The sequence below is a fragment of the Glycine max genome, chromosome 13, assembly GCF_000004515.6.
Source record: "Glycine max cultivar Williams 82 chromosome 13, Glycine_max_v4.0, whole genome shotgun sequence".
In the NCBI taxonomy this organism is placed as follows: Eukaryota; Viridiplantae; Streptophyta; class Magnoliopsida; order Fabales; family Fabaceae; genus Glycine; species Glycine max.
The window spans coordinates 24,283,389-24,355,477 of record NC_038249.2 but is presented as its reverse complement, the minus strand read 5'-3'; the positions used below and the strand labels follow the sequence as shown (position 1 = coordinate 24,355,477).

Below are 72,089 nucleotides of genomic sequence, written 5' to 3'. Positions count from 1 at the left end.
TAGTTGTAAAAGGATAATGTTTTTTTATCAATCGGATTTTAAAATTATTTTTAAGATACATGTCTAAAAATAAGATAATATTAGAGTTCGAACATTTTGAATTAAAAAAAATGATTGAAAAGAAAAATTTATTAAATTAATAAAAAATTACTTATCAATGAATATTTTATATCAATAATATTTTTATATAAAAAATACATCATAAAAATAAGAATTATATATATATAATATGGTATGAATTGTTTATTATCATTCAACTGTAAACATAAATAATAAGTTATAACATGCACAACTTGATGGAGAAGGATAAAAAGGAGGAGTTGCTGACCTTTTCTTTTCCCTCTCCAACAGGCAATTAATTAATTTTAGACTAATTGGACGGAAGGCATTGAATTATGCACCAGACTCCTACGTGGTTCCAGAATTAGCCCCACGCACCGCTTCTTCATGAGCCCTAGCTACTAATTTTTCTTGGAACGAATATGTCTAGAATCACTTTTGATTTTATTCTCACGTGTATACCAATATGTGTGGTGGTCTTAATCTTAAGATATTTCCTCCTAAAAACTCGTGATTTTAGCTCTCTATTCTTAGCTTTCACTAACTTTTTTTTACATATAAATACACACAAGGGTCTTGGTTATGTCTCACAAACCAAACTAAAACCCTTTTTCCGAAATACTCTTGTGGCCAACCAAAGCTCTCTTCTTTCTAGACATAGGAGGAGGAGAGAAAATTTGTTTCTATTTCAAAGGTTCAGCAAATTTGGGAGCAGAAAAGTCACAAATATTTTTGTAGTTGAATTCATCAATGGCTAAGGGAATCAGAAACCTAAGTTCGTGGATGGAGGTTGCCCCGGCACCAATAATTTTCCCAACAAAGCCTTCTAATTCGCCTGCTTTGGAGACCATCACAGAAGAAGTTGCTGAGGAACACAATGATAAAGCTTCAATGAATACCCTTCTCAAGTAGTAAATGTTGCAAGATTAATTATGAAGCCACTTTTGAAGGTTTTATGAAGATTGAAGAGGATCAAGCTGTGGTAATAATCACTAGTAGTAGTTATTCGCAACAACTTTGTATAGTCAATTTTGTGAAATATGTAGTTCGCTTTTAATTTTCTTCTTCTGGGATGATTTAATTTTAATCCATGCATCCCTGCCTTTGTTTTGGCAGGGGTTGGTTTAAGAAATGGCAAATTGCAGTTTCTCGTTGTTTTGAAAAATTTGATGCACCGTAGTTGATATATATCTCTTATTAATTTACTCTCAAAATTAAAATATTATACGTTTGATTCCCATTAATATTAATCAGTCCAGGCTTTATTAATTAAAAACATTAGGCTTGTAACGACGGATTATTTTGATCGGATCGGAGAACATCAGTGTTGTCTAACGTCATAGGCTCTCACTTGTTATTTTTTGATTCGTAGAAATTAAATACACAGAATCATGAAAATTATGAAAATTAGAGATTAGTTAAAAGTATGAGAAAAAAAAAAAAAATTGCAAAACCGAGTTAAACCTCGAAGCACAACTTGAATTAGACAAAAGAAATTGTAAAATCCTTGACATGAAGTATTCGATACCAAACATGCACCATTCTACTTCGTGAAATTTGTCTACTTGCACCATTCTATATATTTAATTGTTTGTGTGGAATTGATACCACATAAATCTTGGATTATATGGAAGCACTAATTTGTTATATTCTCTCAAATAATATTTGTTTTTCATTTTAAACTTTTTAAAGGCTCTACTAACTTGATTCTTCGAATCTTTATCTTTTACTACTTAATTAATATAAACTTAAGGTAGTGATCTTATTAGAAAATACACTTTCGTATAATAGTTTCTGCATGCTTAATTAGATGAATGGTGGATCCACTTAACCTAACTGTGCTTAGAACATAAGCCGCCACAAGTTGGTGCATTTGCACACTTCTTTCAGTTTCCACCGTAGAATAGATTTGCTCATTGATTCCACTTACCACGAGAAGCACGTTTAGCATTAGGAAAGGTTAAATTAGATAAACGACAACTTCTTTTATTTTGTTATTACATAAACGACAACTTCGTATTTGCAAAATTTGTGATCTAGACTAGCGTCTTCCTCTCCGTGTCCCCGTGCCGGTAGATATTAATGTTTTAAAACTTTTATTTCTTATTTTTTTTTAGTTAATATAAATATAATCAGATTTTGCCACAAAAAAGATTTAATTTGTTATTTAAAATTTATTTTATTAATTTTAATCTTTATTAAATTTAAAATTTCTTAAAATAGGTTTTATGAGCACTTACTAATGATGTAACATACTATATTTATATATAATATTATACCAGATATCATCTTAAAATATTTATTGAAGTGACGTAGTTTAATTACTTAACTACAAAATCATCTTTAAAATTCCAAAAAATTATGAAAATTGAAGTTAAAAAGAAATTCAAAGACCAAGAAAGTAAATTTAATCATATTTATAAAAATTAAAAATACATTTTACTTTTTTTTTTTTGTGAAGACAACTTCATCTTTTCCTTTTTAAGTATCATTTTTTTAATTTTTATTTATATTTATTTGTCATTTTCAAAATTTAATGTAGTTATTTAGTCTATTATATTTTCACTTCCCACTTAATTCTATTTATGTTTTATTTTCAAAATTTTAAGATAATATTTCTTTTTTCAATTGCTATACCTTTTCTCCTACCTAATTTTAATTATTTTAGTAATTTATTAGGAGAGTGAAACGTTGCCAGTCATCTCTCACCCAACTTCTTATTAATTATTGTAGGTTATAATAAACTTGACAAATATTTTATAAAAAATGAAAAAAAATATTTCATTTTTTAATTTAAGTATCATTGCAAGTCATTTTTTGTGTGTGTGTGAGTGTGTGAAGTTTTTGCAGAGTTGATTAGAATATTTATTTGAAACTTTTAAAAATATTAATGGTTGTGTGACCTTACCTATGTCCTAAGCAATGGTTGCCATAAAAAACAAAACCATATTTTCCCGGTGCATTATTATTTTTCCTTTGAGAATGATAGTGTGGGTCATATCTAATAGACTAATAACATGATTACTTTAACACTTACAAAAGAGCAAACTCAGTGACATCCTTCTCAGAGCACCAGCTTTGTAGTGGAGAGGAGAAGTGAGAACTCCAGTTTCAGCCACACACATAAATTCCAATCATATTCAACGCCTTTTCCTAATTAGTTCATCTCTAAAACATAGGAACTCAACATGGCAAAGGAAACCAAGTTTTTGGCATTCTATATTGAGTTTGCATCCGCTCCAGTTATTCTCCTCAGAAAGGTTTCACACGCTCCTGTATTAGAAACCATTGTCGAAGAGGCTGAAGAATGTGACGAAGAGTTTAGTCCCCACTAGCTATTGCTGGTCAACATATATATTACATATATATAGTTGTTGTTCACCTTAATTTGTTGTCTAGAGTAATGCAGTTTCACAATCGATTGAAAGTTTTTGTGGTCGATTTGTGGTAATTAATGAAGTTTTTGTGGGTTGATTTGCCTGGCTATAATTGCATGACTATTAATCGTGTAATTTACTAATTTTTGTTAATTGGATCTCATTAGTCCATGTCAAAATCAACTCATTAATTAATTCTAACGCGCGGCAACTGCTGATAAATTAATTATATAATAATGAACTAAACAAGTTAAAAAGTAGATCCTTTTATTTTAACAGTACAAAAGATGTAGTACTCAAAGGCCGAAGGGAATTTTGGTATTTTATGTATATTTTAACAGTATAAAAGGCGTAAGTTTAAATTGTTTCACCTTTTTTTTTGGGGGGGAAAGAGAGGAAGGAGAAGCTAAGGTAGTCAAATATCAACTATGTTGCTTCCAAAGCACCTAAACCCCACCTTACATTTATTAATGAAAAGAAAACAAAGAAACATATACAAGAGATGAAAGCAAAACACCCTAACAAGGTGATTGTCCAAGGCTGGACCTAGAATCTGAACCTATAACTAGGTAAAGAAAATCTATTTCTTTGAAACTAGCTAGAGCAAAAAAAAAAAAAAAAAAAACAAGGATAGTTTCCCATGATGTAGAACTTCTAGAGTTAATTAATAGCAAAGTTAGCTAGTTTGTCAACACATATGTTACCTTCTCTATAAATATGAGAGACTCTGAACTCTGAACTGCATAAAACTAATTCTATACAAGCAATTTAATCACCTATTTCTAATAGAATGAGAGACCAAAGAGGTTTTAGAGAAAGCTTGGACTACCAAAAGAGAGTCACATTCAAGCCAGACTTTGTTCCAACCCTTGCTAATCGCATGCTCCAAAGAAAGAATAACAACCATTAATTCTGCAAAAAAGGGAGACTGAACCCTAAGGAAATATGCAAAACTGCTAATGCCACCAGTTATAGCAAAACCAGGATTACCTCTTGAACTCCATCAGAGTTACACTTTATCCAACCAGGGAGAGGGGGATGCCAAAGCACCTAAACAATTAATGGTTGGCGCTTTGGGGAAGTTGCACTTGGTGCTGAAAAATTGCAGCATATTAAAATCACCAATAGAAGATTGACCTCTTTTGCTGGAAAGGTTTCCAAGAAAGAGAGATCGCAACCTGGCTGATGTGGTAACAAACTGTTAGAAGTTAGAACAAACTGATTATTCCATCAAATTTTAAACTAATGATGTCAAGTTTGGCTGATGTGGCAAAACTTCATTTAGTATGACATCTCTCACACAGTTTATCATGTGTTACAAAATTAATCAAGTTAGTGCAATAAATTATAGAAGGACCAATTTTGTTTCGTAGAGAAACTTCTGCCTGTGTTGGGTATATGTGAAAGATGAGAGCTAAATGTGAAAGAGGGGTAAAAATGGATGTGCATGTTATTCAGTACACGTGAATTTAAGATAAAAGCTTTAGAAATCATGTGAAGTCCATTTGGTGCACTTTCACCTTAAAAATAAGGTGAAAGCTAGTGAAATTGAACAGTAACACTTTGATGATTTTTTTTTTCCAAAACAACCCCTCCCCCTCTAACTCTTGTGGCTTATAAAGGCACAAAAATAGTGTTATAAAGGCACATAATCCATTATGCCTTGGGCATAATCAATATTATGTCTTGTATTTTTTTTTTACCACAGGCATATAAGGCATAATCGATTTTATGTCTATTCATTTTAAAAAAGAAGTTTTCGTAGCAAAAAGAACATAAATTCTTTTTAGTTGGGGTAATTAAAATGAAAATTTGATAAATGCTTTATTTTTATTTTTTTCTTTTCTTACCTACCTAATAATTTTAATTTAAATATTTCATCCTTTTTATATTTTCTTTCATCTAAACCAAATAATCTTATTTTTCATTCTCTTTCATTTCTTTTCATTCCTCACACTTTCATTTCACTCTACTGAACAAAGTGTCAATGAATCACGCTAAAACTTTTTAAACTTAAGAAATCAAACTGAAAAAAAAATGGAAACCCAAAATTTTATTTTAGCGTAGAATGTTTTTTTGCCACCAGTACAAAAGGATAAAGGCCCAAAGGAACAAACCGAAGAGTAAAATTTAGATCCAAATTCTAAAATTCAGAAACCTGAAGGAGGCTATCAAGGATATATAGATAACTTGTTTTAAAATAAAATAATTACACGTACTAGGAAAAAAAATGAAATAGATCATATATTGTAAATTACTGAACATTGTGAAACGCTAACAGAGTAGTTTATGTTGTTTTTGAGTGGATAACTGCTTCCCATAATTTGCCATTAGATTCGAAATCTGATTTGCCACACTAAAAAAATGCACCAATCATATATAGGCCAAGATGGTCGTTAATATCATGGATACTTTTTGCCTCCAAAAAAAAATATCATGAATACTTTTAACCAACCTATAGAAGGGATGAGAACAATAATACCCTTTTGTCAATAGACTAATAACACCTTGTGAATCCAAATCAACACAAATTTTCTTGAGGCCATGAAAAATACCCCACTAAAAGGTTATCGGTGGACGGTGGTTTGGTGTTTGTGCTAAGTCCAATTACTGGACCATAGTTGTTGGGCCAGACTTATTTTGCCAAACTAGGCATGAACTCTCCAGAGAGAAGTCCAAACAGATATACTTTTACTACTTAATAGTTGTTCATATAAGAATTACCTTATTTGAAAATTAATTTTTTCATAGTTTTCTTTTTAAAATATTATTTAAAAATAATTATTTTACCAAAATATAAAAGTGTGATTAAAAAAAAAAAGAAGCTAAATTCTTCCCCAAAAGTATGACGGGATGACAAATTCATCCCTAAAAAGTATGACAAATTAATCCTGTTGTTAAATTTGTGAGACCATCTTGTCATTAAGTTATAATATTTAAGGATTAATTTGACAATAAATTATATTTTTTAGACCAATTTAATATTAAACTACAAAATTTTAGAATCAATTTATCATTAAATTGTGAATAAGATTAATTTATCTCATTTTTTTACATTTATAAACAAATTATTTTTTTTGTTTTAAGTATAGTTGTGAAACTCGGTCGATTTTGTTGAAACCTAGTAACCTGACCGGTTTTAAAAACCCAAACTAGGTTGTGCACATTAAAAAAATAATGGGAGTGTAAAAAGTTTATCCACACTCTTTTTGTTTATTAGAAAACTAGACTTTGATTCATTTTTGTTTATTGAAGAATGGATGTGTGTTTCAATTTAGATAATTGTTATTTACATTCTCTTTATTATTAATACATTTCACTTATGTTATTAATTTTAATACTTTAATTGTTATTTTAGATTTTGAAATATAAAATTATGGATGAATTTTTCTTAATTAAATAATATTAGTTATATACTTATATATAATTATACATATATAATTTTAAATTTTTTAATCTGAATCAGGTCAAACCGAACTAATTAGTAAGTCACCCATATCCACTATCTGGACCGGATGAATGACGGAACTAGGTTTAGCATCTATCTATGGGTATCTCATTTTTCATGGGGCAAAAATTTAACTATTCAACGAAAGAAAAATGGACTTTTACTATGCGGTTGGACTATAAGCAAAAGAAAACCAGTGACCATCGTAACATCAGTAAAAATGGAAAAAAAAAAAAAAATCCGTAGTGGGAAAAATAAGTGGGCAGAGTGTATTGGGTTAAGAAGCAAAAGAATTGGCTATCGCTGGAACAGCTTTTGTTTGACAGCACAGCACTCGGAAATTTCTGGCGATCTCTGCGTTTTCCCCTATTTTTTCTGAATCCCACAGGTGCGCATTTCTCTTGTTCACTTTCAGATCTATTCCATTCCCATTCCACGCCGTTTCTTGCGTCCCTTTTTTCTTATTATTTCTCCCATTTCCCCCTCTTTCGTTAACCTGCATAATTAAAATGAAAACACTGCACTGCACCTTAACTAGATTTGGATCTCTCCTCCTCTTGAAACCGAATTAATTCTCTTATCGCGATCGGATAGAAATTTTTTTATTGTATCAACTGAATTTCGATTCCATGCTATGCTGGTTAGCTCTTCTAGGTTTTTTATCTAAGAAAAAAACAAACATAATATTAACTATTTCAGACAAGTTTGAGTAAGGTAATTAATCACACTGGTTGATAACAAAATGAATGGTTGATCTTGTAATCAAACTATTTTGATTACTTGCTTTAGTCTATAGAGTGAAATTGTTCACTTTAAAGGAGTTGGATCCAAATTTGACTGTGTAAAATTTGTGATTCTGTATTTGGATGATCCCTGCTTTCCTTTAATTTCATTTTTAAGTTTACTGTCCCTTCTTGCTGGTATTTATTTGCAAGATCTTCGATTGACACCGGATTTAAAACTTGGCACGTGTTAAACTGCAATTCAAAACTTGACACATCTGAAACCTCAATATTAATGGTTGCAGTCTTGCAGACACAGTTTGAAACTGTTTTCGACTTTGCAAATCAAGCTAATTGTGATGGACAATGTTCTTAATCTAAACTGTACATAGTTGCATGCTTCCATTCTTTATGATGTTGCTATAGGTAATGCGTCTAATGATTTTTCTCACCCTTGGGTTGGAGGGAGAAGAGTATTTGGTTGGTTGTATAATTTGTGTAGTTCAAACTTTCAATTTCATATGATAAAAATAGTTCTCTTTTTACTGTTGTATTCCTTGCTCTTTTTTGGAATTTCAAATTGACAAACATGGCTATTTATTTGCGTAATTGTTGATATATGTTGCTGGAGGACTCGCTTCATGTTTACTTTCTTGTAGTTTCATATAACCTATTAACCATTTCTTAATAGTTAGTGCTTGTATTCATCACAGAATGGCATCCAACAGGGGTCAAGGTGGAATTCAGCAGTTGTTGGCTGCTGAACAAGAGGCACAACGGATTGTGAATGCTGCAAAAAATGGTATTTTTTCTTCTTAATTATCTTTCACATCTTCACATTTTTTGCCATAATTCCATCTATTTTTTGGTCTACTTAGTGTCTTCATTAAAAATCTTTATTAAGTTATATATGTCAAAGGTGCCTGTTCTCCTTTATTCATTTGATATTGGTCTTCTCATTTTTACCTGGAACTCGAAGGATGAGTTCATGGTTTTGTGATGGGCATGGGTTAGCTTGCCTCATATATGTGATAGAACAAATTCTCAGATTGAAAATTACTACTATGATATAACAGCTATCAGTCATCCCCTCTCTTTTTTGTTTGGGGGGGGGGGTGTATTATTGATACTTTCTATTTTATTATAACTATCGCTTTTTGTACATTAATCAATGTTTCCTCTGCATCTATACTATAGAAAAATTGGCTAGGTTGAAACAGGCCAAGGAAGAGGCTGAAAAGGAGATTGCTGAATACCGAGCTCAACTAGAGGCTGAGTTTCAAAAGAAAGTGTCAGACGTAAGTCTATGATTATATTTTGCTGCTGTTAAGACTATCCCATTACATTATTCTAATTTATGGTGTATTCTCCCTGCTTTCTTATTATTACTACAGAGTACTGGAGATTCTGGAGCTAATGTCAAGCGGCTTGAGCAAGAGACCGAAGAAAAAATCCATCACCTGAAAACGGAGGCTGCAAGAATATCGGATGATGTTGTCGCCATGCTCCTCAAGTATGTGACAAGTGTGAAAAATTAGGACCCTTTGATATATATTGGTGCTGAGGACTCCTAAATTATGATGATTATTATTCTGAGTTGATTTTTTACTCTAGATATTCTGGTGCGGGTGAGCTTCTTGTTTTGGTTACAACGCTTAGTACCTTGCTGCATTGTACTCAGTCCGAAATGACTTCAAATTTGTTAAATAATCACTTCAGAATTAAAAGGCGAGTGTATTTTGTGTTGCTGTTTTAACGAGTGTTTGAGGACTAGTTCCACCCTTGGATATGAATGTAAAGTCGAAATGCATGGCATATAATAATAATCAATGTTTTGAAAATCGGTCCACAACTGGTTAAGACTGGTATAGAGAACCGGTGTTGAATCTATCCTTTTCAATTTTTTTGTTTTTATTTAATTTATAATATTTTGAAGATAAATAAAATACATGCTTAAATATTTTACATAGTATTAGTTATTTTGCCAATTATTATTAGTTTTTATCTTATGAAACATATAATTTAGTCATTTATATTAATTTATAATTTTTTAGATCCAATTTTTTATAATTCTATAGTAGTTTATTATTTAAAATATTATATAATATTCAAAAATATAAAATTGGTTCAACTACGTTAAATCATTAAATCTTGAATTAGTATCTTTATTTGTGAAATAACCCAATTCACAGGCTACTCCTATTGAGGTCTGCTAGAATTCTACGTTGCATAATACCCGTTCTGTTTAATTCTCCTATTATCTCTTTTATGCTCTTCTGTTTTCTCTGACCAGCAATCTCCCAATTTTTCATTCGTTTTTCTCTCAAATCACACAAAATTTGTCTCGGCGTTATTTATTAATCCTAATTAAACAAAGTTTCTGATCCCTTAGTCGTGAATCATTTAAATAGGGACAGGTGGGTCTGAAGCTTGCTTTAGTGGCTTCAGGATTGGGCTTGGCCTAGAAACAACTATAGCAAAATATAACAAGTAAAATAAAATAAAAAGTAATATGGTTAAGGCTGAGTTTTTTAGGCTTAGTGCTGAACACAAGGAAGAAAAACAAGGGAAGCAATCATCCTGTTTGCTTTTTGTAATTTTTTTGACAAAAATATTCTTCACAAAAACTTGTTTCTTTTGTGTATAATTTCACAATAGAAAATAGTTTTCGTTGTGTATCTATCTAAATATACAACAAAAATTAGTTTCTGTCAAATTGGCACATCCTTCACCCTCACCTCTTCCTCCTCCAAACAAAAACTTGGCGAAGGAAGCATTACTCACCTTGGTGTAAGATATTATTCCAGGATCAATAAAGTTTTCAACAGATCAAGTTGCACAATATGGAATGACATTAAGTTGCAGCGGGAGAAAGAAACACTAAGCTCACGAAATGATTGGAATTTAAGTGGAGGAATAAAAGAATTGCCGACTTTTGTGAGTTCCCTAGGAAGGCAATTTTCATTTTTGAGGGTCGTAGATTTGTATTTTGCTGTGACAGGCACTCTGATTATGATAAATAAATGATTATGTTTAAAAAAATGTGTTTATATTACTACTCTTTAAAAAAATTAAGTTAATCGTAAACTTATTTATGTATTAAATGTTAAAAAAATTTGCCTGAGAGTATGTTTGGATAGAAAATTTTAACTAAGGAAAGTAATCTATAAGAGAATTTAAATTTCTGTAATCTAGAATTCATTGTTTGGATGTTTTTTTGTGAAGAATTAAAAATTTTGAAATTTTAAAACAGAATTTTAAACAACTAAAAATCTTGAATTTCAATTTCCTATTAAAAGGTGAGAAATTAAAATTCTCTTCTTACCGTCTTCTTCAAGAAACACCATATGAGATTGTGGAACATCGATCGGGTCTGAACGTAGAAGAACACGTATAACTAGCACACCAATCATATCTCTTTTTTTTCATTCATTTTTTTTCACTCTCATAATTTTAACTTTTTTTTATTCAAACACAAAATTTTAAAAATAAAAGAATTTCAATTGAAGTATTTGAAATTCTTAAAATTTAAAATTTTTCAGAATTTTAAATTCCTCCATCTAATCACACTCTCAATTTTTAAGTTCCACATTTCAACATCGAAGTACATTCGTAATATATTTTAGACTTTATAGCACAAAAAAGATTTTCCCAACAAGTGTGTTTTTCGGTTCTTCAAAATCCTCCAACCACCACCAAACATGGCCGAAAAGAGGAACGTAAAAAATCACCAAGACACTATCACAAACATGCTAGCTATTAAAAGTCTTTACTCTCATGGGCCAAATCCTACATGCAATATAGATTAGTTAAATAGTTAAACAAGGAATTAGAAGGAAAAAAACAAGAGAAGGAACACAAGCTGATCATACATCAGTTATAATTTCATACACTCACATTATTTAAACGTGGAATTTAAAGGATTTTAGCCTATTTTTAAATCCATTATTTTATTTTCTTTCCATTATATTTCATATCTTACCTAATAATTAATTTTTTTTCTCACTCTTTTCTTGTCGAAAAAGTATTGTGAAAAGAAAATTATCAATCAAAATAACATTCATTAAGCATCAAGGGAACATGCATTACTATATGCTGCCCTGAGAGGAGAAGAAGGATGAAAGTCCTACGTACTAATTCAGAGAAGTTACAAAGTAAAATGAAAATTATAATATAGGAGGAGAAAAAAAACAGACAACTTGAGGCCTAAGGGTTTCTTTTCATGATTTTTATTGGAGGGGGATAAGGGAAAAATGTAGGGGAATGGATTCTCTAGTGAAAAAAACTTGAGCATACGAAGTGTTATAATCTCACAATTTATTCTTTCAGAATCCATTCTCAAGATGCAATATATATATATGCAAAAGAGAAGGAAAATAAATTAAATTCTAAAAGTCTTATTAGTACTACGACCTACGGCATTGATGTCCGCAGTGATGATATTGAAGCAATCACGAAGGGAATTTTCCTTACGGGGTTTTAATGTAGGAAGAAATGTGGTTTTCTTTCTGGTGAGACACTCTCTTTTGCAGTTCACTTCTGCCCTACATGTCCCCAACACTTGCTTATTTAGCCACCACACTGTAGACCCATAGTCTTAAAAAAAAAAAAACAATAGAATGACAGATAATACGAAAGAGAAAATTTGAGAGGGAAATCTAAGGTAATTAACTTCAATTTAGCCTCTTACCCCATAGACAACACATGTGCTACCTTACTTTCTAACCTTCCAATCCTACATCATTTCCCACGCATTAACAAAGAGCAAAAATGGGTCTTTCTATTAAAGGTTGGTCTAAACTCATGTCTTATATATAAAAATGTAAAATCAAATTTTGATGTCATGTGAAAATTTTATCAATGAGTAATTTATAAATATTTTTATAATTTTTTTTTAATTCTAAGATCTTTGGTGTTCCTAATGAATTTTTCGAATCCGATTCACCCATTTTTATTTTTAAAATGGGCCCTCCTTTCTCCTCACCAACTCAACCTCCGTCCACTCCTTTCCCTACTTGAATTAGATTATACCCATCATGACATGAATCAGACGCAGGTCGGTGGCAGTGCATACATGGTGATCTCATTTCACCATGGCTATAAGCTAGAGACAAGAAACAAAAAAAAAAAAGTGATGGGATGCGTCCCATATACCCTTATCCCATCACCATCTCCATCACATTTTGCAACCTTTTTGTGGACTCTAGCTAGAAAAGAAAACCTTAAACTTTCTTCTACAAAATATCAATAACATGATAATTTGAGTACTGAACAAAAGAATATCAAGTTGGACGTCATATCAAAATATAAAACAATTTTACACCCATGAATGATTAATATAAACCAATTAAAGACCCTTGTAAGAAGAGATGGAAATGAGCCAAGTCAAACCAAGTTTTACTAGACTTGAACTTGACTTGAGTTAAGTACATAAGACTTGAGTTTGACTCATTACCTATCATAAACTTTTTTTTAAAGGCTCGGCTCGGCTTATATAAAAGTTTAGTTTGACCCACGAGCCTATTTAAAAGTTTGGTTAAAGATGTCTTTAACCAATTAATTGTTTTAAAACCTAGTGAAATACTAACTAAAAAAAGAAACTTATAAAATTTCATATAAGTAATGTACAAATCCAAAAAAAATTGATAAACAAAATCATATTGAATTCAAGTTATTAAAACACAAAGTATATAAAAAGAAAATGAAAAAAGAGCATGATATTTAAAAATATATGGATTAGAGATGATTTATACTAATATAGCCAAATAAAAATATTTAAATTGTCTGAAAATGTCTTTACAAAACATATTTTCTTTGAAAGTATTAATCTGGTTGGATTATCCTTTTAATTTGAGTCTTTTTCTTTTTGAAAATTTTTCACATACAAGTGAACTCCTTTTAGCATTTTATGTCACTTCATCCTGTCATTCATAATGTCATAAAAATGGTATAGATAATTATTATTATTATTATTATTATTATTACTTAAACAAGCCGGCTTGTCAAGCTTAACAAACTTTTTTTATAGTTTGACTTTGACCTTTTTATCTAATTTTTTTTTTAAAAAGTTTGAGTTAGACCTTTATAGTAAACAAGTCAAGCCGAACCGAGTCTTAAATAGGTCGAGTCATAAGTCATTGACAACCGACTCCACTCATTTTCATCTCTAGTTATAATAGCACCATCTTGTAATATCTTTACAATCACCAAAAAAAATTATGAAATCAATCTTAATCATGGCAAATGAGGAATTCGTACACGAGATTATTGCTAATAGTCCAGCTGGCTGGCTGCTGTTGAAGATCTTCGTACGGGGTCCACAAAAAATATGTACCACATTGGAACCAATTGGACTCGTTTTCGAGGCACATAAGGGACAGGGACCCTTCTTATGTGGGTTTGACCGAGATGGAGCATAAAAGTGAATTCGTATATTGCACATACTGTAGCAGGCCAGCACCCCAATTGGGGAGGGTGGCATGTACGCCACAGCCACCAATGGACCATTCAAGTTTCAAGTTAAAACATGTCTATTTGACCGCATGCCGTTATTATTTTTTTTTTTTGCTATACAAGGAACAATTTGAGGAGGCCAGACAGCTCAGATTGGGCATCCACGTGATCCAACCAGCGGTTTAGAGGATCTAGGTCATTCTAACAGCTGCACCAGCACCTATATCTCAGAGAGAGATTTCATGCTCTAGATCTATATGAATGCAAGGAAACCATAATAAGAAATGATGGATTTGATATCTTCTTAAATAGCATTTATATGATTATGAAAACTCTAAACATAAAAATTTAGTTCAACTTAATATTCATCACCAAAAGAACAAGTTCAAGTTAAATTGAATAATAAAAAAATCTTTTTTTATTAAATTTTGAGTTTGAATCTTGTAAATGTGTGTTTAGATATCCTTCAAAATTGATTATGATAGCCAAAATCATGGAGTGAACGTGAAAAATCACAAACAACAAAGAATTACTTTTCGGTACGATCGTAAAAAGAATGGTTTCACTTCATCGTGTCGTATTATATCCAAACATACACTAAATGAAAAATTATGATTAAAAGATCCTACTGAATGTGCCTAATTACATTCTTTACAAATATTAATCTATTAGGATTAGACAAGTTCTACAACAATTATATTTTATATTTTCCTTTTTGGACCTTAGTTAGCAACTAATCCTGTTAGCTTAGTTGTTAACTTTCTGTTTTTGGATAGTTTTATAGTTAGTTACAACTAACTCTAGTTAGCTTATGTTCTAACCATAGTTTAGCTTGTGTATATAGTTAATATTGTAAACATTTAATTGAGGTAGGAGAAGATTATTCCAGAAATTGAGTTTTCCCCCCAATTTCTGTTAGAGTTTCTTTCATGGTATCATCCCTGTACACGAAGCTATCTTTGTTCATCATTTTTCCACTTTTCTTTATCTGAGATTTAGTTTCCTTTTACGATCCTTCTTGTATTCTTCTTTTTGATCAACCATGGCTGTTAAAAATCGGCATTCAACTTTCGTTCACCTTGTCAACCTTGGCAATCCCTATTTTCTTTATCTCAGAGAGAATCCCGCCGTTGTTCTTGTTTCGCCACCATTGACCGAAGGCAACTTTCATAAATGGAAACGTGATATGATTGTGGCGCTTGAATCCAAGAACAAAGAGCATTTCCTCTTTGGCACACTTCCTTGTCCTCCGCCAACAGAACCAATGCATGAAGCTTGGAGGCGTTACAATCGCATGGTGATGTCATGACTCACTCATACCATGAGTCCTTCGATCAAGCAATCTATGATGTTGATGGATTTGACATTTGAAATCTAGAAAGATCTCAAGTATCATTTTTCGCATTCTGACATGTTTCACATTGTTGATCTTCAAGATCAAATCCAGGGTTGTAAGCAAGGTGATTCCAACATTTCTGAGTATTATACTCGTTTGAAGATTTTGTGGAAAGAATGGGAACTGTATCGATGTTTTTTGCTATGTACATGTTCTAGTATATGTTCTTGTGGGCTCATTCCTAAACTTAAGAAAGAACGTGAAGATGACTATGTAATTCGCTTTTTGTGTGGTCTTAATGATGTGTATGTACTAATTCGGTCTCAAGTCATGCTTATGGAATCCATGTCTTCTCTGGTTAAAACATTTTCTCTTGTGCTTCTAGATGAAAGACAATTTATCGATAAATCTAGTTCTTAATCACCTACTGATATTGTTGTTTTTCCCCACTGTTAAAGACAGTGACAATTTCACCTCCTTCAATTAAAGGTAATAAGTTTTGCACTTATAAAATTCTTGGTAATTCTAGTAAAGGATCTAAAAGCAATCATAACAAGTTAAATTGAATAATAAAAAAATATTTTCTATAAAATTTTGAGTTTGAATCTTATAAGTGTATGTTTAGATATCCTTCAAAATTGATTATGATAGCCAAAAATGGAGTGATCGTGAAAAATAAAAACAACAAAGAATTACTTTTCAATACGATCATAAAAAGAATGACTTTACTTCATCGTGTCGAATTATATCCAAACATACACTAAATAAAAAATTGTGATTAAAAGATCCTACTAAATATGCCTAATTACATCCTTTATAAATATTAATCATTAACAAAATTAAAGAATATAACATCATAACATAAAAAGATTACGAAAACTCTAGGTTAATACAATTTAAGAAGATGAAAACAATAATATACAGAGTACGTTACTGAGTTGTAAATGAAGTTTTGTAAAATATTTTTATCGTTAAACATTCTCTGTGACCCGAATATATATGTTTTATATGTATAGCTATATATTTTTGTTTGTATGTAAAGTGTTGTTTATATAAAATTATTTTTTGTTTTTAAGATATTAGATTGACATTGCATAAATTTGAAGATAAATATGCAGACATAATGATAGTTACAGTTTTAGATATACAATATTATTATAAAGCATCAAGCTATTTTCACATGTTTGTTTTGTATTTGGTATTTCGGTATAAAAGTTTCACTTTCGCGTAAAGTAAACAATGATTCTTTTATAAGAAATTTTATATATTAAACAATGGTTTATCAATCTAATTACGTAAAAGACAAAATACTTTACTAATTCACACGAGAAAGCAAAATAATAATAATAATAATAAACAAATGAAGAAAGAAGCCAAATTGAAAAACCCAGGGGATATGATGCATGGTGCTTTTCATCTGATCACAATTCGCTAAAACCAAATGAAATAAGCCTGCACAATGCCCCTGGTTTAACTTTACACGCAAGTTTGAAAAGGAGGGGTAAACATTAAGAATTTTCTTTTTAATATTTTAGATATTTTAATCGATCATTTTATTTATTTGTTATTATATTGTTTGAACTTTGAATAGTGATAAATTTACCCATAAATAAATTTCCCGTACATATTTAGATATAAACATAATGTGAAAAACTTACCTAATTAATTTTTCTCATTTGATAGGTCTATTTTGGAATAAAATAATTCCTCTAATTACAATTTTATATTCAAGTCGAAAAGCAAATCTCATGTTTTAATATCAAACTACTTATTCGTACTAAAAATATTTGATTAATTAACATTTGATTATACTTACTCTTTTAAAAAGTTGTTGAAGTGTTGGTACGTTATATATATATATATATACAACAATCTTTTACGTTGGGTTGCCCTAAACGCATCGAAGTGCAGAATTTATGTGAAAAGTGGGGGATAATTCTCTTACGTAAGAAGTCACAGATGGGATCCCTTTGTCCTTATAGATAGTTTACAGAGCCCACCTTCTTCTATCACCAATCTATCTCCATGCATTCCACTTTCTTCGCCTCTTTTCTTTGTTATTGTCCACTGAGTGGGCCCCATCTCCTGCTACAGATAAAATCTCTTTTAGATACTCCACCGATCCCACGCCAACACAACACCCACTTCATTCAGACAAACACACAAATTAACAATGTTTTTTTATCTTTCACCTTTTCGGGGAGGCCAATGTTTAATTACACGGTACTTTCCCAACACTGTAAACGCATGCCCCCAACAAGATTTGCCATAATTAGTACATAATTGGTTTCTTGACTATATAAGTGTGATTCTTCTTTAGTGTGGGCATAAAAAATATTTTGTTTGAAAGGGTATAATTTATTTTAATAATTTGTATCGCTAGTAGTTTGATCTCCAAGTGTGAGTGTATGAAATACTAATATCTAGTGAGAAATATTAACTATTTAACATTTTTATTATTCAAATTTTAATTTATTAATTTTGTTAATAATGTTAGTGTGAGAGATTTGGGCCCATGGCCTTGAGAGGAAGTTAACAAATATTAACTATTTTACATTGAGGGACCTATCTATATATAATTCAGGGTGTAAAAATGTACTTTACCTCGTTTATTATATTTGAACCCATTACTCTCCAGTGACACTAGTGGCAAGTAAACTTTTTTGCCTTCACTAATTCGGCGTCTTAAATCCGTCACGACTATTTATCATATTAGTATTTGATTTTTGATTGACTTATAAGCTTGACTTAGTAATTTAATATTTATTTTATTCAAATCTTGTAATGATTTGTATGTTCTGAAAAAAATGATAATAATCAATGTGACTGTCACTTAAGGAACAAGCTAGTGTGCACCAAATTATAAAATTCAAGGAAAGAGTCAAAACTGAAAATCGAGGAATAAATTTACAAATTAGTATATCCGGTGAATTTTTTCCAATTTAATTTTATAGACTAATTATAATTAGAAATTAAACAGTTACAGTCAACACACAATTCAAACAATTACTACTATAAAATATTTGGAATAAAATTTAAAACAAAATCTAAGTCAACGCAAAATTTACAGTTTTTTTCACTTCAAGTCAAACGTATTTTTTAAGAATAAGCTTATTTTCATTTTTCGGAACCAACACAACAAAATAAAATAAAGCAAGTAGATCAGGAATGGTAGTCAATTCTTGTTCTTATAAAATGGTCATTAGATTCACCAAAAAAAAAAAAATTAAATGGTCATTAATATTTAATATCGTATTAAAGAAAAAACATTAATAGCAAAAGCTAACAGTAAAAGAAAGAGGAAAGTAACTAAACCAAGTTCGGTACATTGAGGTTGTAACGGTCGAAATGGAAGCTGTAAAAATGGCGACACCCACGTTGTTTCATCGTCATCACGCATCACTATTCTCTCGCTCACAAGGTTCTCACTTCGCCAAGAGCAAACACAAACAGAACCATCATCATGATCCCAAGCAACAACAACAACACATGAATGACACTGTTCCCAACCCAACCCAACCATGCAAATTATCTCTCACTCTTCCTTCTTTCTTCTTCTGTTATTCCTTTTCTTATGCAGTAATGCAAACGGGTTCGGCGCAATGGGACCAATCTCTGCGTCGTTCGGAAAAGACGAGGTTTTTTGCTCCATCGATGCCAGTGGAAAGCAGGACGTTATTTGCTGGGGGAGCAACGCCACGTCACCGTCGCTCTCAACCGTCAGCAACGCCCTCCCTGCCATGTCAGCACTCTCCGGCGGGGAGGGATTTCTCTGCGGCATTTTAGCGAACACCTCGCAAGCCTTTTGCTGGAGTGCTGTAACCAGACCGAGCGCAGATCTAATCCTCGTGCCTCCGGCGTACCGGAACACCGCCTATTCCCAAGTCGCCGCCGGAAAGAGCCACGTCTGCGCCATCCGGGGATCCTACTACGCCGATCGCGATTCCGGCACCGTTGACTGCTGGGAAATCACGAAAACCGCCAACAAAACGTTGACAGCGAAACAGAGTGATAAGTTCATCGACCAATTAATATCGAATCTGGAGGTGAAGAGGGTTGTTTCCGGTGAAGGCTTCACCTGCGGCGAGGTAAACGACGGTGGACTAATCTGCTGGGGACCCACTTCGGAAAATTTGGGAAACATTTCCAATGTTTCCGACACCTTCGCGGTTCTGGCGGCGGGTCGGAGCGCCGTGTGCGGCGTTTTCAACGTTTCCGGCGAGTTAAAATGCTGGGGCGACCCGGTTTCGTTTTCGGACCCTCCGCTAGATTCGGTTCGGTTAGTCTCTCTATCCGCCGGGGCCAACCATTTCTGCGGCGTGAGAATGGATAACCATGAAGTTGAATGCTGGGGTGATTTGAATTCTTCGGTTATTCCAAAAGGTAATGGCTTTATGGCTATTGCTTCTTCGGATTTCACCACGTGCGGGATCAGGGAAGATGATCTTCTTCTGGATTGTTGGTTGGTCAACGCTTCAAAACCCGATTTTGATCCTCCTTTGGAACTTTCGAGCCCTGGACTCTGTAGGGCTAGTGAGTGTGGGGTTGATGAGTTTGCTTTCAATGTGAGTGTGCTCAATGAGCTAGCTTTGACGAGCGTGTGTGTTAGAGAGGATTTGAGGATTTGTTCGCCTTGTGGGTCAAATTGTTCCAAAGGGTTCTTCTTGTCTAGTGAATGTTCTAGGAATGCTGATAGAGTTTGCACTGCTTGTTCTCTTTGTCAGAACAGTTCTTGTTTTGGTGTTTGTGGACTCCACTCCTCATCGGGGCAGCATTTGCATTTGCATTGGCATCATTTACGTAAATGGGTGGTGATAGTTGGGTGTCCAGTGTTGGGGTTTTTGGTTATTTTGCTTTGTGGGTGTCTTTTTATGGTTAGAAAGAGGACTAAGAAGCAATCCAAGTCTTGCATCGGGAAACCGGATCAGGAGGAAGATCATGTGAATGTTGCTCTTAACTCTACTCTTTCAGTTAATTCGTGCCCCGGTGCGCCTCAGGTTTTCAGGCTCTCTGAGCTTAAGGATGCTACTAATGGGTTTAAGGAGTTTAATGAACTTGGGAGGGGGAGTTATGGGTTTGTGTATAAGGCTGCATTAGCTGATGGGAGAGTGGTTGCTGTTAAAAGAGCGAATGCTGCTACCATAATTCACACCAACAACCGCGATTTTGAAACGGAGCTGGAGATTCTCTGCAAAATTCGACACTGTAATGTTGTCAACTTGTTGGGGTATTGCGCGGAGATGGGGGAGAGGTTGCTTGTCTACGAGTATATGCCTCACGGGACGCTCTATGATCACCTCCACGGTGGTCTTTCTCCGCTGAATTGGAGCCTCAGGTTGAAGACAGCGATGCAGGCCGCGAAGGGGCTTGAGTACCTTCACAAGGAACTTGTTCCTCCCATTGTGCACAAGGATCTCAAGAGTTCCAACATTCTCTTGGATTCGGAGTGGGGGGCAAGGATTTCAGACTTTGGACTTCTTGCTTCTAGTGACAAGGATCTCAACGGGGACCTAGAAAGTGATGTTTACAATTTTGGGATTGTGTTGCTTGAGATTCTGAGTGGAAGGAAGGCTTATGATAGGGATTACACTCCACCCAACGTGGTTGAGTGGGCAGTGCCTTTGATCAAACAAGGGAAAGGTGCTGCTATAATTGATAGGTATGTGGCTCTTCCAAGAAATGTTGAGCCTTTGCTCAAGCTTGCTGATATAGCAGAGCTTGCTGTGAGAGAAAATCCAAGTGAGCGTCCACCTATGTCAGATATAGCATCTTGGTTGGAGCAAATTGTGAAGGACGGATTGTTCTTATAGCATTAGTCACTGCCCTGTGAGAAGAAACTTGTTTTGAATTTTGATCCATCCACAAATATCTTTTTTCATAAAATTCTGTGAGTAAAGCTCTCTTTTGCGATTGTAAATTGTTTCGAGTTTGTTGTAGATTGCTTATCTCCTTTGTAGTAGTTCTTTGGGTTTACTTTTCCTAATCTTCACGAAGTGAAGGACAAGGACATGGCATTATCGCAACAACATACACACTTGTTTTTATCTGTACATGCTAATGTGAATTTTTTTCCCTCTCATATAAGCAGGACCATCTCCAGCATATAGATAGAGTCAATTTACATGTACAACAGTGACTTAAAATTGTAGTCACAACATGAATTTTTTTGGTCAGGCATTAGTGATTCAATAAATGTGCAACCTTGTTCTTGCTTGAAACCAACACTCTGGTCAATTTAGCAATTGGGAATAGTAATTTCGTCACACTTCCAGCAGTAGCACTTTAATTTTTACCTCGACATATTTTGTTGGCGAATTAAAAATTTGAATGAAGCCTATTGAACTATATACCGATTGAAGAATGCTTAATTAGTAAGGAATATTTCTATTGGATCGTTATGGAATGATGCTTAGAAGTAACACTTGCAAATCCACGGAATTTTATTACACTATTTGAATTAAAAAAACTAGTTTAGTTCCATGCAGTTCGAAAATGATTCGATTCGAACCAGTTTATATGCACACTCCTATTTGATATATTTTTGGCGCCAATCCCGTTACAATGCCACACTGCATCCAATTGAAGAGCCCATCTGCAATTTGATCACTGCAGAAATATATATAAGAGCACCGAGATATATGAATATGATTGCCTAAGTTCACTACTTTCCTTAGTTTTTTTTGCTTTTTTTTATGCTTTCAATACTTTCCTTAGTTATTAAGTGTGTTTATTCGTTAAATTTTAATATTTTATTATGAAGTCAAGGCATACCAAGGTTCAAAATTGTATCAGATGAATCAATTTTGAGATGGAAATGTTGTTAGTTAGAAAGCTCTTCCTCTCTCACGTTTGCTTCCGTGCGCGAGAGAATATTAGTATAGTTTCAAACTTTCAATCTTATAATATAATTTAGGCAACTATTTAATAAATTGTATAAGTTGTAATAATATAAATTTTTGATAAATATATCAATAAGTTCTTACAAAAAGTTGTAATTATTATGAAGACTCTTTATATTATTAGTGCTAATATAGTACAATTTTAATTATTAGGGTGTGATAATATTCATTATAAATATTTATACTTGGTCACTATTTACGACTGTGGTAATGTGTGGGTGTCTTGGGATGGGTAATTTGATTTTAGAAAAAGGGAAGGAGAATGGACTTAGTAAAGAAGAAAAGTGGATACAGCAATAGTCTTTTAGTTAACTGTTGTTCAAACTCGGATAAATTATGTCCTTTGAACAAGTTGGGCCTATGTAGGGAGGGAGAATTACTCTTTTTTTGGTAGGCTTATTATCTTCGGATTAGAAAAAATATAGAAGCTAACTAATGGACCTATTAACTTTTTAGTGAACAATTTAAAGGAAATATATAATATTGAAATTTTTTTTAAAGTTGGAAAAAATTGAAACTACATAAAAAACTGATTTTGGTTTTCAAAAATATGACAAAAAGCTTAAATATGAATTTAGTCGGTATATAAAAATTTTAGTTTTTTAATTTTATTCTTTTATTTTTAGTTCATATAAGTTAATGTCTTTAACTTTTAGTCCATGTAAGTTTTATGATTCATTTTTAATCTCTGTAAATTTGTGTTTTAAGGACTGAAATAGGAAAAGCTCGAGGTTACAAGGACTAGAAATAAAAAAAAAAAAGATGAAATCCTAAAAAGACGAATTAAAAAAATACAAAATTTACATGAATTAAAAATAAGCTAAAAACATTATAGGAACTTAAATTGAAAATATAGAAACTTACGTAAACTAAAAATAAATAAAAAATTATAGGAATTAAAATGAAACAAACACAAAATTATAGGAACTAAATTTTTATGGAAACCCTTTTAGGAAATTAAATTATGATTCTCTTTCATGAAAAACTTTCCTTATACCAACTAGCTAATCATATAGAGTATGTTTGTATGTTTGTTTTTCCATTAAAATATTGATAGCACGAATTCCAACATATTTGAAAGGAGAAGTTAAAAAGGCTTGCTTTGGTAAAATTACATTTTAGACTTTCCAATGGTATTCAACACATGCTAATACTCCATGCACGAGTTTCTTAAAAAAAATACAAGTGGGGTGCAGTTGCCCTATCAAGCAATGACATCAAAAATTTGTGGGAAGGAAACTCTAACTTCAAAGTATCCAAGGTTGTTCTTATTATCCGAAAAGAAGAATGGTGTGCTAGTTGACATGGGGGGTGGGCTCAAGGGTAGTGGTGTCGGGAGTTACATTGGAGGAGAGAAAGATTTGAATGGAAAAAGGAGATGGAGAAAAATTTACTCGAAGACTTAGCCTTGTGACTATGAAAGAGTTGGAAAACGATAAATGGGTTTGGAACTCTAATGACACAAGAGTTTTTTCTGGGAGGGATGCATATTCAGTGCTTCTTCGCAATGGAAATCAAAAATACCATCCAACGTGACAGCATTTTCGTGGAGAATGCTTCAGGACAGAATCCAAACAAAAGGGAACTTGCTAAAGAGAAGACTGACACTGCCAGACAACAATTATTCTGGCCCCTTCTGCTCTCAACATTTGGAAATTGTACAACATCTCTTCCTCAGCTGCACTTTTTCGCAGGAAGTATGTTCTCTGTCTTTCAGGGGTTTGTGAATCATGGGAGTTGGATCAATTTCAAATCAAAGATGGGAAATTGTGTGGCATTCAGTGAGTTGGAGTGTTTGGCTTCACAGAAACTCAATTATCTTTAATAATGGCAGTAAAAACTACAAAAAGGTGATGGAGTTGGTAAAAATTGTAGAGTTCTAAGCCAAAGATAGAGTGCATATATATATATATTGAGAATTAAATTTTTATCATTAATGTTTAGGTGACTTAAATGTAAAGTGAAAGATTATATTATATTAGATGAACTTTACTTGAATGGATGTATTGGAAGATGTTTTTGTTTCAACTTCCAAAAGAACTTATTTATTATAGTTGGTAGTAATCTTCCCTATAAATAGAAAAAATATTTAGTGAACAAGCAACACATGAATAGAAAATGTGTGAGAAGAGAAATTGGGAAACAAAATCACTTTTTGAGAGAAAAATATTTTTGTGTGAGAGTGTTATCATTTCTTGCAACCCTTGAGTGGGGTACTCAATTTGTAGAATGATATATTATTTGGGGTGGGTTACAATCTTGTAATCATTTTTGTGATAGGGAAATACTTTTTGAATCATACTTTTTGAGTCGGTTCCGTGGACGTAGACAAAAGGTGTCGAACCATATTATGTTTGTTATTATTTTTTCTATGGTATAATCTTTGTTTTGTTCTTACTATCCTTTGTGAGTGTAAGCAATTTTATTTGAGGGAGTGTTAATTATCTAACAGTGAGTATTAATTTCCCAACAAAAATTAGATCATGGTTATGGCTATCTTTGAAGGATAAACTATTCCAAGCATCATGGCAAGCTTGGAAGAGTATTACCGCTGATCAATTTATTGCTCGAGGGTTTTTGATGCAGGGGATAACTATGTTTAGGAGGAATGGCTCTCGAAGGAAATGCATACTACTACGTGTAGCGGTAATTGTATGGCCATAATTGGTGAACTGTTGGTGGTATTTATTGTTGATATGAATACTGCATTTGCCAAGTTGATATCATACACGAGCTTGTGGTGGGGTTAGAGCCACCGTGAGTCAGAGGAATGGTGATTTTGAGGTGCGCCAAGGAACTGCAGTGGTTATATTGTATTTATGGCTTCATGTCATAAATAAAGCCTAACCATTGAAGATTTTACTTTGCATTATAGTTTACTTTGGTGGGCATTGTAACGGTTACATTGGGTATTTCTTTGTGCCTAACATTACCTGTTACACTCATATTATTATTATATATAATATTTTTTGCCTACCAAAAAAAAAGCAATAATATCATATATGAGTGGTTTGAGTGGGAAAAACAAATGATAAATAGGTTGGAAGGGGATTGCAACAACACATTCTGGATTCTTGGAAGTGGCTGAAATCCGCTTATGGTGCTGTTTGTGATCAGGATGACATCTTCATGCAAGCATGGAATATCAAGGTGCCTCCTAAATTAGTTAATATTTTCTTGTGGAGGCTCCTTAGAAATAGGTTACCTTCTGGAGATAGCTTGAAAAGGAAGAATGTGGAAATCAGTGCATGGTTGTGAATTTCTCTGCCCTTTTTGTAGAAGTGTTGATGAATCCTTGTTACACACTCTTTTTGTTTGCAAACATGCAAAGGAAGTGTGGAAATTTTGTTCTGATTGGTTGGACATCAAAACAGTGATCTCCTGTTTCGATTCATATGCATTAATGGCAGCATTCGGTGGTGTTCTTTGGAAGCAAGGTGGCAGATTATCTGGTGTACTTGTTGGGTTCTTTGGAGTTGCAGGAATAGCATATATTATATTTAGAGGGAAAACCTTTCAAAAGCCAAACATCATTCAGGAATCTCATTTCAGACTTGGTCGTGGATCAAAAGTTTTGATGCATCATTCGCATATTTATGATACACTGCTGTCATAAATACAACATAACCATTTCATTCTTGTCTATGTAATCTGTTATGTGGTTCCCCTGTTGAGCAACAAGTCAGTGGGTATTCGAGCATTGTAGTTCAATCTTGGTACCACTGGTACCGTGAATTTATATAATTACAATTTTTAGCTGACAAAAAAATACTTGTCTGTCTTGTTTTTGAATTTTTAGACTATCAATCACCACCATGTTACTTCAGCTTTCATGAAATAATTGAAAGAACCGGCTAGTTTTCACATCGTTACAAATTATCGTATGATACAACTACTTTGGTTATTTTTATAGTGATGCATAGCTCTCAACAAAACTGAGTTTAATTTATTGCTAATGAGTATTATATTGTGTGTATTGCACGAATACTTTTAAATGCAGGTAAATGTTTTTAGAAAACGGCTACCAATTTTTTTAATTAAAATATAAAATATATGCATTAAACTTTTTAGTTTTGGAAAATCTGGAAAATTGATTTGATTCATACAGTAAAAGATTTCCTTTATTGATGATTTTCAACTTTCATTATATTTAACATCAATTGAACAAATTCAAACATTAATTAATGGAATTAAGAAAAGTTAAAATTTTGTTTGAGAAAATAGCTAATCAAAAAGATAAAAATGATTTGACACGATGAGTATTTTTTTTATCAGTGGAAAAGGATAAAACAACAAAGAAGAACAGAAAGAAAAACTGTATGCCTCTAGGGTGCAAAGTGCCTAGGGCATTGCCTAACAGACATACATGCAACTCAGTAGGGCAAGTAGATTAGTGCGTAAAAGGATGAATAACATTACTAGAATCACACTATCACAATTTTGATTTTTAGTAATATTTTTTTTATCTAATACTTAATAAAAATGTTACTAAAATTTTGACAGCATTTAAAAAATATCACATAACCACATTAATAATATTTATTCATATTTAACTATATTTTTTAAATGTTGCTGAAGGTCAAGATTTGTAGCAGTTTCAAACTTAGCAAGCCAATCAACAATCCTATTCCCCTCCCTAAGCACATGTTGAAAGGAGATGCTCCAAGCATTTGCTGAGAACGAACAAATTTTAAGCTATCAAAGATGCATACGGATGAACTATGGGGACTCCATCTTTGATGAGATCAAGGGCAACTTTACTATCGGACTCACAAATGATAGAGACAAAACCTCTTTCTTTAGCAATACGGAGGCCATTGTAGATGGCTAGCAGCTCGGCATTCAGGTTAGTAGTGAAGCCACAATATCCTGCAAAACCTTCCAACCACTGACCAAGATGATCTCTGAAGACAACCAAATTCCGAGCATAAAAATGATTTGACATGATGAATTTTTGAGAAGGAGAGTGTGTACATTCATTAATTATATTCAAGAATTAAGACTTGTATTTATAATATAAGAGAATTAACACATAAAATTATCAATTTTAGTATTTTTTTTATGACTAAGAAGTTTAATTTTTCAACTGATTCAGCTGCATAAATTATAACATATGGATAAATAATATACTATCTATAATGAAAATATTAAATAAAAACAATATATTAAATGCTTTACAAACATAAAAATATTTAATAATTTATTTAATTGGTAATTAGAAATCAAAATGAAAGAATCTTACATAAAGATTTAGAATTATTCATTAATTAATAGGAATATATGCATTATTGAACCTTTTGATATATATAACAAGATATAGGTTTTCTTTTTTGGTGAAATATAACAAGATATAAGTAATCACTAATATTACATATTTGAAAAATGGTAATTAAGATATTTGCCAAATTTATTTTATTGCCTTACATGTCTGTGTATTAACATGTTATTCTGTGGAATAATTCTTCCATTCAATGAGAGAATTGGGCAACTGAATGTATGCACATAAAAGAGGCTTTGACCACCTACCAATTCAGCTGATGTCAACATTCTGCGCGTGGGGAAATTTGGGCGTGATCATTGTTGTATCCATGTTATAAAGGTGTTGGAATTCCAAGGCACGAATTAAAATGTATATTTTATTTTAGAGGTTTAAGAGACATTACTATGCATCCTTTGAATCCTTGACCTTATTTCTTTTGAGTACAAATCGGTAAGGCAAGAGCACGTTGGTCTTTCAATTACCCAAGTGGCATAGAATTTATAGAACGTTAACAAGCATAGAATCTTCCATGGGAAGGTTAACAAAACCAATATTAGGTTTTGTAAATGTAGAGGTTTTGTAAAAAATGTCGTTGTAGACCATTAGAAGTTGTACTTGCTTGCTTGGTTAATTAATTTGTAAAGTATGACTTGCTCTATATTAGTAAATTTTTTAAAATTAGACTAATTTAATGATTTTGATTAAAAATAAAGTACACCAGGTAAAGGATGACACTTTTTGCACTTGTGGATTGCTACAAAATTTGAAAGATCTGTCAATTCCAAACATCAATAGCTACTCGCTGCATGGCATTAAGAATTCTACTTCAAGCATGCATTTTGGCAGGCAAATTTCATAGAAATGGACAGATAAGTATAATTAAATATAAACGTTTTACATTTTCCATTCTAGACTTTCATTTACACGAATCTTGTCTCCATTAATATGAATAAGGTTACGTCATTGCAGTTCTTTACTTGAATCATTTTGTTGTTAATTATATCAATAATGATATTGGAAATGAATGACTTTTAGTGAAAAGTGTAATCAACTGAAGCGCACACCTTTTAAATAATAATAGTCGTGCATGTTAGAGTCATATATCTTGATTAAGATTTCATGTCAGATGTGTGCATGGACATTTTAAATACCTTATATTTTTATCATCTAGTATTTTATTTTCTTACTATACCAATATGAATAAAATATCATTACACTTAGACAAGTTTTAATGTATTTATAACATTTATTTCGAGTCTCACTTTTTGAAACACGAGTGCTCTTTTATATTTATATTTTTTTATTTTACGTCAATTTTATATTTGTTGCGTATAGTATATTAATATTATAATCGTATCATGTTTGTAAATTTTAAAATTTTATCGCATGCATATTATATTGTATTCATATATATCCTATCTAATAAGTGTACCTCGTAGACAGCAAAAGTATTTTCAATCAATCACGGGTAAAGTGAATATATGGTCAAGAGAGAAATGATTATTATAAGAGAATTTTTTTTTTCATTTTGATGTGTATATATGTAGGCTATATAAACGTACGGTAAAAATTCAAAATTGCCTAGAAAAGTTTGTTCATATTTTAGGAGAGAATGGTGGAGGAAGACAAACAAGGAGAGGAACACAAGTAGGCACGTTTTCTCCGATGAACCTACCTTAGGTCCTTTGTTTGGAGAGAAAGAAAGTGAAAAAGAAAAGAAAATAATAAAATAATATAAGACTCATATTTTTATATTTTATTTTAATTTAAAAAAAATCTGTTTAACAGACCTTTAATGTTTAAGATAATAATGTATTCATACATCACTTGTACCAAAATGAGAAAAAAGAAAAAAAAATAAAAAGAAGCAACACAAAGTATAAATGGAAAAGGACAAGGGAAGGGGAAAGATCTCGTTCTTTGAATATGTTCCATTGTGGGAGTGATAGGAATCTAAGGTGATCCAAGCACTTGCAGACAAATCTGATTCAGAATTGATAAAAAAGAATATTGCCCTTTATGTGGGAATGGAAAAAGAAATTGAACTCTGAAAGTAGAATCATCCCTAGAGTCATCATAGCGTCCAGCAAACAGGAAAAGGGTCTCGTTGTTATCCACCAGCTTCATCTCCCTCTTTACCCTCTCTTTATTTAAAATCTCATATATGTGACCCCTAATCTCTCCAAAGTCATATCCTAACCTAAGAGAGTTTAAAAAGGTTGGAAAAAGACATGCATGGTAGAGTATTTTCAAAGCTAGCTTCTTCCACTTCATGCCAAATTGCCAACTTAAAAGCTGCTTGGTTGGTTTCCAAGTAGAAAACAGTACCCTATGGAACTATGAGAGGGACCCCTTTGTCCTTTTGATGGAAGGAACTTAATTCTCTCCTATTGCATATATGCTGCATCATTTCCTCCTCTTAACCTAGCTTCGATCACTTTCAGATCACTTCCAAGTTCAAGCAGAAACATCATCGATTGAAGATGAACGGCACAGATTTGGTTAGCTCTTACATCTTAGTATATTATCTCATCATCTTCCATGTTGTTGTGCATATGTTGGTCAAGGAAGTAGCACTTTTGTTACATTTTAGGTTGTTTTGTGTATAAGCATACTTTGTGTGCCTGGCTCCCTGTATGCCATTTGTAGACCCCATTACAAAGGTGATGGCCTTAGCAAATGGCGTATGAGGAGTCATGCATGCTGTGTTTTGCTCACCAAGCGAAATTAAAAGCTAAAGAGGTGGAATTTCTGTCTTCAACAAAATCATGTTCAGCATGTTTTCTTAATAAATTAACTTTCTATCTTATTTGGTCTATTGTTTGTTTATCACATCCCAGAAGGAATGGGGAACTGGGTTTTCAATAGGGCTTCGGATCTCCTTTCATCTTATGGTATGTAATTAATTAATAATAAATATTCCGTTAATTATGTTCAAGTTAAGTTTGTCCAATTGAGATTCCTGGTCCAAAATGGCATTGACTTGGTTAGATAGTAGATAGGTAGGGTTTATTTTTTGAGACAAAGTAGATAGGTAGGTTTTATAATTAGGTATATGAAGCCAAGAAATTTAGGAGACTCTTGGTAAGAAAATGTTTTTATATTATTTATTAAGTAGTTATTGTCAAAATATATTTTATTTTCACTTTATTTATATTTTAAAATATTACACAGGAAATTATATATGAAAATAGTAATGTTGTTTTTACCATTTTATAATCATTTTCTGAACAAATCTTTAAAAATAAGAAATTAATTAAAAATAAAGTGACATTTTTTTATAATTAGTAATAAAATCATATCAAATGAAAATAAAAAAATACAGATTAAGTAGCGATAAATATTTAATTTGTATTTTTATTTTGATACTTTATTATTTTCCTTTGTGTTCTTATCTGCTAATTGACTTGTGCAGTCCTCCTCCAACGAGTAAGGTTCATTATTACCTTCGAGTGGACGTACGTAGTCACCAATCGTTTTCGTTGTTGTGTTGTCATTTTTGTTGTAACTGAGTGGTTAACGTCTTGGCGTCACTCGCATTTATTTATATTCACCACAAATCAATTCAAAATCGCCGCCAGACTTTTAATTATACACTGTTTGCCATTGAAAAATATTACTAGCATAATATCAAAACTATAAGTATGTTATATATATGTAAATAATACTACTATATAACTAATTAATAATGTACAAAACCTAATTAACCGAGACTTGAACGTTACAAGCTTTAGCCAACAATAATGAGCTTTATATTCTTTCTTTCTTTTCTTCTGTTGCTTAGATATGTTTAGCACTAGTGATTGTCTTTTCCAGGGTTTTGTTATTCCGTCGCCCCCTTTGGACTCATACAGCTGGAACTTAAGTCTTGAATATTGGACTAATTAATATGTCTTTTCTGCTTAGTACATTGGCTTTTCGCAGTCGAATCTAATTATACTTGTTAAAATTTGTTAACAACTGTGATATATGGCTCTGCTTAATAGTATGTAAGGATTTGTTAAATTTTTATTTTTGTTTTTCAAAACCTTAGTGAAATTTTATAAGCTACGTACCTTTAATATAAAATAAAATAATCTAAACACAATAATTTTATATGGACTCCCTACACGAAGTAAAAATTAGTTTAATTCATGTGTATTGCAGTATTGCTTAACTAGTAATTTGTTTTTCACTTAATGCGTGTAAATTAACTAACTATAAAAATTCATGTGTATTGTAGTATAAAAAATGTAGGACATTTTATATCCGCTAAAACATGCTTCTCTTATTGAACTTTTCTGCAAACACCACTAAGCATGTTCATACTAAATCTCATCCATCTTGCCAAAAGATTTTCATGGCAAGATACCAATTTGTAGCTTTTTGGGATCTGTATGTTGTTCCATTTCATTTGCCATGATATCAATATTTCGTTTGAGGAGGGCTTTTCAATATTTCTTCTAGCTAGGATTGGGTGGTTGAGGAGGAGTGTGAATATCTTCACGTCTATCATGGCCGGTCAAATTATCCAAGCACATATAGGGAATAATCCACTTCCACCAGCTTTAATTTCTTCATCAAAATCAACGTGCCCACTATAATTACAATTTTCTCAATGGTAAGATTAAACAACCTATAGCTCTTAGAATTTGTGTAATAGCCAATGTAGACATACATTTTCACTTTTTGTTATCTAACTATGATTTTGTCTCTTTAAGAATATGAGCATGTATATGCTATGCTTCCAAGACTCACAAATGAGAAACACTGAGCTTCTTGTCAATCCAAACTTCTTAAGGATTTCATGAACACATCAAGTAGCTAGGGTATAAGTTGGAAAAGTACACATGCAGTATAAATGGAGGCTTCAACCTTTAAAACTCTTTAGGTATATTAATTCTTGCTTTTTTTAGCACATGCTCCTTGGCGTGTTGAGAATTGATACATTCTTGTGTTCCACAACTCCATTTTGTTGCTGAGAGGATAGAACTGTAAGAAAACAGCGAATGGACATTAACTTTACAAAATTCTTGTTGCTGCACAAATATTAATACTGTAACTTATGGGCATTCCCCTCCCCCGTAATTTTCTTTCATGGTTGTCCCTCCCTTTTGATCCTTTTGCAGAAGTAATTTTTCAATATAGCATGGATATTGTCACATTGCTAATCTTGTATATAAATCAGATATTTATCATAATAATTTAATTTCAGGGAAAAAGCAAAAGGTAAAATTACCGTTGGGCTGGAAAAAATCGAAGAAGTAGAAGATGACATGTGTGATTACTTTAGACAGTTTTAATATAGTTGCTAGCATTTTTATTAGGGTAATGCATGGGTTAGATATTTATTTTTCAAATGATTAATAATTGATTTACTACAAATAAATATATTAAGTGTAACCTATATATAAAATAAAATTGAAATACATTTTTATAATTTAAATTCTAATATTCCATGTAAATTTTTAATTATTGTGTAATATAATTATTTATTTACATTGCTTAATTCATTAACTACGTAAGCAAAATCTTTAACAGTATTTAGGCAAAGAAACGAAAACAAGTTTTTTTCACAATATAAGAACTAAAAAGATGAATTTTAGTTTTTTTCAATGACTGAATAAAAGGGTGAAAATCATTACAATTCATGTTTGATATTATCTTATGATATATTAAAATATCTTTAGATTGTCAAGCATGCATATGTTACTTATATTTAAAATATATTTACTCTTGAGATATATTCTCATTATATATTTCACAAATAATTTCGCATTCAGAAAGTCTTATTATCCATTAATAATATGTTTACTGTTGTTTAGGACAATTTGTGGAGGAATAGGAATGAAACTATTTTTAAAAACATTCATATGACAGCAAAGGAAACTGTTGGCCGAGTTTTGCAGCAGCTGGATGCTATTGCTATCAGCATCAAGTATTCTAATTCTCTGAATTGTGCCTCTGTCATGGTCTTGAAAAACCCTCTCATTCATTTGGCTCCTCATGAAGTTGGAGCTTATAAATTAACTGATTAATTGCGATCCTTTGGTTAAGAGTCCTTCAAATTCTGAAGCTGTTGAAGGTGTCTTGCAGGATCATTATGGGTCTGTTGTGTTTGCTTGAGCGTCAGAGTGTTTTCCTGAGACACTCATTACCGTACTAGGAGAGCGTGTGGAAGAACACTACATCAAGATTCTCTCAAATCTAATAAGAACAATTATAAAAAAAATATTTAAATATATAAATTATATTATGCATTTATAAAAAAAAAAATATATACTGTGATGTAAAAATATTTTTAATATTTAAAGAATTTATTGAAATTTATTTTAGGAACAAAAATAAAAGTTAGCCGTAGATTGAAAAGGATAAACATTTAAGAAGTACAAGAGTACATTAAAAGATAAAACAAATGTAGTTGTTAAATAGTTGAGGGAGAAATATTTTGACAAATTATTGGATAGGACATGAAGTACTCATCCAAATGAGAGCATAAAATATTGAGAATGTCCAATGGATAAAATGATAAGAGTGAGCCTATGAATAAACTTGTGGGCACAATACTCATTATAAGTATTATTTTTACTATATTTCGAATTATGGGGGTAATTTATAATTGTACGTATATTATATTTAGAAAATTTAAAAGGTTTGTGGAGACAATTGACCCTACTCTAATAATTTGCAATTGTTCTTGTATTTTGGTATAGTTGGATATATATGAATTGTCGTTAATAGGTTTATATATATGTTGTCTTTTATGGGCCTGTGATAATAGTAAGCAGATATAAATGTAAATTTTCATAGATTGACTCATTTAACTCATGGGTTAAACAAATTTGGTTCATAGAGTTTGCGGTGCGGATCAATCCATTTAACTTACATAACATTTTTTTTAAAATAAACTTATTAAATGTTTTTTTTGTGTGTAAAACTTATTAAGTGTTTTAGAAAAAAGTATAACTCAGAATAGTTGACAACTTTAATTTGCAATAATTTGAAATCATTTGATGTCCTTAGTTTTTATTGTTTTTTTTATAAATATTCAGTTTTTTTTAGTTTTTTTCATGTTTTTTAAAAAGATTTAAATGTAATTTTGCTCTCTCTATTTTATCTAATTCGTAATTTTGATTCTTCTATTTTAAAATTAAGACATTTCATCTTCTTATTTTAAAAAATTTATAATTTCAGTCTTTTTATCTCAAAATATAAACATTTGGTCCCTCATATTTTAAAAAATCTTTAATTTTAGTCTCATATTTTAGAAAATCTATAATTTTTGTTTGACCTTAAATTTGATCTATATTGTATTTCTTTTATTTCCTATTTTATAATTAATTAAATCATTTTTTTGTTGATATCTTAAATGAATATATTAAGTTTATGATATAATTGGACTAAAAGAAAAAAAAAATATAGACAAAATTGAAAATTTGATTAAAATTATAAATTTTCTAAAATATGAAGACTAAATATCTTTATTTTGAAATAAGAGAATTAAAATTATAAATTTTTTGAAATGAAGCTCAAAATTCTCATTTTTAAAAATGAAAAGAATCAAAATTACATTTAATCTAAAAAAATATTTAGGCATGCGGGCTAATTGGCCAACCTAGGACCAAATATGGGCCAGGCGTTCATAAATCATTATAGAGGTTCCTTTATTTCATAGGTCAATCTAGTTCTACTCGTTTTATTTGCAGGTTTATGCGAATCGGAATAATTCGTATATTCACCTCTAACTTTGGTTATAGATACAAGCTAGAAGGGGCGCGCAGGGACCTTCTCAGGGACTCATAAATTGTTGACAATTGGTTACTGTCGATTAAATGGTGATGGTAATTACTGTATGAATACTTTGACGCCTATATCATTGTGTGTTTAAGACAAAAGAAAGAGACTCGATCAATACATACTTTAGAAAGTTGAAATTTATATAATTCAAATGTACCATTGGTCAAAAATATTGTTATAAATGCAATTGTAGTGCCTTCGTTCATTCTTGCAATGATCATCAGGTTGTTAACTAAAAGTTGATTCAAACAAATGAATTATTGACCTTCACATAGGATTGCAAATCAAACACTTATCGAGCTAAGATATTGATCCAAAATTATATATATAACGAGAATCAAATTATTTTAGGAATGATTTTTGGTAGTTACTTTGTTCACAATTTTTTATAAAGATTATATATTAATCCAACCATTTAATTTTTTGATAGTTAGATTTTTAGCGATTTGCTAGTTGGTTTAAACTAATGAATTACTAACCTTCATGTGCTCCTAAAGTAAGTCTCTCACCCTTTAATAAATTTTATACAGTACAAAATTCACAAATCTAATAATTAAATCATGTGATATCATGTATAAATTGAACATTCATAGATATGTAATTTTATAACAATCATTTATTTTTATTTTAACAAGTATATAAAATATATATATATATATAACTTTAAAATAAAATTAGTTAATAAAATATCAAATAACTTTTAAATGATATGAAGTTCTGTAGACTTTGCTGATCGGTAGAAATCAAATTTTATAATAACTCATATTTTATTTAATCAACTAAACTAATCAAATTACTATGAAATTTTTTAGACTAGATGTATTTAGTTATATATGCCTCTCAAACTATTTGTTAGATTATAACATTAAATTGTGTATAAAAATATTAAGTAGAATATATTTTTTTAAAAGGGCAAAAGTAATATATTATATAGATAAAGGGCACAAAAGGCTCCTGTACAAGATGTACAGTAGGATATTAGAAAGATTAATCCAACAAAAAACCTTTCAAAAGCATAGAAAAACTAAAAGATCCCCCAAGGAAAAAATATAATTACTTTATCTCGGTCTAATTAAGTCAAGCAATCCACATGATTTATATACACCATGAAGAGAAAAAAAGACCTGACTTGATACCCTTCTTGTATAACAACCATTGCCAGGAGAAAGATTTGATCTGTGCAACAACTTCTACTGAATCCAAATTCCCCTCTCTAAAATAATCGAATTCCTCAAGCCCCATAAAACCCAGCAAAAATCATGCCAAAAAATATGTTTAACTGCCACCCTACGACTTCCTTTAACACATTCCGCCAACTGAAAATGAAGGTGAGAAATATCATTTGGAAGCAAAGCTAATTCCCAACCAACCCATCACAACATACCAAATTCTTTTTGTTAAAGGGCACAAAAAAAAGAGATGATTGTAGCTTTCTTCATCATTCCTGCAGAAAACACAGCATTGGCCCAATGGAACTAGTTGTATCCCTCTCTCGTATAATTCTTGATATGTAGGAAGATGATCTTGCAAAAGTCTCCATGCAAAAACAAGTATCTTTGAAGGAACCAAAGATTTCCAGAAGTTTGTTGCCCAACTCTCAACAGAATCATCATAAGAAATTTCATAACACAAGTTTAACAGAAGTTGATAAGCAGAAGCAACAGAAAAGCTAGCCCCCCCTATCGGTTTCCAGAACCAAAGATCTGGTGAGGAAGTATCCATGCGTGCCAGGTGCAGAAGCATGATCAATTCCTGCAGCGTCTCCTCTTCCCAAGCAAATAATAGCCTTCTCCAACTCCAACTAAAAGAAGTACTCAAATCTGAAACACACAACACCTTAGCTACTTTGGAGTTTTTATTTTCAGCTATCTTATACAATCTAATCCCCACACCAAGTAATGTCCCAAAAACTAGTATCATAGCTGAACAATAACAGTTTGTACCAAATGGAAGAATTGTCCTAAAGAAACCTCCACTGCCACTTAGATAAAAGGTTGTAATTAAACCATTGTAGGTTTTTAATACTTAAGCCTCCATGGAATTTAGGAAGGCAGATCTTATGCCAACTTATCCAGCTAATTTTATTGGCTTCCAACGCTCCGTGACACAGAAACCTTCTCTGAATAGCAGTGAGAGTCTGAATAACCTTCTTTGGGGCTTTGAAGAAGGAGAAATAATATAGAGGGAGGCTACTTAACACAGAATTAATCATCATAAGACAACTCCCTATAGGCATAGACTTAGCTTTCCAAATAGAGAGACGTTTGTTGTAAGCCTCCATTACCGGATCCCAAAATGACACTCGCCTTGGATTGCTCCCAATTGGAAGACCCAAAAATTTGAAAGGCAATTGTGCTATCTTGCAATGAAGAAACTATGTTGCTACCAACAAGAAATGTTGATCTACATTAATCCCAAACACATAGCCTTTGTAGAAATTGACTTTGAGTCCAGCTATTAACTCAAAGCCCCTTAGAATAGCCTTTGTAGCCGACAAATTATCATGTGTTCCTTCCCAAAAAAATGATAGAATCATCCACATACTGCAACAACGAAAATTGAACCTCCTCGGTCATCCAGAAACCTTTAGAAAGATCTTTTTGTGAAGTAGCCCCACCAAGCCTTCAAACAATAAAGAAGAGGCAAGAGGGTTCCCTTGCTTCAATCCTCTCTTAATCTCTAATTCTGCAGTAGGGCTACCATTAATAGGGGCTGAAGCCCGACTAGAAAAAACACATATGAAAAGGGAGTTGTAAGAGATTCCTTATCTACCGTAGAAAGATGCTGGAACTGCACCCCTCAAGGGTAGGGTGTACCATGTCAGACCCAGCAAAAATGTTTTCGAAGTGATTCTTAACCTCTGCCTTCACTTCCTCGACCTCCTCCACCCAACCCGAAGCTACCAACTGGTTTCTTCTATATTTATGTCGCATACAAGCATGAAAATATTTAGAATTTGAGTCTCCCACTTTCAGCCACCGAGCCCTTGATTTTTGCAGAAGATAGCTTTCCTTATTCCTAATAAGATTCCAGAATTCCTCTGACTGTTGTTCTCTTTTTTCAGAATTATGTAACTCTCCTCACAAAATTTCTCATCAATTTTTCCCTTCTCAACCACCACCCTATCAATCAGAGAGACAGCTTCCCCAAACCCCTCCTTACTCCATGCTTTCTACTTTATCTTAAGGCATTTGATTTTCTCCTTGAAAGAGAAAATCCTCCACCCCTCCACATAGGTTTGTTGCCAACACTCTTGCACAACCTTCCTAAAATCAGGTAAATAAATATATAAAATTATAGTAATTGACCTGTCATTAATTTGGTTTTTAAATTATAATAATTTGGTTTTGAAATGATAATATTTCTATTGATATTTATAATTGATTGATACCAATCAAATTTTTAATAATTGTCTTCTTTTTTCAAATAATTTAGAATATTTTTGCTAAAATCAATGTCACAATTAAATTAACTTATAAGTATATCAATATCAATTAAATCGATTTCATAATTAAAACAATTAAATTCTAGTGTAATGGTTTCTTTTTGTACTCTTTCTTCATTTTTCTTCTAAATTTAGATTGCAAACAAAAATTCATACCATATGCTCTATCTCACCCAACTTTATACTTCTTTTTTCTCTTCTTTTTTATCCTTCTTCCCAACTCTATTGTATGCTGTGTCTTTTTATAATATGTTGTTGTTTCATTCTCCACTAGTCCTCTTTTATTCAATTCTTTTGCAGATACTAAAATCTTCCTCTTAACAAATTCGAATGTTTTTTAAATAATTCTTTTTGTTGAGATTCATGTTATTTAATCCATGTATTATAACTTTCGGTGACACTGAACACACATGAGTGAAGGGATAGAAAGATGACAATACCATGCAAATTGATAAAAATGATAAATTGTTCTTTTATTTTGTCTCTCTTTTTGTTCTTTTATATATGTTTCAGATTTACTAATTAATTTTTTATATTTGTAAATTATTATTTTATTTTGTCTCTCTTTTTGTTATCGAATAGAAAAATGATAAATGTATTTTCTTTCTTTCGTTTAATAATTTCACTATCAGAATCTAGCAGAAGAAAAAATCAATAAAATTGTGGAAAACTTTTTTTAATTCGCTATGCCACTAATTATTGCTTAAATTTTTTCTTAATATTTATCCAATGCTTTTCACCGCCATTTGAATTTTATTTTTTTAGTTAATAAATTTTTTTATGGTTTCACAAGGCATTATAAAAAATCTTAGGAATGGTTTCATATTTATCCAATGTCTTTATTTTAATTTATGGCGTTTTAATTTGTAATTAATATATTTAATTTTGCATTCCTAAATTAGAATCCACACCAAAAAATAATTACAAAAAAACTTAAGAAAATATTATTTTGCATTCCTAAAACCTTTTATTTAAATAAGAGATTAAAAATAAGTGAAGATAATTTGCTTCAAATTGCACGGACTCAAATTAACCATAGAGTGATAATTTAGCATTTACATAACTACTATTTATTATAAAATTTAACATAATAAAAATAATAAAAAATATTATTATTTAAGACTATTAATCATAATTTCACCTGTTTTTTCACAGTTAATCATAATTTAAGAATATACATAAATTACTTAAATCTTTAACCAATTTTTATATTTCAAATCTTTAGTTAATAATTTAAAATTTATTATACTTTTTTTTACATGATATTAGTATGAAATTATTTCCAACTAAAAATGATAACAAATCTTGACTGGAAATCTTGAATATACACAAAATATATATATTTTTTTCAATATGATTTATTATATACCCAAACTTATAATATACTGTGATATCTAACATAAAATTCTTATTATTTTTAATTTATGATTTTTATTTTATTTTAAAAAAAATTACCTGTTAAAAATTTAAAATATTTTATAACATTATTCACAAATTAGTATATGTCGTGCAAGACAGGCATCGGTCACTTAAATTTATGTTTTAATATAAAAATATATAGTTAAAAATGTGACATTTCGTTAAATCTATTTTTTTAATTACGAACTCTCACTCTTAGATTTTAGATTGATTGAAACATTACAAACTAATTCTTTAAATTAGTTTCTTACCTAACACATAATTAATTTTTACTTTATTATTTATTAAATTTTAAAAATCATAGTCCATTAGATATATAATTAACTATATATCTATAATGGATAATTAATAATTAAAATATTATAATTTATTATAGAATAAATATAAATAATTTTACTCTAAATAATTTCTAATATAAAACTAATAAAATATTTATATATTTAAAATATTTTATAACAATATTTATGAATATTTATCCGTATAGGACACACGTCACCCACTCTTGTTATTTATATGATAAAAATTAAACTAAGCTAAAAAAAACACCAAGAAAGAAAATGAAAAGGACTGTCCATGTGCCCACCAAAACATGTCGGTAAAGCATTGGCGGCTTCTTTTGACGAAATGCTTAATTGGTGGGTATATTTTTATTATAAACATTTTATTAATGTTTATAATTTTTTATTTTTCTTTTCATATTATTGTTACCTATTATGTTTATAGGTACCTTTCATTTCTCTTTCTCTTTCATTAGTTTCATTAGGTATTATTTAGATCACTAATCATTTTTTGAAAAAAAGAAAGCCTCACAAAGGTGGAAATTACAGTACGTGAAACCGACAAATAAAATATGAAATTAATTTCTATGTATTGATCCTATAATAAAAACTTACACTAAATTATTTTAGATATGGTTTTAAAATAATTACTATAAAAATTAACAATAATTTATAGTTCAATAATAATTGTATAAAAATATTTATACTATAAACATTTTTTTAATTAAATCCATAAATTATTTAGAATAACTCTAAATTATTTCTACAATATTTTTATTACTTTATCAGCCATGAACAAAAATATAGAATATTTTTTATATTTTCAAATATTAAATATATTTATCTTTTATTTAATGTTTCTTTACAATGTGTTCATAAAAATAATATACAAATTATAACTTTGATGATTTATTTTGTTGTAAAAAAAACATTACTCGTTTATTTAACCTCTTTTCAAGCGGAAAAAAAAACTATCGTTTACTCTTGATATATATACATCGATTGGTATCTGATTGACCTTGAATTTATTTTGTTGGAGTTGTCAATACTCAATACTCAATACTCAATAGTGATGGGTTTTTTTATGTTGTGATGTAATCGATTGCCTTACGAAAGGAATTATTTTCTTAGGTTAGACTTTTTTAAAGTCAAATTTAGCTTATTCTCAATGACTTATTCACAACAACAAAAAAGTTATCTAAATGACTATCTTAATGAGGCAATTACTGATATATGATGTAATTGCCTTTCCCAATTCTGTTACTCGATAAAATGAATTCATTCACTCTTGAAAAAAAAAAATGAAATCATGACCTCATTTTTTTTAATTAAAATGATTTAGCATAATTTTAAAACCAAATATTGACAGTCATTTTATCAAATCTCGGAAGGAAAGGTAGGATTTAGTATATACGAAACAGGTGTAAGCGTAATTAATCTCCCTAAACTAAGTTTTATTTATTTAAAGAAAAATAATTTTAATTTTTTTGACAACTCATTTTTATAACCATCTTACACTATTTTTTGTTTTTGTTTTTGTTTTTGTTTTTCCTTATATTACACATTACATCTTTATTTTATTTTATTTTTTGTCTTTTTTTTCTTCTTGTCCAAAGAATGTGCACACACCCTTTTTCGGTGTCGAAAGATTATTTTATTTTCCCCTCAAGAAGAAAACTATATTATCATGAATCACGACAAATGTACATAACAAATAAAACGCCGCCCCGCCGCCACAGATCTTAGGGAGTAGTTGCCAACGAGTCAACGACACAGATATTTTCATTTTGTGTATTTTTTTTTTTTTTTACAATTCTCAATTTGTGTCTAATATTGATTATCTTCTAACAGGCCATTAACCAATATAGTAAAATTCAAAATGTGAAAATTAATCTGCATTTAAGTGCAATGCAATCGAGACTGAAGTAATTAGGAAAGAAAAGGCAATTTTCAAAGAGAGTTTCAGTACCACGTATTAGCATTTTCTCTGATCAATCTCTTTCTTTCTTCGTAACAAATTAACATCATCCAATTGATTTCGAAATTTGATGAAAAAATTATTAACTTAAGGACAGGATCTACCCCTTGTACTTACTTACCCTGTGCAGTGTACACTAACCACGCCCAACGTGACTCTCCGCTGCCTAGTAAAAGAGAATATACAGTAAGAAATTTAAAATTTTAGTTCATCATGTAATAAATTATTCAATAATCATAAATATATACAAAATTATATTTTTTTAATCATTGTTATCAAGCTCTATATCATATGTTTTTCTTTTCTAAAGAATATGACTCAATAGAGCATCACACAGAATTTATGGGGAAAACAAAGGATTCCTCCACATTATTAACAATTGTCCTCTATTATGAATAATAAAATGCTTATTATTGTTATTATGATTATCATAACAATAAAATGTTTATTATGGTTATCATAACAATTGTTTTATTATTCTACAATAATTCTTCATTACCCAATAATTAACTATAATAGTAGATAATCAAATCAATTTACAATATATGAATTACAAAATATTTTCTAACATTTTTTCACTTACATCATATATTCTTTATAAAGGATTCCTATTACCATCAACAACATATGACCATGTAACTTAAAGGTTGAAATTTCTTAAAACCATATAGAAATTATCATACATGAATTATAGCGGTTATGTTTAAAAACAAACGCCTCATTCCATGTATCACAATGTATAATGCTTTCTAATAAACTAAAATGGGTCCAAACTATATTGATTAAAATGAGTCATGACAAACTTAATCAAAGCCCTTAAGTCTCGTATGAACCATATGATCCAAAAATACTGTAGCTAACAAACTTTTATTGGATCATTAATTTTGTGTCTATATACTTAATAGAGATTAACTCTTCTTTAATGTCTATTTTATGTCAATATGTTTGTCTTGACTTTCATCTTTATTATTCTTCAAAAAGAATACTTAGCCTAAAATTTTTTATTGACATTCAATAAAATGGACAACTTTAAGACCAAAAACTTTATGCTTGTGAATAATTTCATAGCATTCAATAAATTATTTCCTTAAATTGGTTCTTAAGGGTATTACATGCTCCCACTTATTTTTCTCAAAATTCACTTTCACTTATTAAGAATTTTTCCTTCCACCAACAGTTGGAATGTGAGTATAGGGTAATAAATATAAACTCTTTCATGATAATATAATATCAATGTTATGATAAATCTTAACTAGTAAATTCAAACCTTTTGGTACAAGATATTTATAGAGTTTAAAAACTTTGTATATGAAAGATAAACATCATAATAAAATAGATCATGCATATGAGTATAGAAATATCTTATCATGGCATTTAGTCCATAACTTAATAAACCATTACTTCCTTACGGGGCTAAGTAATAATTCGTTTATAACATTGTTTGGGATACTATGGCTACTCCTAAACATGTAATTTATATAAGTCTTCATAATATGTAAAATAAATGTTATGTTTATCAATGTAAATCATGTCCTTAATCTATGAACCTAGCGATATAAAACTTGCATGTGGACCAAAATCTTTCTCAATTAGATTCATAACATAACATGTGATAAAACTATCAAATCATATTCATTTTCTTAATTCCTGTGGGTAGATTAAGAAATATAATTTGATATTTTATCCTAATTGATTATACAATTATAACACAAATTCTTATGGGATAAAAATTATGTATAAGTATAATCGATTACAATATTATGTCTAATTCCTCATTTTATCTTAAATAACTTAATATATAATTTCAATTAATTAAAGATGTTGTAACTAATAAATAATTAATTAAAATTATAAAGATCATTAGACAAATAAAATTATTTCTTCACCCAACAAATTCCTTCACTTTTTAATACTTGTCGATGCCCATAAAGGGAATGTGGTGAATCCAAAGTTAAGAAATTAATTCTTAACTAAAAATCATATTTTTGCTAGAGTATTATGACTAGTATTTTCTAAATGCCAATAAAATTTTATGTAATGTAATAATTCAACTTCAAATACTTGAATACAAAGAATTTCAAAACATAACATGCATAATTAACAATTGAATCATTCTCTCAATATTCTTTAATTAAGAAATAATATTAGATTCAAAAGCAATTATCATGTAATTAACGTAACAATTACATGTTCATAATAGTCCTAACTTGCCGCATATCATATTCAATAATAACTGAATGGAAATCAATTTAGTATTAAAATTAATAGTCATTAATAATGTAATGAAGACATCAATGACAAGTAATAAATGCAACAATAATTTGGCTCAAAACCACTAAATTTCACCTTGGTATCAAATTTGACACTACACCTTCTTGTATGATTACTCTTTAAGTATCAACAATTAAGATATTGCAATATTACAAGTTGTCTTATGAGATGAATCTTAATAGAGAAGCCAAAATAACCTTGACAATGGGTCTAATATTGAAATATAAAAACTTCAAGAAAATGTGAAGGCAATATACATTGCATTGTTGCTATATCTATTTGAGAAAATTTCTGAGTTATAGGTTATTTGATTATTTTCAATTGTGGTATTTCAATGAGAAGATGTATTCATGAGAAATTGAGTTATGAGAAAGCATAAAGTGCAATATATCTGAAGAAAGACATTTTGATAAAGCCAATTTCAATAAATAAAAAATACATTAAGCATGTGGAATGGGAAAAAGCGCTCAGGATGAAGTCCAAATTCAAATTTGGAAACGACGGTTGTAGTGGTTAGCCAAAGAAGATTACTTAAAGACATTAGACGCTCTTGTAGATCTAAATAATTAGAAAATTGTTTTATACGTGTTGAAAATCTATAATTTAATCTTAGTAATAAAAATATAAATAAAGACTTTCGACAACCATTTTCATTGGATTGAATTACTATTATTGAAATCCTCATATATCATTAATGTGAGGTCACTCAAAAATGACTCTCAATTCGAAGGTGGTGGTGTATGTATATATATTCATCCCACTTTTAATAAATTTTTGTTTCATTTACTTTTATGCATCTTTCTAAACTCACTTTCCAATTTTCATTTTTCTTCTAAACTCTACTTTTATCCAATATCATTTGCTTGATTAGAATCGAATTCATTATACATTACATGATTAGAACTACTATCAAAAAACACTAGTATTGAAAATGTTTAATTATAGAAATTACTCTATAAATTACTCTTACACAAAAAAAAAACTATTAGTATTAATGGATATTATCATCGAAATTATTATCACTATCTTTGTAAATTATTAAGCAATTCTCTTTTAAGTTAAAAACTACAATTACTTGTTTGACAAAAAAAACTTAAATCAAAAATGAATTTTATGTTTCATACTTAAACATTTATTTATTAATAGAATCACCACTAAAGATTAATATCTTAGAAATAATTTTCGAAAGACCATTTATAATTTTCACAATTAACAATTGTAATAAAACAAAACCACGAGATATTGAAGCCATTGCTTGAACCATTAATTCATAATTGTCTTTAATCACGTTGATATAAGCATATAGCAATTGAAGCACAAAGATTTAAAGTCATACAAAATCATGCATAGTACTTTATATTGGAATTTTAATGTTTCGTAAAAAAAATCCTATGTTTTCAATGCCAATTTTTTTTCCATAAAAAGAATACAGTGAATTATAATTCTAATTAAAATTTCATTTTGAGTTACATATCAATATCTTCATCGTATTTCTATCGCGCCTCTGTATATATTTACCGAAAAGAAATAATACATACCATGAAAATAAAATTAACATATAAAGATGAATAACAAGCTAAATGGAAAGGCTACAAAGATAGATTCTAATATCATATATAAAAAATTTAAAACCTCAATTCATAATTTAAACATGAATAAATTATTCAATAAGTAAAAACATACACAAAAATATCTCTTATAGTCATTGTTATCAAACTCTATATCATATGTTCTCTGCTAAGATTTGTCTTTTCTAAAGTGTGTGAATTAATGAAGTATCACAGACAATTTATGGACAAGACCAAGAACCCTCCACCTTATTAAAAAATCATAACAATTCTCATTAGTTCCTCCATTAAGAACAATAAAATACTTATTACTGTTTTGTTATTCTTATTCTGTAACAATTCTTAATTACCAAACAATTTAATCAAATTAATTCATAACATATGAGCCACAATATTTTTCAACATATATTTCTTTTTCTCTCCGGGAGCATTTCAACAAAACAAATCTAAAAAAAAAGAAACAAATCAACCTATGCAACCCAAGAAAAAAAAAAGACTATAAACACTTGATGAATCCTTGTTGTCACTGCTATACAGGTTGACCAATTTGTCATGATCCTAATCCTAAAAACATGCTCAATCTTGTATGTTCATTTATCGGATCGAACCCAGTTCGTTATAGACTAATTGGAAGACAATTACCATACGGAATGAGGATGCCGATAAAACATGAAAAAAATAATTAACGAGCAAGATTGACCGAACTCCAAATGGAGCTTGTAAAGGTTGCTCCAGCAGAACTTGATTCCTGGGACGAGTTAAGGTTTTGTTGTTTGATTCTGATGTTCCTAAGATCAGCCACGAACCCTGGTTTCGAAATGTGAACATCTATCATGTCAATGTCCTTGGTCAATCTCTCTAGAACCTCTGACATTGGCGGCCGAAACTTGGCAGTTTCTTGCACGCAAAGCAGCCCTAACTTGAGGAATTTCAAGGCCTCTTCCTCTGGAAAATTCATATTAAGCATGGGATCCACCAGCTTTAGTAGATCGTTACCTTGATACGCTGTCCACGCCTGAAATTGCAAAAACATGTTCATGTTCAAGTTCAAAGTTCAAACACAGACACACACATGTTTCTTCAATTTTACCAAATCATAACAAACAAAAAAGGGATTTTAATTAGTCCCCATTTGGCTTAAACCCCTTTAACTCGTTTTCTCATTGGCTTTAATTGTTTCCCCCACCAAGTGAGGCTAAATCTACTAGCTAGATAGCTGCATTAATTATGAGGTTTGACTTCAGTTTCATACCTTCTCCACTATGAAACGTTCTATGTCTTGATAGGCATCCACCACTGCTAGGCCACTCACAATTTGTAAAAGTAACACTCCGAAGCTATAAACATCTGATTTTCGCGAAACCTGGCCAGAATTTGCATATTCTGGAGCTAGATAACCCCTGTTGATTTTAAAAGGAAACCCCATTAGTCATGGAATAAAAAAGATTCAACTTTTTTAGCCATGGTACTTAAAAAAAATCTTAATGTTCTAACTCACAATGTCCCTGCAACCCGAGTGCTAATGTGAGATGTTTCATCTCTCAGCAATTTTGCCAAACCAAAATCAGAAACCTTTGGTATGAAATTACTATCAAGAAGTATGTTTTTTGCTTTGATGTCTCTATGTACGATATGAGGCTTAAGCTGCTCATGAAGAAAGTCAAGTCCCCGAGCCACACCTATGGATATGTCCCTCCTTCTTTCCCAAGTGAATTTCATCCTTCTCTCCTCCGAACCTATCAATCAAAAGCCAAAACAACAGAATCATTCATTTCTGCCCCCAAATCCAATTGCAAACACTTAATTGGATATTCAAAAGCATAAAATAGAAACTAATTACCTAAGAAAGCGTTGTAGAGGCTATTGTTCTCCATATAATCATAGACCAAATATCTATGAACACCTTCCACACAACACCCTTTTAGGCTTACAAGATTTTGGTGCTTGATGTTTGCAAGTGTAGCCAATTCCGCCACAAATTCCCTCTCTCCTCGCATGGATTCCACCTCAACCGAAAGCACTTTCACCGCCACAAAAGATCCATCTACAAGCTTCCCCTTTTACAAGCCAAAAACCCAAATCAGTCTCTCATAACATACCCTCTTAGTTAATTTAAGTTACAAAATATCAAATTGCATTGCATCATGTCAATGCCAATTAAACAATAGACTCATTAAAAGAATGAGAATAGAGAATGTATATATAACCTTAAAGACAGATCCAAAGCCTCCTTCTCCAACCTTCTCCGAGGAATGAAAATTGCACGTGGCTAATTTCAATTGGTTGTAAGTGAACAAACGAAAGCTCCCATCTTCATCTGGGTAGTCTGCAGTGGAAGCCAAGAGACCAAAGACAATGAATAAAAACATTCAAAGACAGAAAGCGTTCAATAACTAATCTGTGTTGTGTACCGTTGTTGTTGTTGTTTTCTTCAGTGGTCGATGGCAAGAAACAAGAAAAACAAGGAATCTTCATGTCTTGAAATAAGCGTAACCTAACAACACTCCGTTGGATGTTGGTGTTTCGGGGTATATGTGAAGGTTTTGGAGAGGGAGAGCGTGTGGAGAAAATGAGAAAGACCATGTTTCAGTAACACAGAAATAGAATACACGGTAATGGCATTCATTATTATGCCTTTTGACTCTTTCTTCTTTTTCTTTATTTCCCCATTGTGGATTTTTTTATTCTTCTTTTCTTTCTCACAGGTCTAGAGTGACGACCCATTCCTCTTGCAAGTTGGAATTTTCTGAGGGTTGATTATAATATGTAGTATGAACAATGGAATGGAACTTTTCTGATGAGGTAACCTTCGCTTTTCTATCCACTTCCATGGATGAATAACCCAAAAGACTAATGTTTGAATTAAGGTTTGGAAAGTATTTTTGTGAATTTTAATTCTACATACACAATAATAACTTTTTATGTAATAAATGAAAAAAAAAGGAAAAATTGTTGCTTATAAAGTAGAAGTTCTGTACAAAACTTGTTAATATAAACTAAACATTCTATAATAAAAATATGTTAAATGTTCATCCACTACTACCTAATAATCAATTAGTTAGACGTAGACATTATATTATACCAGTGTAAAAAATACTGTGTTTAAACTTGAAAGTTACCTATATCTGTATAGTTGGAGGTGAAACTTATTTTAAAAGATATAATTATTATTAGAAGTTAAAATAAAATATAAGTGATTTATAACCTTAAGGGTAAAAATGTCTAAAAAAATAACACCAAATGAAATAATTTTTTTATTAACAGTTATAGATATTATTATATGTAACGTATAAATATTATAATAAAGAAATTAAAATTTTATCAATATCATGTAATGTAGTTTTTAGTATCCAATCTTAATTAACGTTTTTAATTGAGATTTATTTAGTTTGAATAAATAATTTTTTATTTTTCTAATAATTATAAAAGCGTCAATATAAAAATATGTCATGAAATAGATTTTAAAAAAAAAGTTAAACGATTGTCACTTATGATTCAGCTTTTAAAAAAAAAATATTAAATTAATAGTATCAACATTCAGGGTGGATATTAATAGTATGATGTATTATATCAATATTTAATGTGTTGATAGATATATTTCTAGTTGGTATGGTCATTCGAATTTATATTATTAGAATGAAGAAATAAAATATTAAAATAAATAATATAAATACTATATATTATTATACGTAAATAATAAATATTATAATATAAATAAATAATTATGGTTGAGTTTGGTTTCATATACATCAATCGCAAGCTAATTCAGATCGCTCCGTTTAACCATAAATTAATCCAAGTGAATAAAAAATTTCATCCCTACTAAACATGCATTAAACATCCCTACCAACCTTGAAAAGGTGTCAAATTAATTGTTAAAAGTAAGAAAATTTAAAATAAATTCTAGTATTGTTACTTCAGTTTTTAAATTTAATTACTTATTGTCGTATTATTCCTTAAAAGTAGATTAATATTATGACTTATTTTTAGGAAAGATTAATATTATGACTTAAATGACACAATTTTTAAATTTTTTAGAAGTCATCCATTGTTGGGCCTTAGGAACCGTCATGGGCTTTTCTATAAAATTGGGAATAACCCTTCATTTTTTTACTTTTACTTCGATTTCAAAAGCTTTACTTTGCGTCGAGTACTTACCCTTCAAGTATGTTTTTTCCTTTTGTTTATATTATGGATTCAGGTTTTTGAGGTTGGAAACTCTAGAGACTCTGAGGGGTCAGGTGTTAAAATGGGACGACTCAGATATGGGGATGATGAGACATCATTGAACTTGAGTCCTTGAGTTTAGACTCAAGTAGTTTTTCCAACACTTCGACCTCTTCATTTGCTGAGACCGAGAAGGATTATATTGATGCCATAAAAGTATCCTTTGGTCAAAGAACAAACATTGAAGCCTCTTGTAGCGACAAAATAGTTGTGTTTTTAAAGCCGAAACGTCATTCATTGGTTCAACAAAAAAAATACCCACCGATTACCCTTCCAGTGTATTCTTGGGTTGATGATAAGGTGGTTATTTTCTACTCCCGATATAATGACAAGGTCAGCCTTCTCCATCTCATCAATTGTTTAAGTGTGTGTTAGTTGATAAATGAAGACAATAGTCATATTCATCTCCATTGTTGTCAGACAGATGCTTATGAGAAGTCAGATTGGGTATTTCTTAAAAAGAAGAAGCTAAGGTAGATTCCACGAGGTCCATTAGAGGAGCCAACTACTGAGACTTCACCGATAAAAGACTTTTTCTATGTGTACGATTGTAACTTCCACGATCTTTACATAGAGCTTCCTTTCAATGATTTTACTATGAGCATTTTTGAACTAGGCCGGCAAATAAGGCGTGATGAATGACATTAGTTCAAAATCAGGAGAGACCACTTTTTAGGCCATTCACTACTTCGTACAAGAATTTCAAAGTCGACCTTTTCAAAGTGACTATCCTTCTTAGTTTAGGTGATCTTCACTTTTATGATGTAAATAAGAGACCATTATTCCTTTTTTACCAACAACAGGTGTTGATGAGGTATGATGATTACCCCGAGGACTACTTAATTGACCAAAAGCATCATAACCTGATGCTTCTTAACAAGTTACCTTAAAGGTTTCCAACCAAGCCCTTTGTTTCCCTTTTCAAGTCTTCAACCCTTTTTAAGGATTTGAGAGGTGCATTTTATTTTCATTTTATCATAACTAAGTTAATACTAAAATGTTACTTACTTAGTTCTTTATGAAACTTTACTCAAATCTGCCCGCATGGACGCTTTTGATTTTGCGAATGTGTGTCGAAAAGTCATTTTCAACACCAGGAACGCCTCCATTACCCCGCCTACAAATCCACTTCATCCACCCTGCCTAACACCTAAGGATGTCATTCCTCCTGCCAATAAGAACAAGAAGAAAATGGGTCAAAAAGAGAATGAGGAGGAGGCTCAACCTCCGAAAAGGCTACAACAACAAACTCTGCATCATTTCTCCCATTCTCTTCCTAGCTCTCTAAAGGCATTGCCTATGGTGTTGAGCAAAGATTTTTTCAATTCAACTTATCATCCTTAAAGTTTGATGTCGAACGGTGCGTTTTCAGATTTTGGTTGGGATATACTTCAAAGTGTTGATACACCTTCTGCATGGGCAATGTATTGCGAGCTTTAAACAAGGTCGGCTGCTATTGCCCAACAAATGATTTTGACCAACTGATCGGTCGACGAGAGGTGCTGAAGTTGAAGATCTTGAAAGGATTACCAAAGAAAGGGATCTGACCATGCATGCTAATACCAGTAACTCTAACTTGAAGAAGTTCAAGGACCAGAAAACTTCTTGGGGTCAGAAACTTAAGAGGGAAAAATAAGGTGTTGTGGTTTTGAAGGCTAAGGTTGATAAATTAAAGGCCTCAATTGCCAAGGCCGAATAGGAGATAAAGAAGGGGAGGAACGAGTATCATCTTCTTATGTGAAGTGCTCGTGAGAAGGTGTTCGAGGAACACAAGGTTGGCTTTGACATGACTATCCGGCAGGTGCACCATAAATTTAAGATACTAGAAGCCACAAAGTTTGATATCCTTAAGGATGTGCATCAGGGAGTGTTGATGTCTATCAATGGCATTCCAAAGAAGACTCCTTGTTCAAGCCAACCACCTACTCCACCTATTGATACCTTGTTGGCTAATGTCGATTTTGGCGAAGATGAAGGTATATAGGAAGCTCATAATAAAGTGAACAACTAAAGTTTTAAACATAGGGCTTTTGTGTAATAGTCGGCCAATAGTGCCTTTGTCTTGTTTTTTGTTATTTTATTTTGTATTGTTGTTAGTTTTATGCTTATTAATGAAATATCTACTTTTTATGTCATACTTTGTCTTTACCTTGTAAAATGTTAAATGTACTTCCTTAGCCAAACATAGGTATTAGGGAGGGAAAACTTGAAAGTCAACAAAGGTACATCCTTAGTTGAATAGGGGTATTCAGGAGGGAAATCTTGTAAAATGTTAAAAGGTACATAAATGTGATAACTTAAGTTTGTATTCATTGATTGAAGAAGTGCCTCGTTAAAACCTTCTTGACAAAAACCCTTACACATTTTTATAGGGGGAAAAGTCGAGTAAGAAAAAAGAGAACACTAGTGAATACATAATTTTAATTGTAATAAAACTTGAGATGAGTAGAGTTCCAAGTCTGTGGTATAAGCTTGTTGGATAGCTCCTATAGCTTATAAGCCCCATTTTTTAGATTTTGCCAGATTCGGAAGAGGCTGACCTAATTGGTTGCTAGTTTTCCTTCCCTAGAGTCTTTCCTTGCATCACTTTGCATTCTTCAGACTAAATCACCTTCCAAGAATTCTCTTGGTTTTAGTTTCGAATTAAACCTTTTGGCTATCCTCTATTTGAATGCTTCATACGCGACCCATGCTTAGTCCCTCATTTCATCAACGAGGTTGAGTTCGATTTTTGAAGCCTCCATGTTCCCTGCTTCATCGTAGTATAGTTGTTGGAATGAAGGTTCTCCAATCTCTACTGGTATTAATGCATTTGTTCCATAATTTAGTCGAAATGGTGTTTCGATGGTTGTCAACTGTGGTGTGCATTGGATTCCCCCATAGAAATTTTGGTAACTCCTTGGCCCATTTTCCCTTAGCCGAATTGAGTTTCTTCTTTAACTTAGCTAAAATGGATTTGTTAACCGTTTTGGCCTGCCCATTAGTTTGGGGGTGCTCCACCAATATAACTTAGCGGTTGATCTTCAGCCCTTTCATAAAATCATTTAACTTCTTATCTACGAACTGAACATCATTGTTTGTTATAATTGTATGAGGGATGCTGAACCTTGTGACAATATTCTTCCACAAGAACTTTTGTACGTTAGGAGTCAAGATGGTAGTTAAAGGTTTTTCTTCCACCCACTTCGTGAAATAATCAATTGTGACTAACAAATACATGCACTGTCCTTTGGCTATTAGGAATGGTTCGAGCAAGTCCATCCCTCACACAGTGAAAGGCCAAGGATAAGCAAGGATGTGTAACCCGTCGGTAGGTTGGTGGATGAGGTTGTCATGTCACTAGCACTGAATGCATCTCTTTACATATTCAACACAATTGATTCTCAATGTCGGCCAATAATATCCAGCCCTGAGTATTTTGGTTTCCATTGTTTGGCTTCTTGAATGCATTCCACAAATTCCTTTGTGGAGTTCTCTGATTTCATACTTGGCATGCCCTCGAGTTAGGCATTTGAGCAACAGTGCCGAGAATCCTCGTCGTTAAAGATCTTCGGATATCATTGCATATCTAGCTGCTTGGGTTCTTAAAACTTTGGCTTTCAAGGAATTTTCAAGGAGGTTGTCTTTGGTCAAGTAATCCACTATGTTGACCCTTCATTCCTTATCCTCTAAAGAGATATTCATGCATTCCTTTGAGTGGATACTTGATTCTAGTAATGCTTTTTGTATCAGGGTCCGCAACAAGTCAGACTTTCTGTCACTTGCTATCCTAGCAAACTCATCTGCTCTTTCATTGTGATCTCGATCTATGTGTTCAACCTGCACCTCCTTAAATTCATCTTTTAGCTTCATAAAAGCATGATAATACTTTAAGAGTTGGGGGTCTTTGACTTGGTATTCCCCCTGGATTTATCATGTTGCCACCTTTGAATCGCTCCAACATTTTAGCTTTTCTGCTTCAACCTTCCTTTCTAACTTGAGAACAGCTAGAAATGCTTTTGTATTATGCTTGATTATTAGAGGCTTTGAAGCTGGATCTAAGATATTGTTCCAATGTCATTTGGTTTGGTCATTCTAACAAGACCCCCACTTTGCACCCTTTTTTGGTTGGAGGAACCGTCTACATGTATAACCCACTATTGATCTTCTAAACGTCTTGCTGAGTGTAACTCATTAATAAAATCTGGCAAGTGTTTGTGCTTTTATAGGCCCCATTGGTTCATATTGGACATCGAATTCAAACAACTCAATAGACCACGCCATCATTCTTTTAGCCAAATCAGGCTTCCTAAACATTTTTTTATATTGGACAGTCAATCCTAATCACTATTTGATGACTCTGGAAATACTGTCAAAATCGCCTTGTCACAATGATTGTGCTTCTGTCATAGACTGGGTAGTAACTACCATGCTCTTCTTCGGGGCGCAAGGGAGTTTTATTAGGTAATTTTTTTTCATTATGTAAGTCCTTTGAATGATCTTCCTTCTTCTCCTAGTAGTATTCTACAAGTTGGAGGATGAGATATCTGCAACAGGCACTCTAATGTTCAAGTAAAGTCTCGATTGAGAGCAATAAATGAGAACAATAGATGAGAATCAACAGTGTCCTTACCCCAATATTCACGTAGCTATTTATACATACCTTGATGGGTCTTGGACCTATGTGCCCTTTGTCAGGATTACCTTTTCTAGGTAATATGTCTCTAATTATCATTAAGGAGTTGGATTTTTCCTTTATGGTTGTTTCCTTAATTAATCAAGATAGTTTTTCTTTAAGTAAGTGGTTGTGGATACGGTGAAGGTGTTCGATATTTAGCCATGCCGAATACCTGAGCACTTGCATAAAAGCGTGTGACAAAGTGTTCAGGTATACGATGATGTCAAACACCCGAACACTATCACATGAAAATGTATGATCGTGTTTAATCCCCTTTGGAATTTAGGGAATACTAGTACTCGGATATTCAGCATAGGCGTATACTTGATACTGGTGAGTGGAAGACGACATTGGTGTTCATGGGTGAAACGTTCTTGGGTATTCGACATGGTCAAATATTTGATAATGATGGAGATAGCAAGACAATGGATGACCTTTAGAAGACAAGGTAACACTAGTATTCGGGTACTCGATATGGCTAAATACCTGATATTAACAAAATCAACAATGCCTTTGAGGGACAGCATAACCAGTGTCTATGTACCTGGTGTGGTTGAGTACCTAGGCCCTTCTAAAGGTCATGCTTTAGTGTGCTAAAGGATTTCTCAAATGTAGTTTTAGGTATTCGGTTTATACCGAATACCTATCCGGTATAGTTACCTATACTCATGGTTTATCATATGTATGTAGGTATAAAATGCTTATATCCATACTTTTAATCACCTTCCCTAAAAGTGTTTGTAGATATATGACAAATTTATTATAACAAACTTACATACCTTTCCTAAAAGTGTTTGTAGGTATATGAAAAATTTATTATACTTATTTTTTAGTATGAATACGTTAGTAAGTTGCATAGTTCCTAAAAGTAATTATCAGCAACAAGAATCTTTGGAATCAAATTGTCCTCAAACTCCACCTTCAAAAGATTACATGCAAAGAGGCCCTTCTCCACCTTGGGCAATGGGTGGTCAGGTGGCGGCCTTCTACCATGAGGAGGGGAAGCAGAGAAAACAAAATCGCTAGAGGCCGTGCCACTCATTCATTCATTTAAGATTCATCGCTTTACACTCCTCGAAATTAAAATTGCACGTGCCTAATAGATTTATGTTGTTAACATTATGTAAAAAGAAAGTATTATGACATTATTGTCTATTGCGCACGCATGGCCGATTACAATTTAATTAAATGATTTTTTTTCTAAAACATATGTTTTCATTGGTTTAATTATATATGACAGAATCTTTAATTAGAATGTGTCTCCTCGTACATGATGCGTATTTTAACAAGTAATTGAATATATATATATATATATATATATATATATATGTATATATATATATATATATATATTAAAATAAAGTAGTTGAACATATTTTAATTGACCATGTATCTGAAATCTGACCGAGCGTGTTCTATTTTTGACCATATGGTAAGATTTTTTTATTTATTTTTTCCCATGATGTCCACAAGGATGGCTTACAGTGGGTCGACTTTGTTTCTCAGTTCCCATTAGACTCAGAGGTGATTGCAGTTTATTTTAAAACAATCTTTAGATAAAAACTAATCTGATCCAAATATAATAATAAATTATGATTGAATTTGATTTGATTTAAAAACAGTTTTGAGTAAATACTACACAAATTAAATGATTATTAATGATTAAATACTACTACAAACTATTGATATGGCAACTTCAAAATTTCATGAACAATGACGTTGTAGGAAACTTTAACCGGTTGTTAGAGTAAAAAATTTCACAGTTAAAAATATGTATCAAAATTTTATTCATTAATAGAAATGTAAATATATTTGCATTATTTAAAAAAAATCATATAAAGTATTTTAAAAAAATAAATTATTGAAAATAGATAAATTACTTGTATTTTCAATGTTTTCAGTTTTTGAAAATAGTGAATAGAACAACAAGATAAACATGTTTTTTAAGTTTTGAAAATACGGAAATGAAAAATATTTTTAGAAAATAAAAATAGAAAACATTTTAAGCTAAACGAGTTCCGAACTAGAAAAGTTGGAGGTTTGCAAAATGTTATGCATACTTTTAGTTTTAGTTTTGTTGATTCATTTTCTTTTTATATCCAATAATGAGCAAAGGAAAAAAATCAATTGAAGTGAATTATCCATATAAATTAAATTCTTGAGGATGGCCTTCCATGGCTGTTTCCTCAAGTACTTAAGTAAATTTTAAAAGTAAAAGGATATTCCAATGAGAATTTTTAATTAAAATTGATTGTTTACATACACGTATAGTTGACATTGATTTTTTATTTTAAATATTTATATAATTAAAATTATATTAAAACTATTGTTTCTGAAAATTATTCCAAACCCATTTAGTGTAAGACAAATGTTAGTCTAAAATCTAAACTAGTAAACCTTAATAGTGTCATTCTTTTTTAAAAAAAATTGAGTCATTATTTATTCTTCTTTTTCCTTTCTATTTTGTTTATCTATGTTTAGGTTATCGATTTTTTTGGGACGGTGCCAGTTTTACTGTTTATCGATGGTATTGACTCATTTGATGTTTGGGCGATGGATTTCAAAATTTGCAATCACTTAATGCACTCCATTTTTTTCTTGGTACACCTTCAAATATTATAATATGCCCTTTTTATCCTTCTTCTTCCTTTCTCCCACCACCTCCTTCATGAACCTTCACCAAGCCACCATCACTCTTGCACCCAAGCGACCAAAAACAACACCATCATCACTAGATCCACATGTTGCATGCACGGGACTTCATTCGATCACCTTTGCGCAACTGCACGTGAAGCCCACCCAAGCCCTACATCATCGGTGCACAACCACCAAATGCATTATGGATAGCTTAATTCGTAATGCATTTTTTGCATTATAGATTAAGCAGTTCGTAATAGATTTGAATTACATATTGAACAATCCGTAATGGTATTGGACAATGGCGGATCTAAGACCCTAAGTCAGTGGGTGCAAATTATAAAAAATAAAATCAGTAGGTTCAATTATATAAATATAAATAAAATAAAATATAAAAATATAAGATTTTATTTACAAATTTAATGAATTTTAAAAAATGAGGAGGTACAAATGCACACCCTTACAGCAATATAGGTCCGCCACTAGTATTGGAGTTGGAGGTACCAAAATTCAGTGCCACACTTACCCTTTTTTTTCTAACCTTCATCTTCTTGACCAAAACTCAATGTTGCATTGATGTACACTTCACTCGGCTCACTTTCTTGTCTCTCCTCAACTTACATTTGCACACTTCACTAGAAGACTCTCTTTGGTGGTGGTGGTATGGAGGAAAAAGGGGTGCACAAATTTGGGTGTGAGTGTGTTTGGGTGTTGATGAGGTGATGGCGCACTGGGAAAGAGGGGGTGGGTGGTGTGGTTTGGGGAGGAGGCAGTGGGAGAGAGGAAAAAAAAGGCAAAAAGGGGATATTAAAAACTTTAGAGGTGCATCAAGCAAAAAAATGAGAGGCGCTAAATAATTGTCCAAAATTTTAGGCTCAATTAAAATGAAGCCTCAACCTAAAGATACATGTTGATTTGGATTGGGCTCATTGAGGCATGGTGTGTGTGGAAAAAATAAAAAATAAAAGAGATATGGTGTGAATTGTGATTGGTATGTTTTGTTTGTGGATAAACATTTTAATTTATATAATTAAGCCCCTTATGTACCCGATTATAAAAGTGTTACTATCGCTTCAAAAATAAAATATTTTAAAGGAAATGAATAATTAACATATTTCTTCAAATATTTTATTTCTAATTAGTTAAATTTATTTAAAATTATAAAATTAAAAAACAAAATCATTAAATATAATATAAAACCCAAACAAATTTATTATTATAAATAAATTTAACTAATAAAAGAATATATATATATATATATATATATATATATATATATAAATGTGTTAGAAAATATATTAGCATTTTCTTTAATCAAATCAAATAATATGAAGAATAAGCCACTTGCAATGATTTGCGGCTTAGCTATGGAGCACAGCTAGTTGTCTCTTTATAGTTTATAGTAAAGTGATGTATGCTGTTGTTTGCAGTGGGATACACGTGTACGGCACTGCCCCCAATCCTTCTCCTCCCCACATTTTGATAGCAAGCAAACAAAAAGTAATGTAAATTGAACAATAAAGGACACCACAATCTGATTTACACACTCTTTTAACAATAATTGAAACTAGTAATTAGTGTATAATATAATTAAAAAAGGTAAAAACACTGCAATATTTTGTTTTTAATCTGGACTATCATTATGTGTGATGGTAACATAACTGTAATTTTTTTATGTAACTCAGATTTATATGTATTTATATGATTTATTATAAATTACTAGAATAAGTTACCAAGACATTCATTGAAATTTGCAAATTTATAAAAGTATTATCTTAAATTTGAATGTTACGCCGCACCCTTAATTATAATAATATTTTGCACTTGAAGACGTTTGTGCATGATGTACGTGTTTTGGAGGAAAAAGTGGAGAGTGCTGTCTACATCATCAAGTGAATATAAAGGGAGTTTGGTGTTATATTCGAAATTATAATCAATTTATTCACAACATTTTAATTAAAGAAGTTTAATGTGCGCTGACCCATTTACAATTCAATTGTGAGAAATCACTTTTTTTTTAGTGATATTTTGATTAAGTTTTTGAATGATTTTTATGCATTTTTTTTTATAAAACTCATGTTTAGATACTAGTTTTATTTTACAAAAGTATATTCACATAATAATGAAGTGAAAGAATTATAAATTGCATGTTTTCTTAAGATTTGAAGGATCCTGTCACTTGATTACGACAAAGATACATTTAGTATGATCATAGTAAGTAGTACGATCATGATAATATGATGATTCTTTTTCTGAACAATGTCAATTTTCTGACATTAAGACCGTAATTCACACAATGTTGGTCATATTCATTCCATAATATCCTAGAACTTCAATGTTACAGTTTTTTATCATGGTTGTGGTAAATTTTAGTAGGGCCGTAATGTGTCTCTTTGGCTGATATCTTTATAGAGCTATAAATAGAGTTTATTTTTTGTATGGACACCTTTTATCACATTTTTGAATTAGAGTTAGAGTACTTTTGAGGGTTGTAATACATAGACAACACCGCGAGGATAGATTGTTATTGTTGTTCTTCCCTTGTGGTATGTCTATGTTAATTTCTTATAAATTTTTTAATTTTGCTTTGATCATGAGCGACTAGTCATCCTAGTCAAGGGTTATGATATAACTACCTAATTGTACATTTTTCTCTATTCTTAATGAAATTCCTCAATGATTTATTTTAATAATTTTTTTCTTTATTCTTATTGTTTTATTTGAGAATTGATCAATCACATGCATAATCGAATGTACTATAGTGATCATATCATTTGCGTATGTTGGATAGACCTAGGTAGAGAATATTTTACATTAAACTGTTTGAGTAATTAGTTATTTTTTAATTGATCATTTATGTAATTGATTATATTCTTTAACTTAAATTGATATATTCATGATCATTCAAGTATTGATTTAAGGCAAATAACATCTTTTGACCTTGATCATAGACTTTGATTAACTTTGAAAGTTAATAATTAACTATTAAAGGAATTTTATTAGAATTGGGATTGGAAAAAAAATTGATACTAATAAATCATATTTCTTGATCCCTTTTACTACTACTTAAATATCTCTCTTGTATTAGTTTATTTGTTTTCTTTTAAAAATCAAAAACTACCAAAATACTTAAATCTTCTTTTGAATTATCTTAATTGTTTAATTTAATAATTTTAATTATCTAAAAATACAACTGGTTTCTAGAGTTCAATAACTAGACTTTTAATTTATTATTACTATTGTGTAGGATATAGTTACTCTTGTGCGGATATTTTTTTTACGCATAAGATTAAAGTGGATGTTTTGTTTTGATAATTTTAATATTTGAATTTTTTATGAATTTAATTTTGATATATTATTAGTAAAAAATTATAGTTTTTTATATTGTTAATTTATTAAAAACTACTTAATATAATTTTAAAGTAATTATTAGCGTACCTACTAATATAAAAGTCGATAATATAAAGTAACAAGAGAAAGCTTAAATTATAAACTAGCTTAATGTGTGATATCTTTGTATTGTTTCATTTGATTTCTTATGGCATATTTCAAACATGCTTGATAAAAAATTAATTTTGAAGCTAAAATACTTCTGCAAAAGAATCAACTTCTGTTTTATTTTATATTTATCTATTTAATTTGTATTAGAACAAACATCATAGCAATTTAAATCGAAACCAATGCAAACATGCATTTATTAGTTTTAACTTTCTGCTAATGCAATCGGGCATCCAGTGAAGGATAATTTTTTGTATACTGTCGTTTGTCAGTATTAGGGATTCATGCAAGATTTAATCTCAGTTGTAAATAATTTCTTATTTCATAGGAGTAGACCTTATATTACGTTGGTTTGAAAGTTAAATAAATACACACTTTACTGCCTCACAGTACAAATAGTGCAGAAAAGAGTGGAAAATGTGTTCCATCTAACGGATTTGGAATTTCTACTCAAAGCTTGACTCTATTTCAAACCGTGTGTACTTGAACGAGGAAAATCTCAAATAAAAGACACAGTTATTGTCTTGGGTGCTTTGTCTCTTTTGTCATAAGACAAAAATAGGTAAAGCAACACCAAATAAAACATGTATTCTCTTCTGTTATTATTTCTTCGTTTCGTTACGTAATGTATCAAACTCAGCATTTGGTTCGTTGATTGGACCCGGAGAGATAGCAAATGATTCTACACCATTCAACTTGTTTGTTTTCCTTGCCCTAGTTTATCTCCACGTGAAGTCCTCAAAATGTCAAATGATTCTACACCTAATTCATGCTATTAAAGTATAAATAAATAAATCAAAATCAATAGAGATAATTAAAATCGACAAATCTATATTAAAAATTAAAATAATCAAGAATTATCAAATTTAAAGATTAAAGTTTCCTTTTTATATTTTTTAAAAATAAAATAACATAATTATAATTTTAAAAAACAATTGAATTATTAATGAGATAAGAAAATCAGTCTTTGTAAATACAATAATATTAATTTTTAGTCCCTAAAATTAAATCTCCTTTTATTGTTTATAAAAAATAAACTGTTTTTTCCTCTAAAATTTTTCAAATTCAGTTTTAATCTTTTTTAAAAATATCTTATTTTCAATCTTCTAATTTAAAAATATTCTACTTTCGAATCCTCAAGATTAATCTTTTGACTATTTACAATCGTCATTAAAAGTTGATTATAACTACTTTGAAGACTTGAAATGGAGTATTTTCAAATTAAATTGACAAAAATAGAACAATTTTTTTAAAGATTAAAACTATTTTTTAAAAGAGAAAAAAACATATTTTATCTTATAAAAATGTATCCAGCATTGTATTTGTCTTTTACAAACAAATCAGTTTCTTTGATGCTTTATTTATAAATAAGAACTATATATAACATATTTTCACAAATAAAAAATTAAAAGAAACAATTTACTTTTGAAAAACTAAATATAAAACTTGTTTGAGTTTTATTGTGCACTTTGTCCAAATTTGATAAAACCTTCATCTCCTATAATGATTTAGTTAGGCCCTAACTAAAACTACTAATGAATAGCGTGTCGAAAATGGCAATGCGATTCTGGAATCTTGAACATGATTTCTGTTAAAGCCAAAATAATCAATTCCCAAATCTAAAAGAAAATCCTCAAAACTACTACACCATACCATTCCATCAATATTATTTTATATTGGAAAAATGACAAACCAAACAAAAGCAGAAAAAAAAGTGGGTCACTTTAGCAACAAAACCTTCACATCCCATCTCTCATCAATGGTGTTTCCAATTGCTGGGTGGAGCTTTACGCAATCCCATTACACTCTCTTTCTCTCCATTTCCTTCTATTCTCTATTATTATATCCTTTTCTATTTTTATTTTTCTCATTGCATTCTCTAATCTTTAATCTCTATTCTCTACCCATTCATATTCATCCCCGTTTTTCTCTGTCACTGTCGCATAACACTCTTTGAACCACCGCAACTAAAGTAACAACCCCATGTCCTGAACCTCACTTTTCTTCTCGCCAAAGCTTCCAATTTTCGATTTTTCCCTTGTTTTCAGAGAAATATCAACACCCCAGAAAATAAAATTGAGAGAATAGAAGAAAACCTTTTCTGGGTTAATTTGGTAATTTCCTTTTTCTTCTTTCATGGGTAACATAGGAAGCAGCGGCTCCAACAGCCGCCGGAGACACGGCGGCGGCGGCGGCAGCGGTAGGCGGATTCACCCGCCTCCGCCGCAGGTGATGCCGCCGCCGGAGGTCACGGCCAACCAATTCGTGTATCCTCCGGCCGCCACGCCGTATCACAACTACCCCGGGTACTACCCGGCGCCGACCACCATGCCGGCGCCGTTGCCGGCGCCGTACGACCACCACCACCGTACGGCGGTAGACCCGATGTGGGGGCGGTATCCGGTGGCGGCACCGCCGGCACCGGCGCCGTACGTGGAACACCAGAAGGCGGTTACTATTAAGAACGATGTCAACATCAAGAAGGAGACGCTTAGGATTGAGCCTGATGACGAGAATCCTGGCCGTTTCCTTGTGTCATTTACGTTTGATGCCACCGTTTCGGGGAGGTAACACCGTTTTTTTCTTCCTTTTATTTTATGATGGTGTAATAAGGTAATTGTGTTTTGTGTTTATTGATTAGTGTGTGGTGTCGTGTGAATGATGGTAATTATGTGTCAGATGCAAGGTTTTGGGGTGGTTGTTGTTGTGATCCTGTGCTGGTTTTTTCTTGCTAAGGTGTTAGTGTTAATAAGCTTGTTGTTGAGTGCATGCAGGATTTGATTGCTTTGCCCAATTTGCTTATTTTGATTCTGATAAGTAAAGGGGTGTGCAAAGCTGCAAGTAAATAATATTTTGCAAATGAGAAGTATAGGTATAAATAGGTGTATGTGTGAATAAGTTGATAACTCATAGTTTAGATAGCTCATTACTAGTGGCAGAGTAGCTACAGTTTTTGTTTTGTGTGCATTTTTGTGATTTACTTCTGAATAAGCATATCTATGTCTTGCTAGGGTTCAATTTCTTTTGACAATCTGGGAAGCCTGGGTGAAAAGCAAAGTCAATTGCTGCTAAAGATTGCTTATAAACATTTCTTTCTTCCACGTTTGATATGTTCTGGATTTTGATCTGATCTCACACTAGACAGTATGATACCAAGTTTGAAGTTTACATCTATTTGGTTGGGAATATCTATTGAGGTTTTCAAGAGTGCTGTCTTTATCCTATATTCCTTTTTTAGGGAGGTGAAGAAATTGCTTATTCTATTTTGCATGAGGTTTTGTTACCTTTTAGAGATGGAAAATGAAGTTTCTCAGTACACTTAAATGGCAATTGAGGTGGTTAGCTCAGTACACATTAGTCAGTTTGAAAGTTGAGCTTATTTGTGCCTGAACAATGGCTTAAAGATCATTTATATTCCTGATATACCAGTGCTAATAGCTGTTATTACTGTCAAATCACCATTCTTGGAGTGACTTCTATTTGTGTCAGTTTAACTGATTAGCTAAGAATGGAAGGAGGCCATATTAGAGGAGAAAGTGATAACTCTAGTAGTTTCACTGTCTGAGGTTTTATGTTGGTTATACCAGTAGTGATAGGACAACTCTGAGGTTGCTATTTCAATTAAATTGTTGGACATTGTGGTCCCTTGTGCATTTATTTTATTGTGTGTTTGTGGTGGGTTGGTTAAATTACTAGCAAAATGACATTTAATTTTGAAGAACTTCCCATGTTCTCATATATTATCCAAAGTCATTTTCTGCATCATCACTAGTTATTCTCCTTATGTGCTTGACCTTCTCATGTAGGAAAGTCAACATCTTTTAAGTAGAATTAATCTATATTATCTACTCTAATTAAAAGATAACCAAACTTATATGCTCTTAATATTGTTTTTAGATGCCATATTGGGAAATAGAATAGCTGAAACTGGACTTTGGTGCTATTTCTGCCTACATCATGGTTAAGTTAGTAGCAATTAAAAGAGATGAAAATCATTTCTATAGCAAGATACATGGATACAATTCCTACTTTTTCACTGCCAAGGGTTTGAATGGTTGATTCAATGTATGTTTTACTTAAGCAATTTCAATTTTTGCCAAAGCTGCATAACAAAATGACAAAATGAAATTTTTATCACATTTGAAGGCAATAAACTACTCAGTATTATAAGTACTTATTGCTTTCCTAATTCCTATATTAAGGATCATTATGTAAGCAGTACCAATGCATGAGATGTGGTTGATTCAGTGTAGTCAAGTATTTTACTTTTTTCTTTTCCTAATATTCACATGAAAAACCCATGCCTTTCTTTGGTCAGACTTGTGCTTTTTGGTGTTTCTTGTCTCAAGGCATTAAAACCCACTAGCACCTAAAGTGTGCCTCTCACCTTCAACTACCTTGAGTTAACTTAATGCACTTCCAGTTTAATTATGCATTCAATATTAAAGGTTAAATTGCCATTTGTGTGTGTGTGGCTGTTAAAAACTATGAATATGGATATTTTGTAGGATAGTTCTTTAAATTGTTTGATCTAAAGGTTTTTGTTTCCTTTTATTTCCATTACAGCATCACCATACTTTTCTTTGCAAAAGAAGGGGAAGGTTGCACACTAACTCCAATGAAAGAAAATGTTCTTCCACCCGTGACTGTAAATTTCCAGCAAGGACTTGGCCAGAAGTTTAAACAGCCAGCTGGAACTGGTATTGATTTTTCAACATTTGAGGAGTCTGAGTTATTGAAAGTAGGGGACATGGATGTCTATCCTGTTGCAATTAAAGCAGATGCATCCTCCAGCGACCATGATGAATCAAAATCAAATGAAACTCCATCATCCGGTAGCTCAAACTCTCAGATAACTCAAGCAGTGTTTGAGAAGGAGAAAGGAGAATTCCAGGTGAAGGTTGTGAAGCAGATCTTATGGGTAAATGGAATGAGGTATGAACTGCAGGAGATATATGGTATTGGAAATTCAGTGGAGAGTGATGTGGATGGGAATGACCCAGGAAAAGAGTGTGTTATATGCTTGTCAGAGCCTCGGGACACAACTGTCCTTCCATGCCGCCACATGGTATTTACCATTTCCCTTTTTTCTTAAATTAATTTCTTTTTAATTGGTTGACAGAATGATGCCCTGATGGTAGTCATTAATGTATTCAGAAAGTGTTTAAATCAGAATTTCTGTAACCATCAGATTTTTTTGTCATTACTTTTTTATTTAGTGCATGTTTGGTTTAGCAGCATATTTTGGAACAACTATCGCATATTATTGTCAGCTTCATGAAAGATCTTATAAAAATTAAGCGATTATTTCTTCAACTAATTTATACCAAACATGTTTAACGCTCAAGTTACTCTGTCACTAATCAGTAATCTTGGCAAGCTGATTATTATTTTTTCTCAACATTAAATTGTTGATATACTTTGGCTGGATTTGTTTCCTTCTTGTAGTGTATGTGTAGCGGATGTGCGAAGGTTTTGAGGTTCCAGACAAATAGATGTCCAATCTGCAGACAACCAGTTGAGAGGCTATTGGAGATCAAAGTCGGGCCTGAGCCTGAGGAATGAAGATTCAATGTTAGTGACACAACAAGCTTCCTGTACAGTCCAACTGTTATAGCTAATACTTTTCTCTTACTTTATCAGGTTTTTCCAATAATCCCACAAAATAGAAATTGGAATTTATGTATGACATTATGTTTGACATGTACAGCAGGCTGGCATTGCACCTGACTTGTATTATTGTATAAGCCAATGCCTCCGCCATGCTTGTTTGGTTTTACTTCTAATTTTTATGTGGCTTTCCCTTCTGAATCATATTTAGATGTGTTTCTCACCTTCGCTTCAGATCACATCTTTTTTTCTTTTTTGGGTCTAAGTGCATGTTTGAAAATACTTTTGAGGATCAGATGGAAAAGTACTTTTGAGGCAAAAAGTAATTTTGTTTTTTATCTGTTGTATTTACACTAGAACGCGCACACAACATTTGTAACTTCAATATAAACATGCACTAAATCAGTAAATTGCACGTAACTCCATCCAACTTTAGGCGAGTTGCAGAAAATTTCTTATACTAGTTCACAATTCCTAAACTTATCAGTTACTGTCAATTTAATCTTATCAGTTGAGTTGATGTATTTTGAATACTGCTTTTGTGCAATTGACCATTTGGCCAATAGTTGAAGGGTGGTGGTTCATTTCAGTTTCCAAGAGGATGAGGAAATATAGGTTTAGGTTGCCTTGTTTCAGGTTTGGAAATTTTATTTAACTTTCTCAACCACTTTCTTGCCTTCTGGTGGGGTTTTTCTAGTTTTGGCCAAAGGTTTTATGAACCATTTTTCGTCAATACCCCTGGTTAGGGAAATGATTATTGAATAGTAGCTTTTATCTTCACAAAACCCACCACCCCCCTCACATACTTTTTATGCAAAGTATTGTTGGATAACACGTCTTGACAACAATTTTTTAAGGCCTTTAAAGGATATATGAGGGTAAGTTTGCACATGTTTCGTTAACAATTGGTCAAGCATTCCTTAAATTACTTCGCATGCGTTGCCCTTTGTCCAATAATTGATCTTCAAAGCACGCAGAAGATCCACGGTTCTCAAGTAAAAATTACTCTAGCATGTACGACCCGACCGTAAGCATATGCACATCACATGTTAGATGAATCATTTTAAATCTTGCTGTAGCTTTTTCTTACCGATCTTGTTTGTTAATTAAAGAAAATAATTCTTGTTTTTAATGCATTAATTTTTTTTTTATATTTTTTCTTTATAAAATATGAAAGCGACTCTAGAAGAGGATATAATATAACATTACTTCGTTAAATACCTATACCGATATGGTAGACACTAAAAGCCAAATAAAACAAGAATTACAAATTTCGAGGATGTTCACAATGTCTGATGGATCAAGTATGACAATGGTTCAAGTTCCATCATTAAAATTGGTTCCTTCATCTTGAAATTCTTAGTTATAGTTTTGATCCAGAAAATTTTAAATTGTTATTAAACCCCAAAACATTATAAAAAAAGGGATGAGAAAGAAAAGAAAAGCAATGAGCACAGTGATTTTATTGCGGGTGTTCATAGCCTTAGCATTAAGCATCCTACTTTCTAGGATAGACAACAAAAACAATAATACCACTAGATAGTTGTTCTGCAATCCAAGATATCAAACACACAAAGAAGATACAAATAGTACAATTTCTCTCACGCGACAATCACTGTACATATGACCCTTAAGCACCTTGATGCAATTTTGCATCCCACCATTGATGAACGTAGACACCATTGCTTCTGAGACCCTTGTAAGTATCCATGCAGTGTTCCCTGCTGCTCATGGTTTCCCTTTTACCATCTCCACTCTCTGAGCAACTAAGAAACAACTCATCAACAGAGCATATAGCTCCACTCTCAAATATATCCGCAAGGAACTTCATTTCAACTTCCCCAGCATGCATCTTCAGAACCACAAAATCAGCATGCTGCACAGTTTCCTTGAACCACACAAGAAAATCAAACTCTTCCTCACCGAAAAACGGTTCCATTTCTCCATCCACACCATTCTTGTGTGCAATTTTCCCAGCTAAACCCGGATGATAAACGAACGTGACACGAGGCAGTTTCACATAGGACAACACAGAAGCGTTGTAATGAACAAAGTAAACACTGAAAGCCTTCTGATCAATGGGATAAGACGGTGGGAACCAATTAGTAACATTGACATTTGCATTCACCAACTCCCTCACCCCAATATCAATATACACCAGCCTCTTCTTATTAGAAACGTCCACAAACTTAGGCAAATAGGAGACATTTTTTTTCTCATACTTGACATCATGTCCTACTCTTTCCACCACAAGAGGCTCCATTAGTTTCACCAAAGGCTTGGTGAATTCAACACTTGCACAATCTTCTGGTAGTACATGGTTATAAAAAGGAGAGCTTGTGCTTGCGTTTTCAGATCTTTTCTTGAAAACCACAAGGTTGAGTTCATTGACATAACCAACATGCACCAGGTTGGAAGATCTCAGCAATGAAGGCACTGATGATGAAGAAGAAGAACCAACAAGCAAGGCACCGATTCCACCAGGCTTAAGAATGCGCTCAACCTCAAGCACGAGCAATGCAGCTGGGACAGAAACCTGGTCAACAACATCCTTGGAGAACACGAAGTCGAAGGTGGAATCATCGTACTCGAAGTGGCACACGGTTTTCTTTTTGTGGAGGGACAAAAAAGGGTGCTTGTGGAGACCAACGACACTGGAGAATCCCAACCGTTGCATTGAGGAGACAATTACATTAGACCCTTCTCCAACGCAGAGGCTTCTTGCGCCGAAGTTCAAGAGTCGTTTACCCGTTAGAATGGTGATGACGGTGGAAGCTAAACTCGTGTCGTTTTTGCAGTTCATGGAGTCGAAGGAGCCCCAGAAGGTGTTGAGGATGCGGCTCTGGAACAAGTAGGAGCCGGCTGTTAAGGTGGCGTTTTCGGAGAGCGAATCTGAGTCGTCGTCGACGCAGTCAAAGTAGGTCTTGGGAGTCAAAGATCCCAAATCGACGGTGGGGAGGAAGCGGATCAGGGCAACGAGGGAGACAGCGGAGGAGAGCAATAACGCGCGGAAGAATACGCGCCGAGCAATGGAGCCGCTCAGCGCGTAAAATTTGAAGCTCTTAGAATCCATGAGGAAAGTAAACACTCACCGTTGAACCACGAGGAATCTAATAAGAAGTGTTGTTATTTAATGAAGAGCCAAAGTGTGAGAAGAGAGGGAGTTTAACGTTTAAGGAAGTGAAAGAGGGTTTGATCCATAGTTCTTAAACCCGATTCGGACCGGTCAATTAGATTGGTTCCACTAATGAATCGGTCACGCAATTGATTTAGAATGATCCAGTTAAACTCAACCGGTTAAGTATTGGATTTCGGTTGAATCGATTTGACCCAACCGGTTTAAAAAGAAAAAATAAAAAATGAACTCTCTCTGCAATGTCATTTTGATATCTCATTATTATCAATTGTTATTTTAAATTTTTGAGTACGAATCTTTCTTACTCAAATGATATTAATTATATACTCATATAATATATACATATATAATTTTGAATTTTTAATATATATTTGATCAAATCGGATTAATTACTACCTTGATCGAGTTAATGACCTCATCAGATTGTATAACGATGATTTTATGAGAAATTAGGTTGTGAGAGAAAGAAAGAGAAAGTCTAGGACCGAAAGAAAGGCATGGCAAGAGTGTTGTTGGAACACTCTTGTTTGGTGTGGGTTTGTACCAATCCCTTCATTTGTCAGAGGAGATAAGTTCATCACGAAAATGAGAGCTTGAACATGGTAATGACTTAAGGAATTTGAAGGAGGGAAGGTGGCTGTGGGGTTGTGAAGAGTAGAGAGGGTGGGGAAGATATAAGGTAGGACACAACAGTCGGACTCACACACTTTGGGAATGTGATGTGGGAAACCGTCTATCCTAGGTTTACGTGGCTTTCATATGAAAGCCCCCCCCCTTTTTTTTTAATATACAAAGTATTTACTGATTTTATTTAAGATAAATTTCGTTCAAAAATTTATTGATCACTCTTAATAAAAGATTTTTCCTTTTTATTCTATTTTTTTCTATTCACAAACTTTAAATAAGGGATATTAAAAAATTAAAATGCATATTTATTTTTAATTATTTGATGTCATTAACCACATCAAAGGAAAAACAACAAATATTTGCTTATATGTAAATGGAATGTTAGAGTTAAAGAGATTTTTTTTTATTAATAAATATTCATTATTAGTTTATTAATATTTGTAAGATTGATTTGAACTCATAACTTCTCTTTTACCTTTTCTCTCTTCAATCATTAAAACAATTTTATAATTTTCCATAAACAAAAGTTTCTTATTTATGTTTAATAATCTGTTCCAAATATATGTTAAGTTTAAATTTTACTCATACTAATAAATATTGATCAAGAATCTTATTGTCTCAAGGTATAAAACATGATAAATAAAAAATATAAATATGTACTCTTTCTCAAATTATTTTAAGCATATTAAGTAAAAAGTAATAAATAGATGAAAGAAAACAATAATTTTATAAAATTAATCTCATATCAATAATTATTAATTTATTTCTAGATTTTGTATGTATTTCATCAATAATATATAAAAATATAAAAAAATTAATTAATATTATATTAAAAAATTAAAATAATAATTATGTTGAGATAATTTTTTTTGTCTTACAGACAAATTATAATGAGATAGGGAGAGTAATAAAACATAATAAATAGTAAATGTTTCTTTTATCCTTTAACATCTACTTTAAGATACATTAACAAATTCTGTTTTAACAATAAAAAGGATTCTTAAAAGATGCGGCTTAAAGATTCTTTAATTTAAGCAGATTACCTTAATTAAATATCGACCGATCCATTGGAAATGTCGACGCGTGCCTAAGTGAACATTATTTGGTTTCTACAAGCACTGCACGAATAATTCTATCATTTACAGTGGACACTAATTAATGTTAATTCCACATTTTATATAAAATTAATTCAAGTATAGATGTTAATTCACTTTTACACTCAGAGAGAGCTGAACCTGTATATTTTTCAAGGAATTCCAAATAATTAACGATGAGAATTTGATCTTTAACCTCCTTTTTTTTGTGTCTGTGCTTTGGTCTATAAACTTTGATACTTATTAAACTGATTTTAATTATGTAACATTATATCATACGAGGAGTTAAAATATACTAGCAAGTTAGAGGAGG

At 31.6% G+C, this 72,089-nt stretch overlaps 5 protein-coding genes, 1 long non-coding RNA gene and 1 other non-coding gene across 8 annotated transcripts; 5 read left to right on the top strand and 2 right to left on the bottom strand.

Moving 5' to 3' along the window:
- Positions 1-7,168: 7,168 nt before the first annotated feature.
- Positions 7,169-9,380, top strand: LOC100306550 (uncharacterized). Its single transcript, NM_001249669.2, has 4 exons — positions 7,169-7,273; positions 8,321-8,409; positions 8,805-8,905; positions 9,002-9,380. The coding sequence occupies exons 2-4, from the start codon at positions 8,322-8,324 to the stop codon at positions 9,143-9,145; spliced, it is 333 nt and encodes a 110-aa protein (NP_001236598.1). The 5' UTR covers positions 7,169-7,273; position 8,321; the 3' UTR covers positions 9,146-9,380.
- Positions 9,381-18,540: 9,160 nt separating this feature from the next.
- LOC100802259 (serine/threonine-protein kinase-like protein CCR1) lies at positions 18,541-21,355 on the top strand. Its single transcript, XM_003541361.5, has one exon. It carries the CDS (start codon positions 18,918-18,920, stop codon positions 21,204-21,206), a length of 2,289 nt encoding a protein of 762 aa, XP_003541409.1. The 5' UTR covers positions 18,541-18,917; the 3' UTR covers positions 21,207-21,355.
- A 7,851-nt stretch (positions 21,356-29,206) lies between these two features.
- On the top strand, positions 29,207-34,746 carry LOC106795479 (uncharacterized). 2 transcript variants are annotated; one of them, XR_001384115.3, is made up of 3 exons: positions 29,207-30,056; positions 30,396-32,425; positions 33,360-34,746. It is a non-coding gene; the product is annotated as an uncharacterized lncRNA (long non-coding RNA). The 2 variants fall into 2 exon arrangements; XR_001384116.3 differs by lacking the exon at positions 33,360-34,746 and having other exon boundaries at positions 30,396-30,449; positions 30,971-33,283.
- On the top strand, positions 30,177-30,267 carry MIR160D (microRNA MIR160d). Its single transcript, NR_048770.1, has one exon. It is a non-coding gene; the product is annotated as a microRNA MIR160d (primary transcript).
- An 11,890-nt stretch (positions 34,747-46,636) lies between the features above and the next one.
- On the bottom strand, positions 46,637-49,024 carry LOC100801728 (putative serine/threonine-protein kinase). The gene is made up of 6 exons (XM_003541360.4): positions 48,702-49,024; positions 48,498-48,616; positions 48,131-48,347; positions 47,789-48,026; positions 47,543-47,690; positions 46,637-47,305 (listed from the first exon to the last, which is right to left on the bottom strand). The coding sequence occupies exons 1-6, from the start codon at positions 48,871-48,873 to the stop codon at positions 46,973-46,975; spliced, it is 1,227 nt and encodes a 408-aa protein (XP_003541408.2). The 5' UTR covers positions 48,874-49,024; the 3' UTR covers positions 46,637-46,972.
- A 13,965-nt stretch (positions 49,025-62,989) lies between these two features.
- On the top strand, positions 62,990-67,123 carry LOC100789032 (probable E3 ubiquitin-protein ligase LOG2). Its single transcript, XM_003542466.5, has 3 exons — positions 62,990-63,876; positions 65,876-66,377; positions 66,758-67,123. Exons 1-3 carry the CDS (start codon positions 63,446-63,448, stop codon positions 66,872-66,874), a joined length of 1,050 nt encoding a protein of 349 aa, XP_003542514.1. The 5' UTR covers positions 62,990-63,445; the 3' UTR covers positions 66,875-67,123.
- A 1,230-nt stretch (positions 67,124-68,353) lies between these two features.
- Positions 68,354-70,080, bottom strand: LOC100788504 (uncharacterized). The gene has a single exon (NM_001317444.2). It carries the CDS (start codon positions 69,990-69,992, stop codon positions 68,550-68,552), a length of 1,443 nt encoding a protein of 480 aa, NP_001304373.2. The 5' UTR covers positions 69,993-70,080; the 3' UTR covers positions 68,354-68,549.
- Positions 70,081-72,089: the final 2,009 nt, after the last annotated feature.

Bases quoted from the DNA above. Each gene is read 5' to 3' on its own strand.
- LOC100306550 (NM_001249669.2), top strand. From the start codon at position 8,322: ATGGCATCCAACAGGGGTCAAGGTGGAATTCAGCAGTTGTTGGCTGCT. The intron at 8,410-8,804 runs GTATTTTTTCTT...TCTATACTATAG, and splicing joins TGTGAATGCTGCAAAAAATG to AAAAATTGGCTAGGTTGAAA. The intron at 8,906-9,001 runs GTAAGTCTATGA...TTATTACTACAG, and splicing joins TTCAAAAGAAAGTGTCAGAC to AGTACTGGAGATTCTGGAGC.
- LOC100802259 (XM_003541361.5), top strand. From the start codon at position 18,918: ATGCAAATTATCTCTCACTCTTCCTTCTTTCTTCTTCTGTTATTCCTT.
- LOC100801728 (XM_003541360.4), bottom strand. From the start codon at position 48,873: ATGGTCTTTCTCATTTTCTCCACACGCTCTCCCTCTCCAAAACCTTCA. The intron at 48,348-48,497 runs GTTATATATACA...GGCTTGTAAAAG, and splicing joins GCTTTGGATCTGTCTTTAAG to GGGAAGCTTGTAGATGGATC. The intron at 48,027-48,130 runs GTAATTAGTTTC...TTTGATTGATAG, and splicing joins CCTCTACAACGCTTTCTTAG to GTTCGGAGGAGAGAAGGATG.
- LOC100789032 (XM_003542466.5), top strand. From the start codon at position 63,446: ATGGGTAACATAGGAAGCAGCGGCTCCAACAGCCGCCGGAGACACGGC. The intron at 63,877-65,875 runs GTAACACCGTTT...TTTCCATTACAG, and splicing joins GATGCCACCGTTTCGGGGAG to CATCACCATACTTTTCTTTG. The intron at 66,378-66,757 runs GTATTTACCATT...TCCTTCTTGTAG, and splicing joins TCCTTCCATGCCGCCACATG to TGTATGTGTAGCGGATGTGC.
- LOC100788504 (NM_001317444.2), bottom strand. From the start codon at position 69,992: ATGGATTCTAAGAGCTTCAAATTTTACGCGCTGAGCGGCTCCATTGCT.